The sequence below is a fragment of the Pungitius pungitius genome, chromosome 7, assembly GCF_949316345.1.
Source record: "Pungitius pungitius chromosome 7, fPunPun2.1, whole genome shotgun sequence".
NCBI lineage: Eukaryota > Metazoa > Chordata > Actinopteri > Perciformes > Gasterosteidae > Pungitius > Pungitius pungitius.
In genome coordinates this window covers 19,074,187-19,144,851 of record NC_084906.1, presented here as the reverse complement: position 1 = coordinate 19,144,851, position 70,665 = coordinate 19,074,187, and the positions used below count along the sequence as shown (strand labels likewise).

At 45.7% G+C, this 70,665-nt stretch overlaps 4 protein-coding genes across 5 annotated transcripts; all 4 read left to right on the top strand.

Moving 5' to 3' along the window:
* The first annotated feature begins 11,759 nt into the window (after positions 1-11,759).
* fstl3 (follistatin-like 3 (secreted glycoprotein)) lies at positions 11,760-16,195 on the top strand. The gene is made up of 5 exons (XM_037470591.2): positions 11,760-12,956; positions 13,142-13,327; positions 14,767-14,982; positions 15,097-15,324; positions 15,402-16,195. Exons 1-5 carry the CDS (start codon positions 12,887-12,889, stop codon positions 15,452-15,454), a joined length of 753 nt encoding a protein of 250 aa, XP_037326488.2. The 5' UTR covers positions 11,760-12,886; the 3' UTR covers positions 15,455-16,195.
* Positions 16,196-22,436: 6,241 nt separating this feature from the next.
* Positions 22,437-26,681, top strand: LOC119217150 (E3 ubiquitin-protein ligase RNF126-like). Its single transcript, XM_037470585.2, has 9 exons — positions 22,437-22,588; positions 23,708-23,766; positions 24,293-24,353; positions 24,742-24,977; positions 25,107-25,175; positions 25,256-25,325; positions 25,474-25,567; positions 25,996-26,111; positions 26,377-26,681. Exons 1-9 carry the CDS (start codon positions 22,514-22,516, stop codon positions 26,545-26,547), a joined length of 951 nt encoding a protein of 316 aa, XP_037326482.1. The 5' UTR covers positions 22,437-22,513; the 3' UTR covers positions 26,548-26,681.
* A 1,876-nt stretch (positions 26,682-28,557) lies between these two features.
* bsg (basigin) lies at positions 28,558-37,117 on the top strand. 2 transcript variants are annotated; one of them, XM_037470587.2, is made up of 8 exons: positions 28,558-28,819; positions 32,779-32,947; positions 33,548-33,636; positions 33,852-33,988; positions 34,125-34,401; positions 35,938-35,962; positions 36,038-36,110; positions 36,201-37,117. In XM_037470587.2, exons 1-7 carry the CDS (start codon positions 28,756-28,758, stop codon positions 36,096-36,098), a joined length of 822 nt encoding a protein of 273 aa, XP_037326484.2. In that variant the 5' UTR covers positions 28,558-28,755; the 3' UTR covers positions 36,099-36,110; positions 36,201-37,117. The 2 variants fall into 2 exon arrangements, with proteins under 2 accessions (XP_037326484.2, XP_062419258.1); XM_062563274.1 differs by lacking the exon at positions 28,558-28,819 and adding an exon at positions 30,944-31,397.
* Positions 37,118-41,836: 4,719 nt separating this feature from the next.
* On the top strand, positions 41,837-67,817 carry hcn2b (hyperpolarization activated cyclic nucleotide-gated potassium channel 2b). Its single transcript, XM_037470566.2, has 8 exons — positions 41,837-42,596; positions 43,724-44,147; positions 46,776-46,937; positions 53,662-53,880; positions 60,345-60,491; positions 60,601-60,841; positions 63,223-63,387; positions 66,811-67,817. The coding sequence occupies exons 1-8, from the start codon at positions 41,881-41,883 to the stop codon at positions 67,776-67,778; spliced, it is 3,042 nt and encodes a 1,013-aa protein (XP_037326463.2). The 5' UTR covers positions 41,837-41,880; the 3' UTR covers positions 67,779-67,817.
* The last annotated feature ends 2,848 nt before the right edge of the window (positions 67,818-70,665 follow it).

Sequence of the window (70,665 nt, the reverse complement as noted above, 5' to 3'; positions counted from 1 at the left end):
ATATTTTTCTTTTCAAATTTGCGGCTGCTCTAATTAATGCCAAGATGAAGGACAGTTCATGTGGATTTTGCAAAGTACCGGATACGTGCTTGGACAGCAGGTGTGGGAATGATTAATAAATGTGATCAATTTTGGGGGAAACACCGTACTTAAATAGTCAGTCAACATGTTCTAGGTTCAATTTCTTATGTAGGCACTCAAGGAGCAACATAAGCACCGTTAGAAAGTATTTGTTTTGTGTTCACAGACAATCATGCAGATGTGTATCTGCAAATGTCTTTACGCATTACTATTATAATCAAATCAGGTGTGCAATTTAATTGGAGCTCAAATTTGCGGGACACACGAGGGCTCACGAGTCAAAAATGAAATATGTCTGCGCTCTCACGTTTGACCGAAAATCAAAATATTTCTAGTCCCTAAATTGTGTCAAAGCAATATTTGTCCTCACTTCAAATGGGAAAAAGAAGTCATCTGATTTCCCACCTGTCAAACGCTCGACTCCCGTCGGACATTCTTTACTTCCACTTCCACTTTAATTGGCAATAAAAAAATGAATGGGTCCGTTCCCCTCTCCGTGTCCTCGCGCTCTGGAGATGGGAGGAAACCCAAAACACAGAAGTCGGGGCAGAAGGAGTGATGGCCCTCGTCGTTAATTTAATTGGGTCCTGTGTGACTGTGGTCACAGTTCCATGCAGCTCATTAAGCTCCACTATGGAAAAATAAATGTTCCCATTCAAAGACTAACACAATAAAACCAGATAGGATAATAAATAAACTGACATAATTTCCCCTAAGGAGGCTGTTCCGAGAGAAGTAAGGTTGTAGTGCAGTCGGCGCAAACACGTAATAACGGGGAATAATACAAATGTTATCCTCCTCAGTTTCCTGCAGCCGCTGCGCTGAGTCGCTGATTGAGGAGGCTTGACGATCGCAAACGGCTCCGAAGAGACTTTTGTCACCTCGCTCCACTCACCAAGAAGTCACCTCAGGAACGGTGGGAGGATGAGAAAAGTCGTCTCCTAAAAGTTGTTTATCCTCAGAATGTTCATGGAGAGGGACTCGGCGAAGATGCTGCTGTACCCTGTGAGGCGATTGGTGTCTGGTCACGGCTCGACAGAATCGTGACGCTTTTGTGTTGAGTCATTCTAACAAACAACGTGAAAGATAATGAGAGCCTTCATAATGCATTTAGATTCCGTATTCATGGCTGATAAGTCATTCAAATGATGTGTATATGGGTGTCCGCGTGTGAATGGGTGCTTGGACGTGCATGTGTGTGTTTTGCCGACACCGGCACTATGCTGCAAATAGCCAAAACAAGGGACAATGACATATTGAGTGCTGCTAGCACCTTCTGTTCCTCAGCCTGCAAAGCCCTCTCCAGGCCATGGCTTCTGACACAACGACAGCGTCATCCGCAGCACTATCACACACACACACACACACACACTCATCTCGCATTGAAGCAGGTCAAACTGTAAGAAGACAAAGTTCCACACAACGTTCTCAAACTGTGCAGACAATCCAGCATGGGTAGCTACATGTACCAAAAATAATAATAACAATAATAAAACAATAGGTAGACAATTAACGAGGAAGAATAGAGCCGTCCACACGGTGCAGCCAGTGGATTAGTCCAACGGGCGATGGGTCCAACAGGCGATGGGTCCAACAGGCAATGGGCCCTACAGGCGATGGGTCCAACAGGCAATGGGCCCTACAGGCGATGGGTCCAACACGCGATGGGCCCTACATGCGATGGGTCTTACAGGCGATGGGTCAAACAGGCGGTGGGTCCAACAGGCGATGGGTCCAACAGGCGATGGGTCCTACAGGCAATGGGCCCTACAGGCGATGGGTCCAACACGCGATGGGCCCTACATGCGATGGGTCTTACAGGCGATGGGTCTTACTGGCGATGGGTCCAACAGGCGATGGGTCCAACAGGCAATGGGTCCTACAGGCAATGGGCCCTACAGGCGATGGGTCCAACACGCGATGGGCCCTACATGCGATGGGTCTTACAGGCGATGGGTCAAACAGGCGGTGGGTCCAACAGGCGATGGGTCCAACAGGCGATGGGTCCTACAGGCAATGGGACCTACAGGCGATGGGTCCAACACGCGATGGGCCCTACATGCGATGGGTCTTACAGGCGATGGGTCTTACTGGCGATGGGTCCAACAGGCGATGGGTCCAACAGGCGATGGGTCCAACAGGCAATGGGCCCTACAGGCGATGGGTCCAACACGCGATGGGCCCTACATGCGATGGGTCTTACTGGCGATGGGTCTTACAGGCGATGGGTCCAACAGGCGATGGGTCCTACAGGCAATGGGCCCTACAGGCGATGGGTCCAACACGCGATGGGCCCTACATGCGATGGGTCTTACAGGCGATGGGTCCTACAGGCGATGGGTCTTACAGGCAATGGGCCCTACAGGTTCAAAGTCAGAACACCATTGTTGGTTCTCCGTATGAAAAGAGAACTGTTTGTTAATTTGCCAAGTTAGTTCCTCCCCTCAGTAAAATTAAAACAAAAAAAACAATTTTCCTCTCATAACAAATTATTTTAGTGTGCATGAGCGTTAGAATTAAGTGATATTTGATATTTATAAATTTTGTCAAGCCTGGGGGCTAATGGGGGCTATTCTGCAACAAAAATATCATTACCGGCGTTGGTTCTTTTCTTCTAAGTTGTTGTTGAAAAGTGTAATTCAGAGAACTGACTGTTAATGACACATTCAATACCCACCAACAAATTCCTATTACTGTCTTGTATCTCTGCCCAGAGGCAGAAAACCCCCAAACGCGGAAGTTGCGCAACACTCCTCAACAAATCCTCATTACCAGGCTGTCATCAAGCCTGCACCTGTGCTGACCCCATGTGATGAAGTGCCTCATCACATGGGGACGAAAGCTGTTTTCTTATAGGAGCTCCTCTCCGAGACAAAAGCTGGCTCGATCAAAGGGACGAGGGGGAGAAGAAGTGGGATGAAGACAAACAGCAAGCGAAGGCTGCTGTGTGTTTGTGTGCTTGTGTGACAGCTGAGCGAAAAATAAATGAGAACAAATGTGTGGGAAATAAACACATTGTCTTTTCTCCCTGAAAAGCAGCAGGTTGACACAAATAAGACCATGTAATGAAACAGTCTCCCTTGATGTTGATGTTAATATTTAGTACATTCAACTTCCTTGAAATCTTCTCTCAAATATTCTGTCAGCGTTTGTGTTTAAATTATTCTAATTGATGTAGTACAAAATGGCCCCCTAAAGACTGCTCAAAGGGAAAGTAAAATACAAAATTACATTACAATAACCACATTTAAATGGGTGTAAACGCCCATCTTTTTTTTCGACCATATCCCCCAATGAGAATATATTACATTATAACAAAGCTGAAGATATGCACTGGGTAGATGTCTATGTGATAAATGGTTTTGTTTGTTCGGTCACACGCTGGAATCCACGCTGTGTTCAACCCCCTTCTGCCCTCATCCTCTCTCTACTCTCCAGGGCTCGGCCTTCTGGAGCGCCACACATGCCTGGGGGGGGGTGGGGGGGAGGGGTGAATGACATCATTCTCCCCCGAGAGAAGCTCATCCAAAGGACAGACAACATCCCCACCCCCCCCCCAGAAATAGATTAATTTGACGCTCTCTGATTTTACCTCTTTCTGCCGCTTAATTGTATCCACGCACTTGAGAATAAAGTGTCATCCTGACATAAAATATATATTTTTAATCAAGAACACAGCAGCACGGACAAAAACAACACGTCAACCCTCTGACAGCTTGTTAGCGGAGAAGAAGCAAGCCCACGGATCTACAAAGGACATTCTGACAAACGCGGGACAAAGACGTGTGTGTGTGTGTGTGTGTGTGTGTGGGGGGGGGGGGGGGGGTCGTGACTAGTATCATCTCATTATGGAGCGTGCCCTTTGTCTTTCACACATTTTAATCGGTCCACTCATGACACACACAAAGTGATGCAAACAGTCCGCGTCCATTCGGTTTCACCCCTACGACTAGTTTGAATACGAACTCGACCCTTTGGGGGACATCAAAGTGCTTTTTTTTCAATTCAGAGTTCGTGTTGAACTGCATCGTTACGGAACACAGTTTCCTGTTTGAGAAGAGGAGATTTCAAATGTGAGCTGGGGAACAACCGGCTGCATGAGGATTAGAGAGATGTGATATGAGATATGAAAAATCACTGTCACAATGTCAAGCTTTACGAGCCACGACGTGGTTTAAGAGGTGCTTGATTATTTACATTATTAATACTGTGGATTATTGACACAGCATTTATAATTAATTTAGTAAAGATCACAGGTGTCTTGCGACGGGTTATTATTGACTTAATGGTAAGAATTCTGAAAAAACTTTCCTTTTCCACTAAGTCAGAACTTGTGTATTGGTTGATGCGGGTTGAGTATTGATCCGATATCGCCACGTCATGAGTCATGACTTCCTCTCTAATATCTCCTCGTGCAAACCGTGTCTATTCTAGTCGTCCTCAAAGGGTGTCACTGACGCTGCCATGAGCTGGCTCTCCTCGTTGTTGTGTTTGTTCCCCGTGTGGCGTGAATATTGATGCGCCATTGGATCGAGGCGAAGAATGGCACACTCTGCGGCACCCGAGCGCCTCTGCCTCGAACGACGCGGGGCTCGAACACGCCAGGCCCGAACCCTCCTCTCAAAGCCCTGTCGCACCCACGAGAAAACGGAACCTTTCCCTCCAACCTACCTGCGACAAAACGCATTAAACACCCTGAGCGGTGGCGAAAAGTAGGTTACACAAAAGAAGCGCCTTGGCTTTAAGGGAGGCTCGGATGGCCTCCGGGCCGAGTTCATTGTATAGCTTCACAATGGTTGTGAATGTTCGCGCTCCCCGTGCCCTTCGCTCGCCGCCTTTCTCCCGCTCATATCACGCGTGGTGCCCAGGAAAAACAGAAAAGGGGGGGGGGGGGGGGGGCCCTGCGTGTCCTTCCTTCGCCACGTGCGGGCGCGGTGATGTTTGGAGACGTTCGGGGCGGGACAAGACCTTTTGTTTCATAAGCTGAGCTACAGGGGCGTGAGGTAGGTAGCAGCGAGTGACTGTGTGTGTGTGTGTATTTGTAGCCTACATAACTACATAAGGTGTTTTGTGTGTGTGTGTGTGTGCGTGGGTGGGCAGCAGTGTGGAAGGTGTGAGTGTAGTGAACAGTGTGCGATGCGTGGGAGGTGCGCGCGTGCGCTTTCGTGGACTGTAGAGACGCACACACACACACAGACCCTGGAGTGCTTTCGGCGTGCTCTTGTCACATGCTCGGTCCACGTCTGTTTGACTTGTTACATCGCCGGCGCTTTTATTCCTTCCACCGTAGTCGTCAGTAGCCTTTATTTACAGAAATGAGTTTTTCTTCCTCTTCCCTCCTGCCCACTCCCCATTCACCGCCGTTGAGCAGCTCATCTTTTCTGCGCCACTGCGGTTACATAAAAATACATCAAGAGGGGCAATTACCTGTGACTTGGGAAAACAGGTTCAACGACGAATAGAAAAATGTTTTCATCAGAATGATTGTAGGGCTTGAAACACACCGGCTCTACAGGGGGGGACACTATTTTTGGAAAATCTTGTTGAATAACGGCATAAGTGCAGATCACTGAGGATGAACTGAAAGCTAATGTCAACATGCTAACAGTGCTTTGACGTGCACGCAGGCCTCTTGTTTCTTATATAGTTTTGCAGGCAAACACCAAATTGCTGTGCAAATGGAGAAGGTTTTAGCTTCTGGTGGTGCTGGAGGACTAGTCAGTCAATTCCCAAACTATGTGGATTAGATGACATCTAAGACATTTATAATCATTCAGGAGGAACTCGTTAGCCGCGTGTGGCTGCAGAAAATACATGACAAACTGGAGGGCTGGATAAATAATTAACAATTATTATTAACAATCACATAATATTTCAAATTCAGCATTGGTTAATGTCCTATAAACAAACAAAAAGAAGAAGAAATCTCAGCTTGACCTAAGTGCTAACATCAACATGCTAAGAGTGACGGCTAACCCGCTGACGCTCGCTTTGATGCGGATGCGAGCCTTTGTCTCTTGTTTATTTTTTGCAGGTCTAAACCAGTTTTCCCTCCTAGTTGTGCTGGAGGACAAAAAAGTGAAGAATCGATGCGTAGTGAAGAATCGATGCGTAGTGAGGAATTGATGCGTAGTGAAGAATCGATGCCTAGGGAAGAATCGATGCCTAGGGAAGAATCGATGCGTAGTGAAGAATCAATGCCTAGGGAAGAATCGATGCGTAGTGAAGAATCGATGCGTAGTGAAGAATCGATGCCTAGGGAAGAATCGATGCCTAGGGAAGAATCGATGCCTAGGGAAGAATTGATGCGTAGTGAGGAATCGATGCGTAGTGAAGAATCAATGCCTAGGGAAGAATCGATGCGTAGTGAAGAATCGATGCGTAGTGAAGAATCGGTGCGTAGTGAAGAATCGATGCGTAGTGAAGAATCGATGCCTAGGGAAGAATCGATGCGTAGTGAAGAATCGATGCGTAGTGAAGAATCGATGCGTAGGCTATCACTTTACTTAGAGTGCCGTCAAGTGTCAATAAAAATGATTTCTTATAACGACCGCAACGCTTGGTTGTAAAGCCCCGGTGTGCGTATTCCACTCCAAGAGGGGGGGCCCTCATTAATACTTCATCGACTCCATCATGGGGCCCCGGACTCACTGTAAAGTCCACACTGATGTTCGTCTTCACATTGAGCCGGGTCTTTAATTCAAAAGACACGTCTGCCCTTTTGCATGATCAAATATTTATAAAGCCTCTTTATAAGGTCTTTCTTTTTTTCAGTGGCTGTCCGGATGCTGCTGCCATGTATGTCAAAGAGATGGATTCAATCCACCGCTGTTTGAAAGATAGTTGTGGCCCATTACTCAGCCTGTCGAACGCGAGAAAGGAAACATCAGGGGTGGTGATGTGAAATCACGCTGGCGGTGACAGCAGCCGATAGTAGCGCCAGTCTCTGCGTATGGACACATGACTCGCCCCCGTCGTGAATAGATGGAATCAAAACTTTCCCCTCCCCTGTTTGGTTTTATTTATCTGTTTCTGACAGCTTTCAGCGCAAACAGCGGCAACAAATATACACTTCAGTCATTTGTTGCCATGGTAACTGCTGCCGGCATGAGCATCAGCTCTTGTGCAGTCAAGAGTCTTTTAAAGGGAGAGGGGCAGAGAGGAAGAGAGAGAAAGAGATGCTTTTCTGACAAGATTAGCACATACTTCATATTCTCTGTTTGAGGCCTCGGATCCCGCACAGATTCGAGAGGACGGGTTTTCGAGAGCGGCTTGTTCCGTCATTTGAAAAAAAAACGGGCTCTGCAAAACTCATGGGGGGAAAACAAATAAGACGCAGCATGAAATAAGGCTCCAGAGAGGGATTCATGCAAATAACGCAACACAGGCCAGTTTTCACACACCTACGACTGATATTGTTTTTCTGCGGATGACAGAGAAAAAGACAGAAAGTAGAAATCTCATCTGAAATGTAATTTACAGCTGAGCTTTCGGGGGCACTTCATCTCCGTGTGAAGGTGAAGTGAAGAGCTGCTTGGGAGGGGAAAAGGAGGATCACTCTTCAGGCTTCGTGTTGCAGGAAACGCCAATTTTTCGGTGCAATTTTCGGGACGAACAACCAACGCGCTTGGTCAAATATCGATGGTAACTTTTCCCATCAGACACCAGTGCTCGTACACGCAGCACACGGCAGAGGATGACATTACCTTTTGCTATTTTTTACCTTTTCTATCACTCCTCCAGCGTGCCTGGGGGGAACTGACATGTATTTGGTGGTGAAACTGTGGGACGTAAGTGAGCATAACGCCTTCGCAGGAGACAGACTCTTATTTGTCGGTGACTCAGTGCCTAGTGGCACCTCGCTGGCTTCGCTAGACCAGTGCAGAAGTTGCATGGACTGTTTTTTCTTTATTATGAGCTCCCAGGTGAATAAAATGACTGAAAGGGGCAGAGGTTGCCTAAGGACAGATGCTTTGATGCTTCCTTTCTGCTCTCCTTCACCTTAAAGGACACTATCCTTTCCCAATTTTCTCACTGGTAGATCTTCCAAATGGTCCGAACTGGTTGTGATGAACAGAAATAGAGGATATGCACCTCATTTCATGGCAGGACATTTGTTTCTGGTTCTGATATTAGTTAGATATTAATTAGTTAATAGGTAATAAGATGTTTTTTATGCGTTATTGACACCTTACATGACATTTAAAATCATGATGAGGATCTTATCCCCATGTGCCTGCCATGAAATGATGATGATGATGGTTTAACAACAACGACATAATAGTTCAATATAATAATATATATATATATATATATATTTAATGCATTTATAAACATCAAAAATAACCTAAACATTTTAGAAGAAGGAGTAACAAAAACAAATGCAGACTTAAGAACTTTTTCTCAGGAAACATTCAACGGTTTCCTGCATCCTCCGCACTGAGCAGTCCATAAAGAAATGACCAGTTAAATATTCTAATGACTATTGACTGAGGCTGTTCCAGTCATTAGCCATGAAATGTAAATTAAATACTTTCATCTCCTCAAATGACAGTAATTTAACACCGACTGTATGAGTCGTCCGACATTTTGGACATATATGGATGTTAATTTACTCTGATTAAAAAGTGACACCGGCAGCACTGGCCTTCATTTCTGACACAATTACTTGACTTCGAACCGCGAAACCCTTCCGGAGACGATGCTAATATTTTATCGTCGGCCTCGGTGTTGAGTCCGTAGACTCCGGAGTCCTAAAAGTCAAATTCAAGTTGAACAAAAACACTTGAGAACTTGTGTCAGTCTTCATGGACACAGGAGGAAGTGACTGTGACCCCGAGGGAGACCCTCAGTCACGACCAAAGAGGGGTGAGAGAGAGAGGGGGGTGAAGATGAAGATGCTTGCATGGGCAGCGCGTGCGTCGACATTAACGTTCCCCATTAATGAGCCGCCGGGGGTACTTCCCACAGGCAGAATCTAAACACAGGAAGGAAGCCGGGGGGGAAGAGGAGGGTGACGGTGGAGCAGCAACGCTGTGTGCAGACAGGACACAGGGGGGGATGATTCCATCCGGCCTCGTCACTTCTCCTATGGCCTCGTTGCCGGTTCAATCGGTAACACATTAGGAGTAGATTGAGTGGATAGATGATGCAGCTGCTTCCGGGCCGGGCCGTGTCGGATGGAGCAATCACCACGGCCGAGCCGCGTGACGTGCAGGGCAGCACCATGACGTCTTCCACACGCCGTACCCTCACTTCACACCCTCCATCAGTCAAGAGGGCAGTCGTCTCCCAGTGAAACGAAGGACACACTCCACTTATAAAAGCTGCAGAAAATAACGTCATTCCCGGCGAAATGGATGAGCTTCTTCTAGGATAGTGAAAAGTTGTATTTATATACAAGCAGCACTTGATCAAACAGGAGAAACTTGTTGGCTCGCCCCTCCAACCACAAGAAAAAAAGTGATTTCTCCTCAAGGTGCTATGGTCGCCGACCATTGGTCGGGTTTTAACAGGTCAACATGGCAGCTGTCACTTGCTGTGGCGGCAATGTGGCAGATGTCCCTTATGTATCTAGAAGATGACTGGTGTATATTGGAGATAACATGTATGAATTACCTTTAAGAGAGCTTTGATGCCCACATTTAAAGGCTAAATGGCGTTTTATTAAGTGGGGATTTATTGAGGCCTCAGAGTTGAGCGAATACTTGGAAGGACTTGAAGGATGTAGGATTAAGAGACGGACGAGGGGCGCCCTCATCTGGTCGTTTTGGTTCATTGTAGTTGCAACTCTACAGCTTGGAATTAATGCAACAGAATTTGTAAACGTAAATCGTTTCAGTTGCTAACCTTGAATGTCAAAGTTCTGGCATGGGTTTCAACTAGCTACTTAAATAATATCACAGCTGAGGTAATTCATGTTCACTATTGGTTTTGATTACTGGTTGAATACAGAGGAAAGTTAATGTTAATGCAAAGGTAAATATATACATATATATATATAGATATATGACTTTTTTCCATAACCATTTTTTTGTTTATGTTTTGACCTAACATATTCAAACGTTATTTTCTATTAAATGTCTATTAAAAATATTTTATGACTTTTTTTGATGATTTATTTCTAGCTGATATATTTTGACATATTTTTTTTGACATGATATTTCTTTACCTTTTTTGTGGCATGTGACATATTTTTATTGAGTTTTTTTCGAATTTTTGTTTTGGACTTAATATTTTATGACTTTTTCCATGATATTATTTTTCAACCTAAAATATTTTGACTTTGAAAAAACAATACTTTTTTGGACCAAAATATTTTCTGATTATTTTTTCAAAACTTAATATTTTTAGACTTTCTTTCCAAGATATTTTTCAACCCAACATATCCAGAATGACATTTTGTTCCATTAATTTTTTCAACATGGCATATTTTGACTTTTTAAAAAACATTGACTTTTTTTCCATAAAAGAAAAAGAAATGTACCTTACATCCGTAAAAATTTTCAACCGTGACAAATTAGGACTTTTTTAAAAATATTTTTCAACCTAATATTTTTCGATTTTTAAAACAAAGATTTTCAAAGACTTAAAACAAAGACTTTTTTTCCATAAAACCTTTTTACCTAGCAAAATAGTTGGCTTTTTTTCTCTAACATTTTTCGACCATGACGTATTTGGACTGTTTTTTCCCGAGACATTATTCAGATTGACATATCGGGACTTTTTTCCACCACAGTTTTTGACCTAATATTTGTTGAATTTTGTTTTCTGACATTTTGACCTAATATTTAAGTTTTTTAACAAAACCTTTTTTGACATATTTTCCATGACACGTTACTGAGCTAATATTTTTCCACTTTTCCATTTCCATTTATGATTATATTTAGAGATACCCTCAAAATATGCGAGGCTATTTACTTTTTCTAATGCTCCAATATAGTAGATAAACCCATGACACACACCTCCTCTCAGCCTGCAAACTTCCGCCATTAGATGGCAGCAACGTTTCCCCCCTTTTCAGGAAAATAAATGTACAGTTGACAAACCGAGCTTCACACACCTGCCCCGTAGAGATGAATTATTTCATTTCAGACAGTTTTCAAGGGGCTTCTTCAATTTCATGCTACCCCTCGAAACTTGGCCACTTGGAAGGAACCAATATTTCTCAAAGACGCGACGCAGGAAGCTGCACCATATAATATAAATCATACATCACAGGGTGCTCCAAAGTCCCCAGCATGCTGTATTTATTTGTAGAGCTCGGCGGTAATGATCCAAACCATATGACGGGCTGAGTGGATCTGCAGAGACCGGGGCGAGGAGGCCGGGGCCACCCACCGCCATCGTCTGCCGCTCTACTTTCGGGTCCTCTCTCTCCTCCGAGGTCAGCCGGCATTCCTTCGGCGCCCTGGGGATCCCCGCCGAGGAAGGCAACATCATTCACACAGACTACCTTCATCTCTCCTCCCGCAGCGATCAGACGGGTGTCTTGGATAAAAGAAGTGCTGACGGATGGGCAGACTCTCAGTGGAGGGAGGTGAACGAGTGCAGGAGGAGAGAGGAGAGGAGCAGATGTTCTTATCAAACACGATGCTGATGCTGACTAGCCTCTAGCTGCCAGAGTATTCTATTTCCTTTTTTATTTTATTTAATGGTGTCTGATCCACAGATACTGTGTGGGTACCCACAATATTCCACCAAATGTGCCGTCTCGCTCGCTGTGGTTGTCTGTGTTCGATTATTGGCTGAAAATGTGGGGACATGAATGTTCTCGACGAGCTCAAACCTTGCTGATCTTTTTTGAACTCGAGATATTGCTCAAGGGCAGACCGCTTTCACCCCCACAGCCCCCTCATCACTCAGTATCGCTCTAACCGCAGCTGTGGAGTGAAATATCGGCATTGACATACCAAGACAGTCAACTCAATGAGGAACGGCAACCTTATCTACCCAAGGACTGCCGCTGTGGACATTTTGCTTCTTGACATTAATTTGATTGAACATAAATAAGGCCTGAAGTTTGTAACCGCTGTGCAGCGGCTGCACTTCCTGTCCTTTACACTTCAGAGAGACAACAACTTAGGGTCAATGCGGGATCACGTCGCTTTAGGAGGTTATAAGGAATAAGAACTTCATTTCTAACTTTTCCCTCCAGAAGCTTTATAGACAGAAAACGACAGCTTTGAAAGCGTATATGATTTGTGAGGGGCATGAATAGGTCTGAGCTGTGGCACGTTAATGAAGAATTGAGATACATTACAGAGAAAAACACCCAGTGGACTATTAAGAAAACGGCTCACTTTACGGACGCAGTCAGAGGTTGTTACGCAACAAAGTATTTTCCCCAAATACCTGAACTGCAAATTCAATCTGGTCTGTTCAATCAGTCACGGTGAAAAAAAAAGAGTTCTAGGAGTCAATTAGCCGTTAATGAGTTCACAATGGTGTGAATATGCTCAGTGAGGTCATGTAAGTGCCCGGCGTCTGGCGCTGGAGGGCAGGGATCATTTCCCGACTGTGGAAGTTGACTCAGAGTCAAACTGTGTCCTTCCCCGGCTTGTTACTGGCTGAGAGGATCGCCCATCCCAGCCGCATAATTCCATCTGGGCTAAATATTTAGACAGAGGGGGAACGACATCACTTGTCCACAACACATCCATTCACATAAGAGGGGAGAGCTGCTCGCGGAGTAGAGTCAGAGTGACCCGCTCGCTTTGCCCGGAGGAACGTCGCCGCTCCTTGCTGACTTTAGAAGAGATAAGCTTTAAACAAAAAAAAGTTTTTGTACAAGCTCGAGTTCACGATGATCTTTTTCGTTTCTGTTTTGGGGGTGATTCTCTCCTTGTATCAAATTGGGAAGAATCCTGCCAGTGGTGAGTGAGTTTTTGTTTTTGTATTTTGAAACAGTACTATTACAAAGTGAGGTACTTCTTTTCTGTGCTTTTATTTGCTCTTTGAAAGAAAACACTTGCTATAAGAAGACTACATTTTAGGCTTTTCAGCTGAGTTTTATTAGAAGGTCGCCTGTTGAGAGACGATCCACTGGTTTCCTCTGCAGCTGGGATGTGCTGGCTGCAGCGGAGTCAGGACCAAAGGTGCGACATGGTGCTGATGAGAGGGGTGACCCGGGAGGAGTGCTGTGCCGGCGGACGCCTGGACACCGCGTGGTCCAACAGCAGCATGCCCATGAATGAGGTCAGCCTGCTGGGCTTCCTGGGAGTCGTGTCCTGTAAACCTTGCAAAGGTAAACAAACCAAATTAAAACCAAACAAACTAAAGAAGTCAGTAGATGAATCTGGAAGGAATCGATTACTTGTGTAATTGGTATATTGCTTTGGTTTCTCACGGCGGCGGGGGCCACGCTGTTACTCATCACATGTAAAATGATGTGAAAGCCACATTTAAATTCTTTACAGTCACCTTTGTGAGTGAGCATGATTGCAGTCAGGGGTATGGTTTGAAGGTAAGTACTGGGAGTTCTGTTTACATATCATTTGCAGATTTGAAAAAGCCTCCAATGTTACAATAAATAACTCTGGTGAAAGGTATTTAAAAAAAAAACACATTTGTGAATCAACATATTTACGCAATGAGCTCCCGGGGAAGCGTCCGTTAACAGAATGCAGACGTAGATCGTTCCACTTAGCTCCACCCGGGAAAGCTTCCCGTCCTGGAAGCCCCTGCAGGGTTCACTCAGGTTCACTTGTAAAATGCATTCAGCAGCGATGCAGCGATCATGGGCCAAAAATGTGCATGCCAATAAGGTCAAGTGAAAAGCTCCAAGAGCATGCCCAAACCAAATATCCCTGGTTTTCGTGACCCCGTCACACAGCTTAGGGACACTTCGATTTTATTAAAAGTAGCCTCGGCATTTTGAATAAAACACGTACACAAAAGGTAAACAACTTTCGCATTGAAAATGAAAGAAGGTGGAGGAATTCCGACCTCCATCCTCCTCCTTCCCTTCTTCCGTCATGAGAACGTTTCTTCTAAACCTGTAGTTTAAAAAAAGGAGGCTTGTTTGCTTCTTTTGAGCAATATAAGAAGAATATAAGGTCTGGAATAAATGGCCGCCACGTGCCCAGATGTCTGGGACTCGTAATGCGATCCACTATCTCGATCATCTGGATTTCCGTGGGAGGAAAAACGTGGGTATGAAATGAAAAGCTTGAGCGGTGGCTCGTCAACGGTTTGGGGTTAAGGACAAACGTTTACGGCGTTATTGGCGAGGCGCCGGACCGGGGAGAGAATATGTAAGAGATGAAATAATGAGAATAATACGAACCAACCATAAGTTGTCCAGGAGGGGAAGAGAGAGGAAAAAACAACAACAAATAAAACAGGATATTGAAACTGTGGTAGAGCAGACATCACCTCTCAAGGTCCTGGGAAGAAACCTGTGTGCCCGGTGTAGGATTACGCCGCTTCCTCCCTCCTCGGCCCGTAAAGGTCTCTGGCGGCCATTCGACCCCGGTCACCCCTCCGCGGGGGGGAGGGGGGAGGGAGCTCACCCCAGTCCGCAGTGCAGCCGATCACACAGAGCCCTGTTATGAAAACACGGCAGCCTCGCATAAAGAGATGTGATGACTGTAAATATTGCCCACGGTGGAAATGGCGTCATGGTCTGGCCACGCAGACTTGTTCACACGGCCTCGTTGCCACCTCTCGCTGTGCTTTTCGCAGAGACTTGCGAGGGAGTGAGCTGCAGTCCCGGGAAGGTTTGCAAAATGAAGACGGGAAGGCCCCAGTGTGTGTGCTCTCCGGACTGCTCTCACATCACCAGCCGGCACGCTGTGTGCGGCAGCGACGGGAGGTCCTACAGGGATGAGTGTTCTCTGCTGATGGCCCGCTGCATGGGCCACCCGGACCTGGAGGTCATGTACCAAGGAGACTGCAAAAGTAAGATCGTAACTGTGTCCATGCGATGCTGTTTGCAGGATGATGCTGTTCCACACACACACACACACACACACACACACAGAAACCTAAAGCCACACTTTGGCCTCACCACAGAGTCCTGCTCCAACGTGGTGTGCCCCGGGACGCACACCTGCGTGACCGACCAGACCAACAGCGCGCACTGCGTAGTGTGCCGCGCGACCCCGTGCCCGATCCCCTCGTTGTCCGAGCAGCCCATCTGCGGCAACGACAACGTCACCTACCCGAGCGCCTGCCACCTCCGCCGGGCCACCTGCTTCCTGGGCCGCTCCATAGGAGTCCGCCACTTCGGCCACTGCAACAGTAAGGCCCGCTAGAAAAGCCAGCCACCTCTGTGTGACGGTGAGGACTCCTGCCACTGACTCTGTTTTTGTCTGCAGGTCCACCCCGGAAACCTCAGCGCTTCGAAGGCAGCGAGGAAAACGCCGTCTGAAGAGACGGGCCCGGTCCACAATTTCCGAGCGTCGCACCACTAGCTTCCTACGATGACCTCTTTTTGTTTTCATAATCACTGCCCCTCCTCTTTGTACACAGAGTGACAATAGAATTTAGAAAAATCTACAAAAGTGTAAATGCCTCGAGTAGAGCTGCGGAACCCCAGGGAGCAATTGGCAGATGAACCAGACAGATTTATCTCATTGGCTCTTTGGGAGATGTGTGCATATTGTATATAGAATTCCACTGCTATTTATTGGAGAAGGTATCAAACTCTATTTATGTTTTTACCCAAGTAAGAAATCCATATATCATCTGGAAAGCTGATGCATAAATCGTATTTATTGTGTTTTTTTGTTGATTGCAAGTCGGTGGAAAGCCTCGCTTGTTGGGGTTGGCAAAGTTGATGCCACTTTATATACTTAGGCTTTTGTCTGGAGGAGAGGAAAGGCTGAAATAGGCCGTAATCGTAATCAGCATCGTCTGACTGAAAGAGAAATTAAATTTGTCTGAGAATGGACTTCAATTAAGGCCAATTGGATATACCCGATTATAGCGTAAGAGACAGGTGAATCAGTCCACCTGCCATGATGTAATCCTCTCACTATGGAACACCTCAATCACTCTCCTGTAAATAACAGTCTCTGTGTACCTTCTGTGAAATTTGAATGCCAAATGCATCAACATATTTTTGTATTTTTGTACTGCCATTTCAAAAACAATATAATGTTTAACAGTTGCCACGTGTCCTCTTTATTTTTGTCTTTTATGAAACAGTAACCCTCTCTGCAACCTTTGACCAAATCTGGATTTTTTAAAATGAGATCACACTTTGCACCCTTAAAGGGGACTTTAGGGAGCTTACGACCTCATTCTAAGTGTCAAAATTTATTAGGAAGGTTCCTGACTGAGTGAAATGACCCGGAAATGGTGTAAGAGGCCGCCATGATAAGAACGGAAATTCTCTAATGCTAACGAAAGAAGCTTCAATGCGTCCCTTACTTAGCTCCTTTAGCATAGGGACCACTGGACCATCCTTTACGAAGGGAAAGCAGTTAATTCCGTCCCTCAATTCCTTGCGGCGACAGTATTTAAACAGTGTTGTATCATTCGTTAACAAGAACGATCACGGTCATGATCGCAGATCATGTCAGCAACCGTTAGCATAACTCATTAACCGTTAGCATAACTCATAAACTGTTAGCATAACTCAAATAAAGTGCAGCCTTGTTAATAAAGTAATAATTTGAAGCTGGTGGTTTATGTTATCTGCTTGACTCAGCACTGTAACGCCGCGTCTAAGATGCTTCTTTGTAGTCCATCTTCGGAGAAATTGTGGTTTCACCGCCGCACACTGACATCACTAGCATGCTTCACCTGCCGCGTCACGACTGCGTAGCTTAGTGAAGGCGCCGTCGGATCCCCTAAAATCCCGCGGCTTTCTCTTCCTAACTCCTCATGAAGCCTCCTCACAATCTCTCCTTGACCCTGTGACGTTTTCCCACAGAGGTCAAGGAATCGTGGTTAGGAAAGGGACGTCAGAAGGTCATTTCTTTGACAACTCGAATCCAGCCTTCCTCTCGCCATTGCGGTGCAGCGGCCGAGTCGCCGCTCAGACGGGGGAGGCCTCACGTGAGAGCCGACCCAAGAATCAAATCCAGGCCGGGCATCTTTTTCTTCTTCCCCCGTCTCCCGAGGGACGTCCGAGGGGACGCGGGGCGAGGAATGAACGTTTCGGAGCGTTTGGGCCCGGGTACTGACTCACGTCCCTGTGTGGAGCACCTCCCTTGTTTTTCTGTGTTTCTTCTGAATCCTGCGTTTCGCCATGCAGCAGCATCTGGTTCGACTTTAAGGAGATGTTTATATTCCCGTCCAAGTACCCTTTTATTACACTGGGAATGGAACTAAATGTTTTGTTAGTACGAACAGGGCAAATAACCAATGCCACCGAGGGGCTGTTGCCGTGCCCATGCATAAAACAAACACAACTTATTTTTCATTGTTTACTGCATGTTGTGTGTTAAAGTCACGGATGATTGATGGACTCAAAGATCCCCCTCAAACGTATTCACCGAACATAAATCAGATTGAGTCATCCGGCACGCAGACCATGACCTCAGTGTGGAGACTTGGGTCCAAAAGGGCCTCTCGGGACGGTTTTGTTTTTCATCTCTCCCAATAATACATACATCTGTTCCGGATCTAAACTTTTAACATGCTAATCAACACCACCTTCTTAACAAATGGACGTGGACCATATCGGCCCATTGTCCGCATATACCTTCGATAAATGATCACCCACACAATCAACTCACCCCAAAAAAGTGGTTTTTAAAAGCGGTCGGCCCACGGTGAACACTCACTTCGGATGAAGCATTTGCCGCTCATTTTTGTTTTGAGATGGCCACGGCCCTCTTTTAAAGATTTTGATCTGTGTGTCCGAACTCACCTCGCAGTCGGATCCCGAGGCCAGGTCGCTGCGCCACACATACAGACACACACACTGGTCGGGGGTAATGACATAATCACGCAGTAAAGGTATGAGCCACTTCAGAGGCGTCATAATTACACCTAACGTGGGACCACAGGAATCCTCTGCCCACTTTACCCGACGTCTCGTTCCGCTCCGTACGTGTCGGGACTTGTGGTGTGACCATCGAGGGGTCGGCCTCACTCCCACCGGAGACCAGCTTCTTGTGTGTGTGTGTGTGTGTGTGTGCGTGTTTGAGAGTGCGATTATGTGTGCATTTACCCTGCTATGAGCAAGCGATCAGTCACACACATTACATCACGCGAGTTGCATCTGGCTAAGTTGTTTATATCCGTACAAACATTGGAGGGTGACGCCCACGGAGATGCGTAATCCTTTTTTTCGAGGCTTCTTTCCCCTCAACGACCTCCACATGGTATCACTAACGCCAAGTTGCCGTAACCCACTTCCAGTAAGTCAACAGCCGGCGTTGGGATCTGAATCGGTGCTGTGACGGGCCCAGGCGCTGAGGAGGGTTTTTCGGGGGGAGACCACCCACTCGCTGGATCGCGCCACCGGGTTGTAAACAGCGGAGCCCCACAGCTGAAACTAATAGATGTCCCATCCATCACTCCATCACGATATGTCTGCCTCAGACACGACTTCCCAGACTCCAGTCGTTCAATATTCCACATGTGCATTGAATTATAAGTTTGAGAGCGGAGTATTTCCCTGACACAACAGCCCATTCCCCCGTTTTATAGTTTATGCTGCTTTTACTTTACTTTTTAGTGATCCCACATTCAAAATGAATAGACGCGTACATTTCTCCCTCTTATATCTTTTATCAGGAGGCGAATGTCACAACCATTATATCATGCTTTAATATATCAAACAATGGAAATGTAAGTCAAAGGAAGCTGCTCTTAAAACTAAAAACTGGTGGTTTCAACCACGGGTACGATCCCTCTTGGAGTAATATCTAAAAGTCCACACGGGTCGGGAGGAAAGCAGCAGCGTGTGTCTCGGATCTGGTCCGGATCAGAGCAACAACAACAAATCAGCTCGGTTAGGAAGTTGTGCAAATGCTAATTGTCCCCAATTATCCTCCTGGCTTCCTCGGGGTGACCCCTGGGACTCATCGGGCTCGGTGTGTGGTCCTCACCGGAGGCGAGGGAACTGCGAATGTAGCAGAGAATTAGTGAGGCTTTTGGATGTAAATATCAAGGTGTGATATGTGTGATTAGTTTGCTTTCTAATGGTTTTCAATTAACATGTAGGTACTGCGTGAGACTCCTCCGGAGACGCTACGAGGCTGTTGCCTCCCCCGGCCTTGGCCATGACAAGGCCACAGAACTGGAAAACAATAGTCAATAAAGTTTAATTATTGCACTGCACTTCCTTTCCAAACTCAAAATGAGTGAAATTGTGCAATTTGAGGCTTGAAAAATTACCCAAACCATAATTTTTACACCAAGGAGCTCAGCAGGTGGTGCCTTGGTTTGGACTTTACTCGATGTTGTTTGCTTTATATTTTATTGTATGAAGTACTTTGTATTTAAGGGTTCGTACTAGACTAAATGTACTTACTGCAGTTACATTCCATCACAGATAATATCCACAACAAAATATCCACAACAACACACTCTGGAAACCCTCTCTTTCACACGGACGCACATTGAAACACACACAAAATACCTGCCAAAGACAACGCTCCAAACATTCCAGTGGAGAACATTCCCTTTAATTCTTCTCACACACACACACACACACCTCGTAGTTGTTTTTTTATATCCTCATTTCTCACTTATTTACCTACCATGGAATTTCATGCAGAAATGTTACAGGCTTTCTTTTTTTGGGGGGGGGGGGGGGGGGGGGGGGTTGATATTTTTCTCTATTCTCCGGCTGGGGGTTTGCGGTCTGGTGTTGCCATGTAGTCTGAGTGGGACAGATAACACTCTGTCTTTCCATCATGCTATCTTCTGTGCTCAATGGCCTTGTGTTTTCTTTGACTGTGGCCTGCTGGGGGGGGGGTTGGTTAGTGAGACGTACTTGCAACACTTGGACATTTTCAAAATGACATTTGCGCCGACCCGCTCCAACGTGGCAACTTAGACATTTTGTGATGCCCTTTGCTACTTGTTCTTAGTTTATTGGGTTAGCACACAAACATTTGCGAAACAACCAACTGATTGCACCGTCCATAATTGGGACAGATACACATACAGTTACACTGTAAAAGAAAGTGAGTCAATAAAGGAAGAAAAATATGCTGAAATATGTAGAGTGAGCGACCACAAACACTTCACTACCACAAAGGAGGTTGAACCTAAGCTGCTAATTGTAAACATGTGTTTCCTCAAGCAGCATCTATGTTTTGTTAGCTGCCCAGGGATGTGATCCAAACATTTAAGTACCGGCAGCTTTGTTCATCACCAATGTTGACCTTCAAGAGAGATCTTACGGTGTGTGTGCGTGTGTGTGTGTGTGTGTGTGTGTACACGATGAACACAGCATGTCTGGAGGGGGAGAGAAACTCTTCGATGGGTTGGACTGAAAACAAGTGACGCATGACCGAGGGGCCCAGGAAGTTCCAGCAGGCGGCTGTTATTGCTGAGTGTGTGTGTGTGTGTGTGTGTCTGTCTATACGTGTGTTTGTGTGCGCGCCAGAGTGTGATTCGGGTGGGTGGGTGGGGGGCGGAGGGACTTTGTGGGGCAATCCCGGGTTGCAGCGTCTGGAAAAACTGCGGATTGAACACAGTGTCAACAGTGTCCCTTGCAACATGTCTGTCTATCTGCTGCCTCAGCTGCAACCCTCCACTCACGAAGCGTGCACGCACGTGCACGAGCCGGGGTCTAAAAGCACGTGCACAAGTGTTTACAGTTCAGATTAGCGGTGACCTTAAAAGTCCGCGATGTGGAAGGTCGCTCTGTCCCCAGAGTCGCTCCCTCCCCAGATTCTCGCTACACGAACGTTTGACCGGGTGACGCAGCGGGCGCAGAGAGAGAGAGAGAGAGAGAGAGAGAGAGAGCTACAATAGCTTACCTCAGCCAGGCAGACATAGCAGACCTGCGTGCTATCAGACCCTCTCTAATCTCAACCCCCATGGGACAGTCCTTCCTCTCCTGCTCCCACATGGCCAGATCGCACACGCCGCCGGCCTCATTAGGTCATTGGGGCCGAGCGAGGTAACATTGTGAATGTAATTCATCTATGTCGTGCTGGGAAATAAAACTTTTTGGGTCACTGTGAGTTTGCGGTTGTTTCACGGTTATTTCATGAGAACCTGTGGAAAACGAGATCATTTAGGAAAATAATTGAACGCCGTCCTGAGAGCTGCTTGCATTCTGGGCTGAGCATAAAATCGGACATTTGTGAAAAGAAATCAGGCGAGGCGGCTTGAGGGATGTGATTGGCTGACGGGAGGTCGCATGAGAACTCCTACTTGGTCTCAACATGTGTTGCCAAGCACCAAAGACACTGCGGACTTGTGTGACATGTTTACAGCCGTAAATCTGCAGTCTGGCTAATCGCATTAAGGATACCTGTGAAAGAATTGAAAACAGAGAATGATTTAATCTACAAGCCTCAAAAGCAAAGCAGACCTGAAAAATAAAATACAATCAATCACGTATACCTCTAGCTCTCTGAGTCCTTCACAGCTATCTCAGGGTCGCCAGAAAGAACTTGGCTTTGCTAAAAACAAAACAAGACAATGTCTTTTCCATGTGAGCGGCTATATATTTACTTTGTTATGGCTCAGATTTGAGACTTGACATTGGACAAAATGTGTCCAAAAAAAAACAACAACAACAAAAAAACAACCACCCCACAAATGGATGGCTCAAAAACAGATGCTAGTTTTAGACACTCTGAGTATGTCTTTTAGGCCCAAGAGGTGCTTGACAGGAATCCAATGGAAAAGTAAAATGCGTATAAACTCAATTTGATGCGGTGTCAGATTGCAAAAGCACGTCTCAGTTTTATGTGCAGGGAAAGCCGGGGGGATAAAACACCAGCTAGGTGCGGTGATACCAAATACAGACCTTGAAAGGGGAGCTCAGCTTCAGGACACCTCACCAACCTATAAATCACAACGTTTAAGGGGAACATACCATGCATTGAGTGCATTGTTTCCTCAGTCTCACTCTTTGACTTTATTGTGAACTGCACACTGACTCTCTTCAACAACCGGTGCCAAAAGCACCACCTTGTGGCGGTGTTCGGTAACACAAATAATTGTTAGTATTTGTCAAATGTGTATGATTTCATTATTCAACGTCTTCACGCTAAAAAATAGTCTATTAATATTTACATTAATTGTATAAAAATGAATTGTTTCTTTTTGAGATATTTCACATAATATTCTCAGTCTATCATTCTATTACACAGAAATTATATTCAGTCCAATAACTTTCTTTTTAGATTTTTTCCCCTCATTATCTTTATCCACGTGGTGCATTTTTGTGTTATTTTCTTCGTAGTACATACTCCACTCAGGCGCGCTTCGTATTTTCTCGGAGGTTTTTGTCCTTTCCGGGGCTCCGTAGTCCTTCCTCCTCTCTACCTGTTAGGTGTTAAAGATGGCGGAAGCTCCTCCGTGGCCCAGCCGGTTCTTCTGTCACAGATGCTCCGCGGAGATCAGCCCTCGGCTTCCCGTGAGTACCGCGGGCGGAAAGTAGAGAGGGAGACAACGGGACGAATGAAAAACCCGGCGGTGCGGTCGCCGTTCCGGTATAAGTCGGCGTAGCGGCGGGGCAAACGGAGAGCATGCTAACGGCGTTAGCTAGCTTGTGCGAGGTCCCGTTTATCTCGCTAGCGCTAATCAGTGAGAGCTAACGTTAGCTCGTTATCTTAAGTAGTGGCTCCATCTGCGTAGTCACAACACGCAGACCACTGATATTTAGTCACGCGTTGTTTACAACAACGTTGGCTTGATCATTTGTTTATTTGTTTTTGTTTTTAAGGAGTATGTTGGCCTAACGTCAGTTAGCTTAAATTCACCAGCAGTAACTGTCAAACTGAAACACTGATCGCGTCCACTTCATGTATGTATTTTGTTAAGAGAAACGCTGTCAACACAAGTCGGACTTTTAGTCCGTGAACAATGCCTTTTGTTGCTGCTGGATGGTCCTTTTCTCTTGTTGTGTTTAGGCATTCAATAAAAGTCGCATGCCTGTCAGTGACAGAGCTGCAAATGTGCCCGCTGCAATGTAAAAAGATCAGCCACTGTTGTTTGGGTGAAACCATAGAGAATGACTCTGATGGACACATTGGTTCCGTCGGGATCAGGGGTTTGAAATCATCTAAACATAAAATAAACCCGAAGGCCCGAAAACATCCGTATAACCCCAGAGAAGGTGTGCAGAGGATGTATGGGAAAGATGATTTGGAACATTCCGTATTATTCCCCCTCACATTGGCAGATGGTTTAAGAAATTGATTTTTTTTTTAAATTCCTCATTAAAATATTGTCAAGCTTCCTTGAGAGATTACATGAGAGAGTAACCTCTAGTGAGGCCCTGCTTTTCTTAGCTTGAGGAGGTTCGTATGAGACCAATTATCACCATGTGTCCTCTTCATCTCTGGCTGTGCGTCGTGTTTCTTACTTGCTGTTTACACTCGCTGCACGCTGACACACTAACTAGCTGTCATGCAATCGACTCCTTTTCCCCTCTCCAGGCGCCGGTTTGAAATGTGAGTGATGCGGGCGGTTTATGAAGCAGGTGGTTGAGCGCGTTGTGATGCTTCTACTTCGCTTTGTGTCTGTTCACCAGGAGTACACGTGTCCGAGATGTGACTCCGGGTTTATCGAGGAGCTACTGGAGGAGAGGAGGTTTGTATGAATGAAAAAGGAGAAAATGAGAGAATTCCAGAAATAATGTTCCCTGGACACTTTTTACTTTAAATCTTTTTCTTTGTATGTTTGCCCACCATTCCTAACAGTTGTTACTCACCAACACACACACACACACACACGACCCGAGTCACAGTCCTTACACAGTGTCTGAGCATTCAGTATAGAAGCTTATTAAAAGCATATTATGATACCTTTTTTTTTTTACTTGTGCTAATAGATGCCGTTGGAAAATGAACTTTTGGGCACAGCGTCACTAAAACGCAATGTGTTGCATGCGTTTGGGCAGCTTTGATTATTATTATTAGCTTTACTACTGTCTGTCCTTTATTCCTTTTTTTGTAACTGTCACACTATTTGATCACAATTGTGTTGAAGGGCAAGGACAAGGGGAAGACAGCCATTTTTTCATTTCATGTTTGTGGATGGACACTTGGTGGAAAAGCCATTCTTTAGTATCTCTGAGCGGAGACATAACTTTGTCAACTACTTGTCCTCTGTTTAGCGCCGACAATGGCGCCACGTCTACCATCTCCAGCGGGCCCCAGAACCAGCAACCATTTGAGGTTTCTAACCTATTCTTTTCTCTAAACTCTATCACCCACAACCTCTGTGTCTGTCCCACTATGTCTTCAGAATTCACTAAAATAGATTCCATTTCTTACTGATGTCGTACCACATGTGGTGGAAGTCAACTCTGGATTTCCACAGACCAGATTTTGTAGTAATATTTTATTAAATGTTTGCGCAACATTTCAGTGTCAGGTATTCGGACTGTGATGCTGCTGTTATCTCAGTAAACAAGGAGATTCTGTACTACAGCGAGCGTTTCCATCGGGTTGAAATTTGACCTGACGGTCAACAAAACTCCAAATGCCGCTGCGTGTGTGTTGTTTTGGGACTAAACCCTCGCACCGCATTTTTATTGTTTTCTCTCGTCTGTTTTTCTCCCAGAATCCGGACCAGCACATGTTTACGTTCCCGTCCGGCTACGGCCAGTTTGCCCTGGGAGTCTTCGACGACCGCTTCGACTTTGGGGCCGGCCTCGGACCGGAGGATAACAGAGATGCTGAAAACAGGCGAGAAAGGGAGACGGCGTCGCGGCAGCGATACGGTGCCAGGCAGCCCAGAAGTCGCCACGGCTCAAGGCGGCAGGCAGGGAGGCACGAGGGAGTTCCCACGCTGGAGGGGTACGCAGTGGGGACTGTGACTTGATTAGTTCGTTAAAGGATATTTTTCAACATGTGGCGTATTTATGTGGGGAGGTCGGATCCATATTTTCTCATGACTGCATCACAGCTGTGTCTTCTCTTTTACAGAATCATTCAGCAGCTCGTGAATGGAATAATTGCACCGACTGCAATGCCAAATATTGGTGTTGGACCCTGGTGAGTGTCTGGAACATACTTCAATTTAACAAGAAAAAAAGTCTTAATCCAATCTCATTTTTGACTATGTTTTCCAAAAGGGGTGTTCTTCACTCAAATCCTATGGATTATGCCTGGGGGGCTAATGGACTAGATGCAATTATAACTCAGGTATTTTTTCAGCAATCTCTAAATGTTTTTACAGTGATTGCTGTGCTCATTCAAAAAGAAATACATGAATATAACTTTAAAATAATGTGGAAGAAAATATACACTAATTTCAATTTGCTTTCTATCCTGTTTTTCTCTCTGTATTTAGTTATTAAACCAATTTGAGAACACGGGACCTCCGCCAGCCGACAGGGATAAAATAAAAACCCTTCCTACAGTACAAATTACAGAAGAGCATGTTGGTAAGTTGAAAACATGATGAAGTGCAATGAAAATGGTTTTTATTTGTAGCTTTTCACCAGAGACGCGAGTTAATAATTCATGAGCTCCAACGCATAATCTCACGTTAAAATTAAATGATCATCTGAAAATTGATGAACAGAATATTTTTTGGGGCTTTTTGCTTCAAAATGTCTCATCCTTATCTGCTGCTTTTATTGTTTTCTTAACACAACCATCATAGCAAGTTGCTGCATAGCCAAAGGACAATCAGACGCATAGCATGGCGTCCAGCCCTCCTCCTAAAACACTTGTCTCTGGCATTTACTGACTGTCTATTTTCTAAATAACATTGATTCTTCGTAATGTAACTGATTGTAACCCTCTTGTCCAAAACCGTATTGACGGATTTGGGCTTAGTTTTACTTACATTACGCTCCTTTCCTTTCAGCGTCGGCACTGGAATGCCCCGTGTGTAAAGAAGATTACAGTGTTGGAGAAAATGTGAGGCAGCTCCCGTGCAATCACATGTTCCACAATGATTGCATCGTGCCGTGGCTAGAACAGGTACCTAACATCCATCCGTAATGGGGAAGCATTAGCAATGATTAATTGATACATCAGCTGCTGCTACTTAAAGGCGTGTTTCTATCGTTTGCCTCAGGCTAGAAAGTCACTTGATCTGATATTACGCCGCAGCTTGTTCAGCGCCTCTGTACTGGACCAACATTTGGGATTGTATTAAAAACGGATTAAAACATGGACATTGGAGGTGAAACATTGAACCTTTTTAAACATTTGCTTATTTTTACACCCCCTGCCTCTCCCACAGCATGACACTTGTCCGGTGTGCAGGAAAAGCTTGTGTGGACAGAACACTGCAACGAACCCTCCGGAGCTATCAGGGATGAACTTTACCTCCTCTTCTTCCTCCTCCTCCTCTTCCTCGACCCCTCAGTCCTCGAGTTCGGCCAGCAACGAGAACTCCACGGATAACTCCTAGGGGGCCCGTGAGCTGCTCGCGGCTCCTCGGGCCGCTGTCCTTCGGAGCGGTGACCTCCAGTCTCTCCCTGCTGTGGGGGCAGAGACCCGAGTGCATCTCGCCAGGAGCGCTCAGGCCTGATTCGATGTGGGGTTTGGTGGGTGGGGGAGGGGGGGAGGCAGGCAAGCGAGGGTCATGTACTTCTGCCCTTCCCGTTGCTCCCATCTTTGTCAGGGATCCGAAACAAAGGGAGGCCGGGGGGGGGGGGGGGGGGGGTTGGAGGAGCCGGGGGAACTTGAAGGGCTCGATCCGCCTGAATCACCTCACACAGGAAGAGAGAACGAAAGCATCCAAAGGTAGACGACTCGGGACGAGACGACAGTCGATGTCCCTCCATTTTTTTAAATCTCCACACTGTGTGAAATATGAAATGACCCACTGTTGCTCATGATGCAAAGCCAACCCCCCCCCCCCCCCCCCCCCTGTTCCTTTGTATATCTAGTATTCATACCTCACAGATGAATCGACCACAAGTGCACCGTTAGAAGCGTGCGCTTAAGTTTCTTCTTGGTTTAGAATGATACTAAATTTGATTCCAAATAGTTTCTACAATTAACTTAACAGGTTACCTGTTACGTCACAGGTACAAATGTTTGCACTTGGAATGATCCGGTAAGTCAATGCTGTTTGGGTAACAACGTGGATATAATCTCTAAATTACACACACATGGATTTTTTTTTTATTTTCTCTGCAATTCTGAAACACTCAGAAACTTGTCAGAGCATTTTGGGGAGATTTTAATGTAAAGTTGAATTGAATATTTTCTGAAGTTGCCAGTTGACTGTTGATTTGCAGTATGATTGTGTAAAAAAATAAAAGTGAAATGAAAATAAAGCTGTTTTTGGGTGCCACCACTCAAAATGTCTGTTAAGCATCTCCCTCTTTAACGTGTAATCGTTGGTTTTTCTTCTTTGGCAACAGTCCAAATCTGAGCGGCTCCGTGTTGTGTTGCAGAGAACAATGACGTTCTCTATGAGCACAGCTGGAAGTGATTTCAATGCATAATACAGTTTTCCGATTTCAAAGTATGGCCTTGGTCCAACGGCACATGTGTAGTTAACAAAGTCTATAAATCTTTCACTGGGGCGCTTTCCTATTACACTTCATCAATAAGCAAATAAGTGATGCTTCCTTTCATTGTTCAGACATATTTCCTCTACATTGTACCTGTCTCCTCCGGGGTTTAGTTTCAAAGGCCTTTTATTCTGAGGGGATTGTTATAAATTTGAGCTTTGGTCCCGCAGAGAACAAGTCGGCACCCTTGACTTATAGTTATGAGTTTTATTATACAATGTGAAGTATTTGATTTTGTTTATTGCTACCTTTGTGTAAGTATTTGTGAGAATGAACTATGTGCCTTGGGAAATAGCGAGCTTTTATAACATTGAGATTCAAAGTGTAGATATACAAGTTTAAAACAATGTGTAGGGGAGTTATCTTCTCTTTTAGTGTTGCAAACTGATAAAAAATATATTTAGATGTTGTGATCCACACTTGCTCGGCTTGTTCGATTGTCAATTTAATTTATTTTACTTTACTCTGACCAGAAATGGACTTAAATTGTTTTTAGACAAAAATAGGTCATCATTTATTAATCATAATCTTCTTCCCTCTACAAGCCCCCATTGCGACTACCTTCAAGGATTTACAGTATAGCCATTGCTAATATTTAAGTTAACATACATCAGTGATCACTCCCAAACAGTCTAGACCCATTTATTTTCGGTGTAAGTTCATTTACATAAGATTATTTTCTGATCAAGAAATTATTAAGATAGTTCTTAAATGGTTTCTGGATCCAAACATCCAAACTCAGGGATCTCGACTTTATCATTTAACATCTTAATTTAAAACACTACGTCGAGCCTGTATTTTGCTAATTTACGAATATGTTGCAGTTGCAATGGCCCCGAGCGACCCTTTAATGCGAGTCATGTGACTTGCCCACGCCCCTCGACACACGCCATTTCTACGTGCCGTCCAGGGCGTGTGCGTGAGGGGACACCAGAGCACGTTCGCCTCCGCCGTGGTACGTTCCGCTCCCGACGCCTCGCTGGAAGGAGTTCAACGGAAAGGAGGAGGAAGAAGAAGTAGAAGAAGATTCGTCTCGCCGTGAGCTAACGTCGCGTTCGTTCCACGCCGCTTAGTAAACGACCAAGTCGTCCGCCATGAAGTTCCTGTGGGCCTTCAGCGCCCTGCTGCTGGGCTGTTTGCGAGTCGACGCGTCCACAGGTAAGAATTGTAATGTCAGCCATGTTGGTTGAAGACTTTGCCCCCCCCCCCCCCTCTACACGGAGCATTTAACGTATCCTCGCCGATTCCCTCTTCGTTAAACGTCACGACAGTTATGTTGTTCTATCGCTAACGTCTTCTTGTAGCGGCTGTTTTTTCCCCAGTCTTCTTAAAAACCCGTGGCGTCAGTAGAAAATAAAGGAGTCACGCATTAGCGCTAGCCGCTCTCCGTGTTAGCTCGTCTTCCTTTCGGGCGACTAGCCGCCCGTTTCCGTGACTACGGTTAAAGACCCCCCCCCCCCCCCCCCTCAACAAAGCCAAGTTATATAAGGTCAGATATTTGCCAGCTAATGTAATTGGTCACATGATGGGCAACGTTCATTTGAAATATGGCCGCTCGCTCCCCTGTGGCCGTCTCCGCAGAACCTCGTCATTAGTTGCGTAACGTTCCAACTGGACGCCGTCCGTTAGCGAGCAACGCTCACCGCCGTGTTGTCTCTCACCCCCGAGCTTTGGGCCGTTAGAATACCCCCCTCCCCCCTACTCTGCATAGCCGGTGGCTTGTTCTGATTAATGGGACGGGTGGTGGTGGGGAGGGGGTTGTCACCACTTCTCTTTTCACGTGACGCGCATCAGTTGCCACAATACGCCGTCAGTTGGTCGAGCTGGTTTCCACATCGATTGGTGACAGCGATCACAACCGGCCACACGACGCGAAATGTCGGACACGTTCCACGGGAGTAAGGCCGCTTCTCCTCCCCACGGTTTAAGCGTGATCGGCACAGCCAACGATGTTTATTCGAAGGGAAGTAATTCGGCGGTCATTTTTAAGCTGCCTCTTTACAGTGTTTCAATGCGTCATAGTGTTGAAACCAACAACATCCATCTTCTGTTGGAGAGGATGTTAAACTAACTCGTAGATTTTCCTCTCTGGGGTAAAAATGTCAGCACACTTTGTTACTCAATGATCGAAAGTGGCCCGAGGATTACGTTTCACCTTTTCAAAATGTGAAGCAACGTTGTTAATTTTCATCTAGATAGTTGAATAGAAACACACAAACTGAAGATAAAGCACGTAGCCTTGTGTGGGCTTATTTGCCCTGTTTTTTTGGTTTAATAATCTTATTCTATCACATTAAATACAAAAACATATTTTATTTCCAAACTTTTTGCCTTTTGTGGATCCAGCATGTTTGTTGAACGTATGTAAACATTATGTCAACAATGCATCTTTATCTCTGAGGGGATGAACAATGTGCAGCTGGTTCTCATGTTAAAGAGCAGAGAACTAACTGCAGTGGATTTACTTCTGTTAACAGTTAGGACTTTGTCCCAGGCCAAATTTATTTTTGAACTTTCACTCGGCATGTTCTATGAAAGTGACCGTCACCTCCATCAAAAGGTCAACAAGCTAGAAAGGTCACATGATACATTTAGAGTGTCACAAGTCGGTTTGGTCTTCTAATGATTTCAGACGGTTTTGGTTGGAAGTTCATTTACATCAAATACATTTTTTAAAAGTTTGTAAAAAAATAAACTATTTGCTGTAGTGAGAATATTTTTCCCTGGTGTGGAGTAGTTTGATACTGGGAAAGAAACTTATCTAAAAGAGTAATCATTGTGCGTGCATGTCCTAAGCCTTTCATTTGAACTTATCCATCCTTATCTGCTTTTCTTTTTCTCCATTGCTTTGATTTCACGAATGCCATTGGATGCTTTAAATGTTGTATTGTCTTTTAGGGATCTCTTGCCCCCCCCCAGTCACAAATGTCCGTATTAAAAAATTGCATTTAAAGCCTTTAACACAAGCACTCGTATGTACACATTTAATTTGGTAAAAGACTCCCAATAACATGTGCATTATATTGCAGCGATGGTCACCCATTGCTAATATCTCATGTGATAGATCATCGCCCATATTTGAATCAGCTGGGGCGGGATCCCTAATTGCTTTTTCTGTTGTCTTATTTTCATTTTGAGTCAGTACCAGGACAGATTAAGCATTTCTCCAAATAATTAGCTAAAATGGCTGATCTATTTCTATGTGCATGCTTTCATTTTATTCCATTTGTCTAACTTTCTTTTCTTTTTTCTTGTTTGCTTGCCTTTTCTTCCATCGCGGCCTTTTATCACCAATCCATGAAATCAACTGGTTTGCCTTTAAAACCCGCCGTCTTAACAAAACCCAAATGTCTTATTTGCTGGGCGCTCTGTAACTGGTACTCAGCGGGCTTCATCAAGTCCCCCATGTCTCGGATGAAGCTGATTGGTGACAGCGCAGAGCTGCACTGTGAGGTGATAGGGAACCCCGTCCCCGAGGTGCAGTGGTGGTTCATCGAGGGCGAAGAGCCCAACGAGACCTTCACGCAGCTCTTCGACGGGGCGCGGGACGACCGCGTGAAAATAAACGCCACGTACGCGGCGCACGCCACAAGCTCCGTGCGCTTCACTGGCCTCGCCCTCAACGACTCCGGCACGTACGAGTGCCGCGCTTCCAATGACCCCGACCGCAACGAACTGAAGAAGGCGCCAAAAATCAAGTGGATCCGCTCGCAGGCAAACGTTATTGTGATTGAAAGTGAGTGGCGGCGGTGAAAGTAGCCGGGCCCGTATCGCCTCATTAGTGAAGTCCTGGACACTCGGCTCCCATGTTTCCCGGTCCTATTCGCCCTTCCTTACCCGGTACACGCTCTCCCCCCCCCCCCTCCTCTCGAGCTCCGAGGTGGTCCTGTTGTAGAATCTGAACCTGGTCAGAAAGCGTGGCACTCCCTAATCTTGTCTTAAGGGTCACATTCTTCATTCTTTACATGAAGGTACAACTATGAGTTTTCATTTAATACTGGGCATAAGGTTGGAAATTTCCAAATGGCTTCTGAGGAAAATACTTATACTTGAATTGGACAAAGTGAAACGTATAATCACACATAAGCAACAAGTTACAAACAAGGGGTGTCAGATTTCTTTTAGTTTTTTCCCAATCGCCTTCCTTAATACTAACATGGGCGCACCCCCCCCCCTCCTGTTGATGCTTGTAGACCATTCCTGCAGCTCATCACAGACTATGCTGTAGGCACAGAAGATAGCTACGTATTATTAGAGATTAAATATCAGCCATGGGGCATTTTTCTGCCTTGTGGTCCAGTATTTTTTCTCTTTAAAAATTGGTCAGTTTGCGACCATATAAAACCAAAAATAGCCAATTTTACATATTTTGTTATGGCTCTTATCCTCTTGTTCCTTCTGCATGTGTTTTTAAAGGTCTTTTTTTTCCCCCATCACCTTGTAGTAGACCTGTGTATCTGCTAGATCTTCGTTACATCCCTTCCATTCTACTGTTGGTTGGACAGATCTCCCCATTTTGTGGAGCTTTGTCCACCTCTTTGTCAAATATCTGAGCGTTTGTTTAGCGCTTGTTGTTCATTGTTCCTGATTAAACTCTTGGCTCGGATTTGTCTCTGTCTCAAACTTGGCAAGTGAGAGGATAATGCAAAGGACGTGGTTACTAATCCTGCTTTGTTTTCCACTGACTGCTCAACACTCAAGACCAGTCAACAACAGCCCAATCTAAATTTGTAACTGCATGTTTACAACTTTATTTATACCCTCGCTGGGAAAATAAGTTTTCTTGCAGCCTGCCTACCTGCTATTTCTTTGCAATGAGTGAAGGTCAGTCTTGAATTGCTGTAAAGACTTCTCTTGAGTGTTAATTATAATGTAAATAAAAATGCACCCAGTGATGATACATGCAATACTTTACCAGTAATGAAGTACATGGTTATTATGGCATTCATCTCTACAAAGTCAGTGCTGTAACTAATCAGTCCTGATACATTATTTCCGTCAGGTTTGTAGGACTTTAAAATTTAAAGCATTAACAGAAAACATCATCTTACTTTTCCTATTGTACTGCAGCATTCATGAAAGACTGTTAAGTTCTGTTCCCTTCTGTTTATTGGAAGGCCCGAATATCGTTGCTCAACCTCCTGGGGTCAACAACCAGACCTCAGCCGTCCTCAGCTGCAACTTGACTGACTCCAGCCTGGCCGTCGAGGGCTCCCACTGGACCCACAACGGCAAAGTCATCGAAGACTCAAAGTCCACCGCTGACGCTCATTACACCGTCCACCGGTAAGCAGCTCGACCAAACGCCATCTGGGCAGATCGGCTCTGCGGCTGTTATGTCACAATAAATGTGACGGCCCCTTCAGAGTTTGTTTTGAATAGTGTAAAGTTTCCCCTCGTGCTGGTAAATCACCGCAGTTCCCCAAACATTTTATTGGCCTTAAAGTGAGCTGCGTTGGCCTTGCACGTCACGCAAGAGCCTTTTGATTCTTCTGCTTTCCAAACACTCAGCTACCCCTCTTTTGCATCGCGCCTGCTGGCTGCCTCCCCATGAGCAGCAAAGCTAAGAGAACTGGACCGTGCATTTTATGCAGCTTGGTCGGTCGCCTTGGCAGCGGGGATGACCGCCCCTAGCAGTGCGCTCACCCGCCCTGACCTTAATTCCCCATTAGCGAGCGGGACAGAAGCAGAACAACAGTTTGATTGTGATCACCACGGGGAATTTGAAAAATCTGTTGCCTGCACAAGCGGTTTTAATTGTGTCCCTTCACAAATCTGTCTCTGTGGTTTCTTCAGAACTGCGCACAAGTATTTCATCTGCAGAGGAAAGAAATGTGTGACTTCTTAGCAAGGAATTCTCACATGGTCCTTTGTTTCTTTCCCTAGTTTGGATAAGATCACCTACAGCAGCGCGGGCCTGTATGAATGTGTGTTCCTGACCGAGCCACAGGTCAAGCAGACAATTGAAGTCAAAAGTAGGTTATTTCATATCACATATGGAAGGTTGCTTGGTTGAAATGTTACATGGTCCTTGTATAAAATAGTCTATTCTAAGGGCAATTACCTGGAAATTGAATCTTATCTGTATTTCCATGCCCAATAATCACAGCTGAATTGTAAGCATACATTAATACGAAGAAATTATGTGCCAAACCAGTTGTTAATGATTGTGTTGATCCTCTTGCTGCAGCTCTTCCCCACGTTGCTGCTTACAAGCACTCTGAGCACGGCAACGAGCAGGACAAAGGGGTGATGGTCTGTGTGGGCCACGGCTACCCACTACCCACCGACTGGACCTGGTTCAAAGTAGAGGATGACATCCACGTGGTAAGTGTCCCGTAATTTAGATTATCTTCAAATGATGTCAGTTTTTATCTCTAGTTTGTAACAAAATGATTGTCCAGTGCTTCACTTGGGTAATAAAATGACTCCATAACCAACCCCCTTACTAACAAACCCGCAGCCTATCGTCAACGGAACTAGTGACAAATATGAGATCAAGAGCACCCCCAACAAGACCACTCTGACCATTAATGCCCTGAGCATTGAAAATGACATCGGCCAGTACGCCTGCTCCGGAACAAACTCATTGGGCACCAGCAGCGACGTGATCCAACTGCGCGTCCGCAGCCGCCTGGCCGCTCTGTGGCCCTTCCTCGGCATCGTGGCAGAGGTCATCATCCTGGTGACCATCATCTTCATCTACGAGAAGAGGAGAAAGCCCGATGAGATCACTGACGGTACGTACCCCACGCTGCACTCGGTCTACGGACAGGCAGGCGAGTTGATGGCAGAACACATTTGTCTCAAGCTGATACGGTGTTGTGGTTTCCTTGGTGATATTCAAATTGAACTTCATTTTCATCATGTGTGTATGTGACTCCATGATCCAATTTAGAAATATGAACTAGCTATGATAATTTCCCCAAAACATGTTCTCCTTGTTATCTGAGCTTTTTGTCAGTACCCCCGTGGCCCACTTAGGGGCGCTGTGAGGGCCGCGGTGGAAGGCTCTTCAGAATGAGACTTTTCACGATAAAGAGCCATTAACACTATTCATGATGTAGGTTAAAGTGTAACTCGACTGAGTTCAACAGAATGCATCGCTGTGAGTTCTCAGACACCAAACACTCGCTGTTGTGTAGTGACTCTTCTTTCCCCATGAACAAGCTTTTGCCTTTAAGGAGTGGCTCACACATTTGTCCTGGAAATAATCAGAACTCGTCTGTAGCAGGTTGCATTCAATATGAAACTTATTCGCTTAGTTTTGCTATTTATGTTTTTAAAATAAAGAGCAGGAGTCATCTTCCCACTTTTGTCTGATAGAAACTTTACATTTTTATTATTTACATTTTGACTTCTCTGTTCGCTGCTGATTTTGCATTTTGGTAAGTGGACAGCACTGCATGTCAGACTGAAGTGGTGCGCTGAGGTGACCGCGTTGGGGGGGGGGACAAAAGCTATGGTAGTCTGAATGAACTGCTTCCATAGTCGCCACTTCTAAGAGGAATGCGCTCAAAGATCTGGTCACTCTTTCACTGGCCCTGCAATGGAAGAACGCTTTTAAAGTTCTTCCACGTTCTATTGGTTGTTTAAAGTCCCGTGTTGGAGCCAATGAAAGAGTCGAATGAGACTCACCAGCTCGTGCGGCGGTTTGACGTGAACTTGAACAGGTTGAAAAGTGAGACGTTTCTCAGCCTTCTGCCTGCATGCCCTCTGCATCTTGTACCCTTTGTGCATGACATCCGATAGGCTCTTTAAGGTCAGTGCATCATTTGCATTCGTCTCTCACCATTCGCCCCCCGAGATAAGCCTCTCTAGCGGGAGTACGGCTTCTACTTGCCAGCTTGTATGTGCGCTCTGCCAGGTTAGAGGCATTTTCTGGATTTCTGATCTTGATGCAGCAACTGCAGCGTCCTCTTGCTTGTCTTGCATGAGCCTCTGTGAAGCTGGGGGGGGGGGGGGGGGGGGGGGGGCCAAAATATCTCAAAAGGATCAAATCTTTGTTCTAATGAACGCGCTGCAGTCTGTTCAGTATCGCGTCACATATTGCTGCGTGGATCCTTCTCTGCTAGTTGTATCATTGGTGGTCAGAAGAGGGCGGGCATGCTTCAGCTGCTGTTCAGATGGATTTGATCATAATCCCGTTGCAGAGGATGTCATGTTCTAACGCGTGTTCCCATCTGTTGGGGAGGGGGTGGCACGTTTTGCTCACACCAGTAACGGACTCTTGACTGACTCTTGTTTTGTGTTTGGCTCTTCTTTCTTATTGACAGATGACGACTCAGGAGCCGCTCCTCTGTAAGTACAGCCAGCAGATCAGTTTCCCCAAATATTCTTTTGTTATAGAACTCATTTTCTCAATGTGTTTTTCAGGAAGAGCAATTCCAGTGAAAACCACAAAGAAAAGACTGTGAGGCAAAGGAATTCCAACTAAAAAATGGAGGAGGTGAGTGAAACTGATGTTATTGATACGCAAAATAGATTTATATTTTTTAAACGGCAATAATTCATTCATGCAACTTTAACGTTTTTCCAGATGGACATCCAGCTGATGTGTGGCACATACTACTGTGCACCCTGCCATTTTAAAGTACCTTTTGTGCTTGGATGAAATTATTGTATTTGTATTCTTTTTTTTCTTTTTCTCCACATTGTGCAGCCACAGAACGTAGTGTGAAGTATTTGTGCTTGAGGCCTCGGGCAAATATTGCATGAGTTAAAATGGCGTAATAGAAAGTGTTGTTTTTAGGTGTCCACTTGAGGAACGCCTCTTTGTGGTGATGCGTCCCACACGGACCTCAGTCAGTCTTTGCTTTTGTGTTCTCCAATCACAACTTGTTCCTCGTGACGCAGTAGAAGTTTTGTTCAGAGGAGCTGAAACTTTGTCCATCGTCATTCCTCACTGCGATCACCATAGCAACGGCTGGAGTGTGCTTGAATTCCCACCTTTCACCTTCTGCTACAGCATGACTAATTCTCCCTTTTGCCTGAATTCTAACGAGCACCATTTATTGTTATTCTGACGCTTCAAATGGAAATATTTAATATCGGGAAAGTTTTGCTGTGAAAATTGGTAAATTTTATTAGAAAGGCATTTTTGCTTAAGTGAAGCTTTTTAACTTTTTCCATATCACATTAAATCAAAGTTTTAGTCACTAATGTTTTTGTCACATCTACAATACAGATCTATTTAGGACCAAGAGCTGTCTGTTACTTCTGTTAAATAAAATTGAAATACTACTCAATGTTTCTATTTAATGCGATGTGCTTCTCTAACCAACGGATTGTCGTAGATTCAGGAGCCAAATGTTCCCTTTAACCCGCTTGATGTTGTGATTGGATGTTCCAAAAAGACCTAGCCAGATTTGTGTACATCGTTGTACTATCTAAGTACATGGAACACAATCTGTTGTACAACAAACTGAATAAAGGAATTTGACTTTACAAGTTTGATTGCTCTACTTCTCCATTCGTTGCTGTCGAGACTTTGTACAGAAGCCCAAATATCTGCCTGAAGATGATCATTGTTTGTATTTACTTTTTGGAGCCACATGATTGAGTATCAATGGTGAACTATTACAAAAAGCAGGTTTACTAAAGGTCTAACGTGGTATAATTGATGTTCTGACTTTACGGTCAGACATTGCTGAATAAGGACTCCTTTTACGCTGTGTGCAGCAGCTCAAACTCCAATGTAGTTGGGGAGGAGTTCACTGGTAAAATAAAATTCCAACTATAGCGAACGAGTTGTAAAAGTATTGCAAGTAGTCTTATTGTTGCACCCAAAAACTCCCCAAAGCGCCAATCCGATGCAAGGCAGTGACCACAACGACGGCGCAAAATGAAGTAGTAAAATCTAAGGAGGTCCGTCTGTGGGCTTTAGGAGCACTAGGGTCAGCCAGAAAACACGCGGTGTTTCGAGTCTTAATATCAGATTTTTAAAGTACGATGCTCGATGTTTTGCTTTTTAGAAAAATCTGTGAGGCGACCTTTAATGTTCCCATATTATCGGGGGGGGGGGGGGGGGTCGGCAATGGTTTTTACGCCATTCTGAGAGATTGATCCTGTTTTACAAAAATGCATATGAATCCATTGAAGGGATTGTGGAATGAGTCCATATTTTGGGCTTCTCCACCTTTCCTCTCCGTAAAGAGGCAAATTTCCTCGCTGCTTCTCTCCGCAAGGTGGAGCCATTGGACCAAAGGTGGAGGACTTCAGGGACTCATTTACAGACCATAAACCTCCAAGCAACGGTCAGACACTCCTGATGCTCTCTGGATTACCTGACCCCGGCTCGTTGGGTCAAAGGCCGAGGGTCCACCTGAGATCCGCTGCGGATGACGCAGGCAGAAGTGGGCGGTTTCTTGCGACCTTCACCTGTGTCGTCACTCCTGCCAGGTGAGTTTATTATTAGCTGGGACTTTAGCCCGTTAATTACGATTAATTAATTACAATGTGAATTAAGATTAATTACACAAAAAATAACACATTAAACATTTTTTACGCATTTTTACACTTATTTTTTGCACCGCGGAACGTTTCTCACTGGATGAGTTTCGGAGGACCGATTATACTGGAGCACCAACTAGCGTTCATGACTTCAGACAACAACAAACCACAGTGAACATGAACGAAGAAGCTGACGAGACCGTGTCGGGTGGCCCCGTGAATGGGAAGTCTTATTATAATAAACACACGGATGGAAGCGTCGATAAGAGCGTGGTTGTGTGCAAGCTGTGCAACAAGGAATTCACATCGAGCCTCAAGTATCACCTCAACGCAAAACAATTAGCAGCTAGCGTGGACGTTAGCCCGACCAGAGTACAAGGACCCACACCCAACCCACACTGCACCAGAGGACTGGTTTAAGGACCAGGGTAACTAAGTCCACGTCTGAAAAAATAACCAATGTACTTGAAAGTATTGGTCTACTTAAAAAAACCTAGTTTACAGAAGGTCTACTTACCTATAGGCTACCTGAATTTCTGAAAGTACTATATTTCTAAATATGCTATTTCTACACTTGTCTGCTGGAATTGGTTGAACAAAAATAAAAATCTATGTGAAAAAAATTACTTCTCACTGTTCTCAGGTCAAATATTTATGCAATTAAAATGTGATTCATTTCGATTAATTATTTACAAAGCCTTTAATTAATTAGATTAATATTTTTAATCGAGTCCCGGCCCTAATAAAATGTATTAGAACATATGTATATGTATATATTGAGATGCATCTATGAACCTATTTTTTTGGGGTCAGTGATTTGAGGAAAAACTCAAAAGCCCCACAAAACTTCACACAATGAATTATTTAGGATAAAATGTGTGTGTTTTCATCCACGTCCTGGTTGTGTGTCCTCACTGCAGCTCTGTGTGCGTCGCAGCTCTGTAGCGGTGTTTAACACAGTGACGTCATGCGAGGAATATATTGCGTTAGCACGAAGCTAACTAGCTAGCTGAACCTCCCAGGTTAATTAATATTTTTAATCGAGTCCTGGCCCTAATAATATATATATATATTATATTATATATATATTGACCTTACATTTATTTTTTTATAATAATTTTTTACCTATTATTTAAAAAAAATCTTTTCTGTGACATTTTTTGACCCTACATATTTTGACTTTTTTCACAATATTTTTTTTCCCATGACATGACAGGAATGATCTTAGATGGAGCAACCTACACGCCCCAAATTTCTGTACTTTAAACCTTATCTGGGTTCAACCCTCAAGGGACATGATGGCTCTTCCTAAATCCTTTTTTAGTTTTGGGTAACTGACATTTATAAAAAATCATAATGGGATATTGCCCCAGAGACGGATTGGTGCATCTTGGAGGATCAATTCATCCTTCCTGCATTGGTAAAGGCACAAGTGAGTTGAATTTGAATGTAACAGAGAATTGGAGGGTGGATGCACTAAAAAGGGTAAACAAATCTACACCCTGTGCCAGACTGTCAGTTTAAGGTTGTTCACAGGATGCCCTGAAGTAGACAAACATGTGATTGTCTTGAAAAATGCCCTCAGAGGCTGTAATAAGTTTCATGTCAGTGTGACCACTGAATGAGACACATCTGCTCATCTTTACTGACTCATCCGGCCTTCTCTCCCGTCAAAAAGGTGGAACCCTATAGGCTACGTAGCATGGCTAATAAGTGCTAAAAGCTAAAGCAAATTTAGTCAATTCATCATCATTCAAAAGATTCTTCATCATTCTTGACAATGCCATCATAACTCAAGTGAACACGCCTTGTGTTTCTGCATAACCCCCAGGGTACACTTCTCTGAAACAACCAGTGGGGACAATGCCCCCACAACTACCTCCGCAGTAGAGCGCTCAAGACTTGGCAGGAGCGGGATTTGAACCCACTGGCGGCGCTTACAGAGGCTTTCGGCTCCTTCTTGCACCCCTACACTACCAGTCCTGCTCACATTTTGGCAACTTTGATTCTCCTATTTAACCTTGAGCATGTGAGTTAAACCTCAAAACTCTTTTTAAATGCTATTTCCACATCTGGGCTTGAACCCACAACCTTCAAGTGCAGTGCAGGGGCTTATGTCAGCAGCTCTTCCGCTGTGCTACTTCACCACACACTAACCAACCCTTTGTTTGTTGTATTTAACCTTAAGATTGCTACTCAAACCTGAAGTAAAGCTAAAGGCTCAAACCCAAGACTGGGCTTGAACCCACAACCTTCAAATGCAGTGCAGGCTTGTGGTAGCAGCTCTTCCGCTGTGCTACTTCACCACACACTAACCAACTCTTTGTTTGTTGTATTTAACCTTGAGATTGCTACTCAAACCTGAAGTAAAGCCAAAGGCTCAAACCCAAGACTGGGCTTGAACCCACAACCTACAGGGTAAGGACAGTAGCTCCTCAGCTCTTGTGCTGCACTACCTCACCATGCACCAATTAGAATTTTGTTTCTCGTATTTAACCTTGAGACTGCTACTCAAACCTCAAAACTCTTTCAAAGCAGAAGTGATGTCTGCATGAAGGGCCAAGAACCCACAACCTCAGACACCAGGTTGGAGCATGCAGCCCTTCAGTTGTGCTATTTAAGCACATGCCTCATTGTGTCCGTTTCTCATATTAGACCTTGGGATTGTTTACTGAACCTCAAAACTGTTTCAAAGTTTACAGTTTGAAGCCCTGACTGCAACCAAACCCTCCTTCTGAGAGAGCAGGTTTGAACTCAGGATCCTCCACACTTCAGCCTTCCTGCTATCTCCCTGCACTGTTCCACCACACACCTGTTGATGCTTTTGAATCCAACCTCAATTCTCATAGATTCTCAGGCTGGAATCCACAACCGTTCCATACCGTTATAATAGAATTGCAGGTCAAGTAAAGTCATATAATGGCATTTCTAATAAAGCCCTAGTTGATTTCACTACTTCTATGCTGTGATCCTTATTTCACTTTTTTTGACATGTGTGCTGATGCCCGCGTGTGAATTGAGAGGATCCATACCGACTCCCCTATGGAGCTAAACCAGTCTGAGGGTCCTCCTCAGCTGAGTGGAGAATAAATCCCGGAAGAAATAAACACGTTTGACACACGGCACCTTGAGGAGAGAGAATCAAATCCCAAATGTGGATCAGGAAGGTCAGCTTTGATTCCACTAGAGACACCAGAACTCACGATGATTCACAGTGTCACTGTTTGTTTAATATAAAATTAGGGCCGGGACTTTAGCGCGTTAATTTTGATTAATTAATTACAAAGCCTCTAATTAATTAGATGAATATTTTTATATTTTTATTTATTTTTATTATAAGTATATTTTTATAAATATACTTATTATATAAATGCTTTTTTTAATGCCACTTCTTCAATACAATGAGTAGAGGTATAGTTGCATCCCAACTTAAATACTCTGTCAAACAAACACACACACACAGCAGCAGCAGCATCAGCCAGGTTGCAGCCATAGCAACGCCACCGGTGCACTGTTATTCTAAAGTGTGTGTCTGTGAGCGCGTGCGCGCGCTGTCTCTGGTTTGAACTCCACACTCTTCCGGTTCAAGGTGTGAACCTTGTGCGTTCGTGTGTTGTTCGGGGGGAGGAGGTGGGCCCCGCCGTCTTGTCTTTGTTCCGCCTGTGATGGAGGACGGCGAGGAGGAGCCCAAACTCCAGCAGCCTCGACCCCCGCCAGTCGCCCCTAGGTCCGCCGGACGCGAGGACCATGCGAGCCCCCGTGAGGAGATGAGGAAATTCCCCCCAGGAGGCGGAGCCGCGTTCATTGCGCGCAAACACTCCAACAGCCGCGAGCTGTGGCTCCTGCGCGACGAGGAGTCCGCACCTGTCAGCGCAGCCTCTGCTCTCTTGTGCCGGAGGGGGGGTGGCGGTGCTGCTGCTGCTGCTGGAGGGGACGCAGTCCCAGAGGCGGGCGTGATAGAAGAGGGAGCCACCGGTATGATATGCAACAAAAACGGAGACTGTAGAAGGGACCCGACCAGCTCAGGGAGCCTCTCCTCTCTCATCTCCAGGCAGGAGAAGCGGGCGGATGGAGTAGTGGCCGCCGAGGACCGGGAGGGACAGGCTGCACGCATGGAGGGCTCCGTCACTTCAGCGGGGTCCCTGGCGCAGGGGCCCGGCGCGGAGGTCCGGAGCGCGGCGGCGCTGGAGAAAAAGGACTCCAGGGTGTCCTTCTCCAACGCGCCGACCGGTAAAGGACAGACTCCGAGTCAGCACTCGAGGAATTCAGTCACGTTCACCAAAGCCGAGGACGGCTCCCAGATAGTGCCGGATGATGGGGATCCTCGGGAGACATACATGCAGCGGCAGTTTAGTTCCATGCTTCAGCCCGGAGTTAACAAGTTCTCCCTGCGCATGTTTGGCAGCCAGAAGGCAGTGGAGAAAGAGCAGGAGCGCGTAAAGTCTGCGGGTAATTGGATTATCCACCCATACAGCGACTTCAGGTACGGGTCCAATGGAGTCAGGTCCATTAACAGTGCACACTCTTTAGATTGAGTTGCATGGCAATCAAAGAACAGGGTTTGGTTATATTGATATTTTATTTTTAACACACTGCCTGGTTTTTACAATATAGACCGTATAGAATATAGTTTGTCCCCCATAAAAAGCATTTTAGCTAGAGCCAAGATGATATATATATAAATAATCTGTTTGATATTTATATATTCAGCTTAGAACATTGATAATGAATTATTGATGGGTAAAAATTGTTTCAATATGAGTCGAAAATTAGATTAAAGCTACAATAGCAACGTTACTGCTAGAAATTTCCTGAGTTTGAGCTGAACATTTGTTTCAGCACCACGGACAGCTCCTCCAATTCTCTGAAGATAAAACCAATATTATACCACTTTTACTCTCATAAAACGCGTAATTAGGGATTTTTTTTTGCTTGGAATTTTGTGTGGGGACCTTCATGACTCAGCAACGCTGTTCCATCGTTCCTCCCTCTGCTGAGGCGGCTCTCGCGTTCTTTCACCTCATCTGAAATACCATGAAAAACGCAGAGTGCAAGGGGTCTATTTCTTTGCTAAAACTTATCTAGGAATAAAGCAGTGCTCTAAATGTGGTGTTTTCTCTAACCAGCAGGTTAAACATATTCAGTTTAAGATCACATAAAACACGGAAGAGTAAATTCAGCCAAAAGATCGATCCATCATCAACGATTTTGTAAATCAGTTTTCTTTTGATGGAAAAATTGTTTAACCTCAAAGGCACTGATGCTCTGATGATGCATTGCTTAAAGTTCCCAAAGTGATTAAGAGTTGTGGAGCAGTTATTTGGGTTACATGGGACTCCATCTCTGTGATAAATGCTGAGGCATCCTCCTCCAGTAGCTCTACATGGCCTCCGTTGTCCTTTGAGTTGGAATAAGCTGCAGCCGGCTTGAATTTCCCGTTATATTACTGTCCCCTGTGCTTCTCCTTGGCCTGACCTTGTCTTGAGTCAGATGGTTTAGGTTACAACGCCTGGAGAAGATACAGGCCCCTTAGCGAGAAGAGAAGAGGGACGCTGTGTGTTCGCGGTTCGGCTGCCTCTCTGACTCTAACCATCGCCTCCTCTTCCTCAGGTTCTACTGGGACTTCACCATGCTGATGTTCATGGTGGGCAACCTGATCATCATCCCCGTCGGCATCACCTTCTTCAAGGAGGAGACCACCACCCCCTGGATCATCTTCAACGTGGTGTCCGACACCTTCTTCCTCATGGACCTGGTGCTGAACTTCCGGACCGGCATCGTGTTCGAGGACAACACCGAGATCATCCTGGATCCCAAGAAGATTAAGCGGAAGTACCTGCAGAGCTGGTTTGTGGTGGACTTTGTCTCTTCCATACCTGTGGATTATATCTTCCTCATCGTGGAGAGGGGGATAGACTCGGAGATGTACAAGACGGCCCGGGCGCTCCGCATCGTCCGCTTCACCAAGATCCTCAGTCTGCTGCGGCTGCTGAGGCTGTCCAGGCTCATCCGCTACATCCACCAATGGGAGGAGGTAGGCGGAGGTCCACCACCCCAGAGCCCACGAAATCTCCTCTATGGCTCCATTTAGACACGGAGCGCGTCGGGCCTCGATCCCCCGTTGCTAAAAAAGTTGACGCACGCATGTAGTGATGACCTTGGGAGAGGAACACGTTCCCAAGGGCAGAACGCGAGAAGATAAGCAGGCCTGTTGTGGATTCTGAGCTATTTTTAGGAGATGGTCGTTGTCACGCTAATCTAAGCCAACTGCACAGCTGTGCCCATCTGTAACCTGAAGTGTGTGGGCAGAAATCTATATACAATCTGTATATATATATATATATACAACTCAAATGATCTTAACCATCAATAGAAACAAAAACATTCAGAAAAATAATAATAAAACTTGTATTTCATAGCAGCATCTACACCATTAATTTGTTCTTCTTCTATGCATCATCTGTAGTGAAGCTCTCTTATTATTGTTAGTGTTGATCTCATAAAATGTATACAGTTTTACAAAGAAACAATAGTGAAAAATACTGTCAAATGAAAGCTGGAAAGCATACTAGATCGATAACGTGGCCACATTACAGATGCATTGCTATCCTTGAAATTGGAGGTTAGAATTCCCAAAGTAGAGTTGGATGTTATTTAGAAACATTTTCTCCGTCACACGATTTTTCCACCAGATGAAGTAGATCTGGTCAACTGTGAAATGTGCTATCTTAAAACAAAAAAAACATGCTCAAAACATTAACAAGGTGTCTGAAGGTGTTTGAAAGGCTGATGGTGGTTTGGATATGAGTGTCGGCATCGACTTTGGGAGGTAACACCCTGAGACGACGTGATGCAGCGGTTTTTATGTCAGTAATCAAGTAGTTCATCAAATACTCTGTGTAATTACTCCCTGACGCGCGGAAGCCGATGTTACTTCATGTCCTGAAGCAATAAGTCTGCTGATTGGATGATGGCTGGAGTGCCATTAAGAGTTTGTGAATTTGTTCTAGTTAGTGGGAAATAGAAGAGGGATTTCCGGAATGTAACGAGACACTAATCACCTTTTCTTTGTTCTCGTAGCAAAATCTACCGTTTAGAAAAACTATGACATTACAAGCATTGAAGCCTTCCGATCACATTACACATCAGGAAATAGTTATTTCTCATACACACTGCACAAATACAACTAACCACGTGATTTTGAACACAAAGGGAAACTCCACATTTGTATCATTAATGCATCTCTGAATCGAAAAGCTCCCTCACGGTGATAAGTAACTTCCTCTTGTCTTTTCCCAAAGAGGTTATTTGAGCTGCAGGAGAACTCTAATTACTGCCTCAAACGCTTCAGAGTGCTGCTTGGCCTCAGCTCGGTCCAGCTGAGCTCCGCTCTGCTCCACCCAGACGTGGCCGGCTGGGTTTCCCCTCGGCTCGGCTCGGCACGGCACGGCTTGCTGCTGTGTGACAGGGTTTTCCCAAAAGATCTTTCGCGGCGTCGTGATGATTTCAGCACTTAACTCCCGCCGACTCAACCACGGTGCCCATTAGAAGAAGAAAAAAAAGAGAATAGAAAAGAACAGGTCAGATATCTTTGAAAGGATCTCTGAATAGACAGACGTGTGCGTGTGCTTGTGTGTTTGTGTGTGTGTGTGTGTGTGTGTGTAGCAGAGCCCCAAACACAGAAGCACAGATAAGCGTTGTCTTGAATAACCGGAGCAATTTCCTGCAGCAGGAAGCTTGTTTCCAGGCTCTTCTTCTTCCCCCGGCGTGCTGTGGAGAAGATGCCCCTTTTTCTAAACGACCGCGAGTGGTGGTCTGGAAGTCATGTGACCTGGACCCAGATTGCGGCGCGACAGTGACACATGGCCAGGTGTCTGTACGGGTGCAATTAGTCCAGGAGCCTCATTAGTCACAATGGGAATGCTGCCTAATCACACGTCCCCCCCCCCCGTCCCCGTGAGCCATTAGAGGAGAGAAATAGTAGGGAAAGTTTAATCTTTAAAGAAAACTTAAAACGTGCAGACGAGTGAAGAAAGAGGAGGAATCTCAACGTATATTTGATGGATATCTGAATGTCCACCAAGTAGGAACAACACCTTGATGCTAAGGAGGAGGTGTTCAATGTACAGACAGCTAATAGGTGCCATACTAAGGTGTGAAGTACGTTCAAAGAATATAAAGTCAACGAAATAAATGGGATTTTTGAAACTCCAGCCGTGCACGGACAAAGTGAGAAATTTGCCTTTGTGTGTTTTTTTTCTTGAGGAATCTGGGCAGGAGAATGTTCTCTATGCGCTGCAGACACACACCTATAGCGAGAAAAAGGATTCTTTCAGCCTCTTTTAGCTCATTGTTTGAGTTTCTGATTTAGAGTGTAATTTCCAGACGTTGCATACAGATGTTTTTGATGAAGAAAATGATAATAATAATGATAGTGTCTCACTTATATGTTACAGTATCTTATTTTGCTCCGAATCAACAACAAAAAATACAATAAGTCTATACAGTTTAAAGAGAAGAATGTAAGCTGTAGATAAACATAATAAAATAAAATATTATTTGCATTATCTTTTAGCATTGTTCAGATTTTTTTTTTTACTGTGCATTCTTCTCTTTCATTCCCATCACACATCTATCTCTGTCTCCCTGCTCCTCCCGACAGATCTTCCACATGACCTATGACCTGGCGAGCGCCGTGATGCGAATATTCAACCTCATCGGCATGATGCTGCTGCTGTGCCACTGGGACGGCTGTCTCCAGTTCCTCGTCCCCATGCTGCAGGACTTTCCGTCCGACTGCTGGGTCTCCCTCAACAAGATGGTGGTAAGCGAAGAAAAATAAATAAATAAATAAATAAATAAAATAAAAAAACGCCGGGAAAATCAACACGCGAAGTGGTCTGCAGAGCCAAAGCGTTAAAAAACGTGTCCCCCGCGGGGCACAGACGTGTGCTATCGGCAGGCAGATGGGGAAATAGGATTTGTTTAAGGTTGAGTCTGCACACACACACACACACACACACACACACACACACGCACACACACACACACACACACGCAGGAGCGGCCTCAATTAAAGCTTCTCTAGTTAAACCCAGGAGACGATGCCAGTGTGCGAGGGAGGAAAACAGAGCCCGCTTCCCCCCTCGGTTCTCTTCACGCGGCTTCTTTCTCTCTTTGTTATTCGCGTCTCCTCTCAGATGTGCTCCCATCGTTCTGACCGGCCCGTAGCTTCTGGCCATCTGCTGGGAGATGGGCCATTAAGGAGAGGTTATCTCCTAAATGGATGCTGACATGACAGAAAATAAATCACACTCACAAAAAAAAACACGAGCTGCATGAAAGACAACAGTTTAGACCAGATCATTAGTGAAAAAATCCTTCTTTTTTTCAAAACTTTAAACCTTTAACCTGCCTGTGTTTTTCCAAACTGGGGCATAAAACGTCTTGAAACATTAAGTTTCTCTTTAAAACCCGTCTCTTAACTTTAGAAATGGAAACAAAAACTCACAGTCAGTAAAGTAGAGCTTCCAAATCAACATGAAGTTGGATTAAAAAATAAATGATTTCTTCACAATTGCTGAACATGAAACCTTGATCTTAAGAAACTACCAAAAGTACCCTGGATTAGACCATAATCTAAATTAATTGATACCAGTTGGGATGCAAACAGATTTTCCACAACCATAACCTCCAATGAACAACCTGCACTGTGCACTATAAATGCAAAACTGATCAGGCTGTACTGTTCCACCACGTGTCATAAAACGTTAGTGTATTTATCATTTTGGGCTTAATCCCCTCCTTCCTGTCTGACTCGTCACACGTACCAGAGATAACCACCGGCTGACGGAGCCGGAGGGGGACGCGAGCTGCTCCAATCACACCCGCCTCGCTGCACCTCTCGCTTTTCCCGTTTTTTTTTTTAACCTCATACACTATACAACTTTCCCGGGAGTCGTCTGAGATTTGCACCGAGATGCTTCATCCGGCTTCGTTATCTCTGGTTTCATCTCCAGCGATACACTGAACACCAGCGACTCGGTGGACGTCGGCTCAGTGAGAGAATAAAGTGACTTTGTGGAGAAGGTTCTATTGCCAACGTATTCTGACACCACGGTGGCCTCTAATTAAGAATCGAATTCCACCTCAAATATTCATTTTGTGTTGATGTCAATCCCCTTCTCAGCAATCTCACACCAGGCAGCTTGTGCATCACATTACAGCGGTGCATTATGGTCATCATCTCCAAAGAGGGGGGAATGTAGAGAATATAAATGGCTGTCTCTCAGCATGTCGGGCTTCTTCCCCCCCCCTCCCGCCCCCCAATTTCCCTCCCGCTCTTTTCTAGCTCGCCTTGCTCAAATTTTCTCTTTGATGCCGGTGAGCGACGCCCCGTCGTTTGAGCCCATTGTCCATTGCCTAATGCCCCGAACGCCGGCCCGCCGCTCTAATCGAGCCCCCCCCCATGAGAGGCGCGCTGCTAAAACCATACTCGTCCCCGTGCCTCGCTTCCATGCACTCAGGCTCTAATAGAAGCAACACCTGATTCCCTGCACTCGGATGTGCACCACCGCACCTACTTCCTTCCATCCGTGCACGTGCGTCTGTCCGTGTGTGTGTGTGTGTGTGTGTGTGTGTGTGTGATGTTCTTCTTCAAAACCCTCAGAAACGCGATGTGCACGTTTATTATAAGCCCGACAATCAGGCTCCTGCAGCACTGGGGTGGTCACGTGACAGCGGTTCCGTCATTTAAAGAGTGTTCAGGCCTCCGTCCCGATTGGCTTGTGGGTCAATCGGGACACTCTGCAAGAAGGGTTGCTCTTACAATGGTACGCACAGTTGTGTGGCTTTATTACCTGTGTGTGTGTGTGTGTGTGTGTGTGTTTGTGTGCACCGTAAACACACATGCCCCCCAGCATCTGGTGTGTGTGCGAGTTGAATGACTCTTTCTTACGATTCAACAACTTCTTACAGCACTAATTGGGTTCGTTGCATTATTTAGCGTAAACAAGGTCAGAAACACAATATTCCTTTGTGAAATACATGTGACAGAGACAAACATTTATGTGTGATTTATATGTGATTTAGAGCATAAAGGCGATGCAAGGCGAGGCGAGTGGAAATGGATCCTTATGCAAGCTGGTCAAAGAATTGAAACAGACTTTTATGTGATCATAATAAGTGAAATGAAGGAACGTTTGGAGAATGTTGACTCTTGAGTAAACTAGGTCCAGGCAGCAACGATTAAAGATCTCTGGCCAGTTTGTTTGGAGCTGCTGTGTTTGTGGGGCAAGTTGCCCCAGTGAAACCAACCCAATTTCAGGAAAAAGAAAAGTCCTTTTGTCACATTCAGCTAAGCAGTGAAATGACTTGATGTACAGGAAAAAAAATGTGTAAAAAGAGGGGCTTTTCCCAGCGTTGTTGTATCTAAAAGCAGGGCCTGTCGTGATGAAAAGCAGCACACGTTGGGTTTGGGTGCTTTGGCCACATCTTGCACCAACGGACCGGATGCACATGGCTGCACACCGACATCTGCAGCTGTGTCTCAATCCGCAGGCCGAGTCCTGTGAAGGACGAGGCCAAAGGACACGAGGTGGATCCCTCAGAGCAAGGTGGGGGCGCTCAAAGTGGGAAACTCTGCCGGGGGAGGGGGCGAGGGGGGGTTAGCCAACCAATTTGCTATCAATTATAAAATTGTGCCGTATCATTAGAAAGTGCTAATTGACAGATGGGGACCATTCGTGTGGTGTTCCTCCCTGCTGGGCTCCATTGATGTCTGTGACTTCTGACCTGATCTAAAATGTCTTTGTCGACTCAAAACATAAATCCGGGTTGAGGAAACTAGACTAACCCTCCCAAATAGGTGAGACTCTTCTCCTCCTTTGCTGCTTATTTCATCTCATCTCTTTATTTGTTAGGAAGTTGTTCCTCTGTAGGGTTGGGTATCGAGAATCGATTGGAATCGGAACTAGCTTTGCTATTTACCCGGTATCGTTCAAAAGTGTAAAATTTGATTCCTAGGCCGTTTCTCAATACCTAAGACGACGAGAACGGACTCGCGTTCCCGCGAGAATAGACTCGGGAGTCCTGACTCGCAGGTTCGGGAGAACGGAGAACGGTCATTTCCGCAATTGGAACAGCAGCTGACTTGATGACGTCACCACGTCAGCTGGTCTTGCTAATACGTTTTTATTTTAGTTTTTGACTTAAATATTTTACTATTCAGTCAGAAAATTACATTACATTACTTTAAAAAAGTAGTATTTATAAACTTCGACATAAAGTTGTGTTTATTTTCCTCTGTCGTTGTTGCCTGTTGCTGAGGTGAAATGCATTCTGGGATATTTGGCTCTCACAAGAACAGACGAGCCTGCTCCGATGCATGCCCGGTAAAATGGGCGGGGCGAGTCACATCCGGGTATTATGACCGTTCTCGGCCAGATGCGGACTTTAGAATTGGAACAGTACTCGGGCTGCGACTGATGACGTTTCACGAGTCCACGAGAACAAAAGTCCACACAAGAACGCATATTGAGAAAGGGCCCTAGTTTCGATTCTCAGTCCGCCGGCGCCGACCGGAAACAAAAACCGCTGAACACCAACGAAGAAGCGTCCACCGGAAGTGTTGGCGGAACAGCGCGATCGAACATGTATAGCGTGCGTCGGCGGTCCAAAGTGTGGTTACACTTCTCGAAACAAACCGAAAACTCGGCAAAAAAAAACTCCCGGTTGTTGTGAATTTGTGACGCATCAGACCAGTGCGCGCGCGTGCGCGCGCGGGTGCCGGGTGTTTGACGCGCTGCGCCGCCTCTTCCTCTGATTCCAAGGGTTCGTCCATCAGTGGGAGCAAGGTAACGTTTAGGTACCTGCAGTATCACACACTCACGTGTAAATGTGTTTTTGTGAGGTTTCTAAAAATAAAGCTCTCTGGAGGAAAGTGTACCCCTGTTAAAATATATTCATAATTTATAATGTTTATACAATATTGAAGTTCATAGTTTGATATTCATATTGTAGTTGAAAACAGCCCTGTTAGAAATTAATAGTAAAGTTAATAAAAAAGTTCATAGAATTAACATTGATGGAGAAGGTCAGATTATTTCCTTCAGAAAGACCCTTGGTTAGCTAGCTCATTTAAAATATCTTAAACTTAAACTTTTTTGACCCTGCCTCTTAAAAGAATCGGAATCGAGAATCGCTGGGAACCGGAATTGAAACCAGGAATTGGAATCGTTCAAATTCGAACGATACCCAACCCTATTCCTAAGACAGTTAAAGTATGAAAGCCAATAAACTCTAACCCTGTTATTGAGTTTGAGTTTAAGAGCCTGGTGAGCAGCTGAGCTGTGATCCACTGGGTCCAGTGCACCTCTGAACAAATCAATAATCAGTACAGGAATCAGCTGATAAAAGATCTCCATACTGAGGTAAAGGCTCAAATCAGCAAATCAAATTTTCCGACATCAGAAAGAGAAACGCTGCATTTGGTCGAACAAAACCCTTTAAAAAGCAGTTAGTTGTAGTTTTAAGAGAAAAGTAAATCTCCCAGTTCAAGTTAAGCATTTCAAATTGTTACGGTGCCATTTTTCTCAGCCACCCCAAAACACTGAAATTCCAATAACACACAACCCAATTTAACCGTGCATGAACACTCTGATAATGCAGATAAATCCACCGGCCTCCCGCACCGGTTTGCTACTAAATTATAAATACAGACAGAATCACGCTGGTTCTGAATAATAAATACTAACGTTAATAACACGGTCTGTTCTGGCAGGTTACATATTCAAATCCTAAATGTCAGTGTGATCTAAATGTGGCTCCCCTACACACACACACACACACACACACACACACACACACACACACACACACACACACACACACACACACACATTCAAATACATGCTGAGTCTCAAACAGCATGTAGACCCAGACGGACGTGCCAGCATGCACGTACACTCACTATTCTAACCCCCCCCCCCCCCCCCCCATGTGTGTCATAGATGTCCCCCACTGCCTCCTGTGTTTTCGGCCTAAACGTATTACGCACAATTAGCTCTGGTCCACGCCGATGGGTGGAGATCGAAGGCCAATGGCATCGCCCGTCAGAGCCTCCCGGTCGCCGGGGCGGTGTCTCTGTGGAATTAGTTTACCGCGTGGCGGCGAAGGACGAGGCCCGAGGCGCGCCCCCCCCCCCCCCCCCCCCTCGTCTCCCTTCTCACGCGCTCCATGAACGTGAAGCTTGATTCCGCTTGTTGGGGGAGTCGCAGTGAACGAGAAGGTTCATGGTCTCGAGGCCCGTTGAAGGTGAATCTTCTGGTATTACGGTGCCTTTCAGAATAAAACACTGTATATGTGTTGAAATAGTTCGCCTGCACTGCGCTCGTTAGTTTGCATGAAAGCCAGGTGAGTTCAGTGAGTTTACAGTAATGTTGTCTTAAATAAATGTTACGAGCTTTATTAATAGATGACAGTTGATCACGGCCAGAAAGGTTTCGCTTCCTCTCAGCATCAGCTCATTCTAAATATTTAATTATTTCCTTCCTACAGAGTAATGTAACCACATTTAGGATGGATCCCGAAGATGGTGAAGCTATTTTCTTCTGGTGCTCTGTCCACTGATATATTGTGTCTTAATGTGTGTGTGTGTGTGTGTGTGTGTGTGTGTGTGTGTGTGTGTGTGTGTGTGTGTGTGAGAGAGACAGAAAGACAGACAGATGCAGCCATGTGTAAGAAGGTGTTTATTCCTCTACCTGGGCTCCGGCTCAGGGCTTCCTTCCCCCTGTTGTTCATCCACCAGCGTGCTCACGGCTGACTGGAGGCTCTGTTCGCCATGGGGGGGGGGGTGTTAAGGTTGTCTGAAATATTGACGGTTATCATAAGCTTAAAGGCAACATCAAAGCTGGAGATAACTTTCTCTCAACGCGGTTACTCCACTTGTCCCTTTAAACGCACATTTTCATCCTGGCCTCCTGCAGTACGTCCTCTTTCGCCTCCCCCCCCCCAAAAAAAAACAAGAACAAAAAAAAAAAAATTCACCAAATTTGAATCTCAAATGAAATGCAAATGTTCCTGGAAAAAACCCAAATCAGATACGAATCCAAGCAGTCAATCAGTGATTGAAGACGCCACTCGTCTCAGAGAGGGACAGAGAGCGCTCTGACTGTGTGTGTGTGTGTGTGTGTGTGTGTGTGTGTATAAACCACAGCTGTTTGAGGGGGGGATGTGAGATCAGCGACTTTATAATGAATCTAACACGGGGGAGATTAGGGTTGACTGAGTGTTTGAGCACCAATCACGGGGCATAACTGGAGGAGGCAGATATACAGGCCGCTCATTAATACGCTTTTATTTGCTTGCTCCTTGTTCTTCTCCTGCTTTGGCCCGAGAGGGAAGGCGAGGCCGCTCACTGACGATGGCGATCAGGCTCTCCGCCTTAAAGCTAGGCGAATGTCTCATTTTTTTGGAGTCAGAATCATGATGACCTTCCTCATATTTGGGTTTTCCTAACTCGCTTTCTCCTCCATCTCCTCCCCCCCCAGAACGACTCGTGGAGCGAGCTCTACTCCTTCGCCCTCTTCAAGGCCATGAGTCACATGCTGTGCATCGGATACGGGAGACAAGCCCCGGAGAGCATGTCGGACATCTGGCTGACCATGCTCAGCATGATCGTCGGAGCCACCTGCTACGCCATGTTCATCGGCCACGCCACCGCACTCATCCAGTCTCTGGACTCATCCAGGCGCCAGTATCAGGAAAAGGTTCGGATCCGGCTCGTTTTAACTTACCAGGTTGTGTGATGTCTTTCTTAGTAGCAGCCTGCAATACGGTAAATTTGTTTGTGATCAAAGTGTTGAATTTTGAGTTTTAGTTACTGTTAACTGGTTATGAAACCAGTCTCAATGGAATACCGATGCCCCTTTAAGACCCACGAAGCTCAATGAGACCTTCAGTGAGACGATCCGTTACTGCCATGTGGTCATTCCTGATGCCACCGGGTCAGATTAAAAATCTCCAATACAAAATGAGGGGAGTCGCTGAAACCCTAATCATTAAAATCATCACATGACTAAAGTTCCTCGAAGTAGCTTTAAAAGCATCATACAGCTATCTGGGACTCAAGATTATTTTCGTTATAGTTTTCTTACTTTGGATTGAATTAAAGATCTCACTCATGTATCTACATGATGCTGGAGATGGGAGGCAAGTGGCTTAGCTTAGCATGACTTAGCTTAGCTTAGCATGACTTAGCTTACCTTAGCATGAAGGCTAGAAGCAGGAAGATATCTGCCTCTGTGCAAAGTTTCATTAACAAGTTCATCTGTTTTCCGGCCCTACATTCATATGAATACATATCTTTAATATTATTTCTTTTTACAATGTAAAGTTCCTTGATCACCTCTTAAAACGGACAGAAATGACGTATCAGCGATCTCATCCAACTCCCAGAAGAAGAACGAATAAAAGTATTTACCAAAACTATTCTTTGGATAAATCCAGCAGCAGCTCTTGTTATTCTGAGTAATCCACAGATGGTGTTCTGAACGGTTGCAATGTCATGTAGCAGGGATATTGAAATAATCCCAAAGCGGTGTGTTCTGTGGATTATCCGGAGTTACTGGGACCCTTTCTCTGGGAAGACTTGCTGCTGATTGTTCGTCGATGCCCACCGTATTGCAGATATCTGAGAAAAAGGACATGGCTGGATGGTGGAATAAATCCGGGGGCTGGCTGCAGGATTACGTTACCCAGGGTACCCTCCAGTGGCGCCTCCATCTGTGGCCCCCCGGCACGAGGCCCCGGGAGGACGCTCCATAAGGAGGTGTAATCTACGGTGCACCCTGCAAATACATGCTCCATGTGAACACCAGGGGTTTTGATAGGGACAGCATCTGTTCCCGAGGGGTTTGATGTGCGCGGCTGCACCTCCACGAGGTCTTCATCCGCGCGGCGGACGATCAAAAGCGCCGCTGGGAGCGCAGTCCTGCTGCTGCTGCTGCTGCAAAAAAAATGGCGCCCTGCGTCTTGTTAGTGTCATTGGAACACGCGTGATTGGCCGGCCTTTGCTTGTTTGGCTGACGCCTCTGGTCACTGTTGAGAACAAAGGGTGATCGGGTTCACGTCTCTTGTTCAAGTCATGCGACGCTTTGGCTGTTTATTTTACTTTATTTTACTGCTTCTGGCTCGCCTGTGCAATGTGCTGAATAGATGATCGCCTTGCTTTACTTTTCTAGGTGATGCTAGCACGGGAGGATCCGTGATGTTTAGCCTATAGCAGACCAACAGGCTTTTGAGAGCAGCTGTGCTGGTGTTTAAAAAGTAATGAGGCTACTGTATGCATGTGTCAGAAATATATGCATGGTAAATGCGGCAGGGAATGAAAATATCATCAATGGATATGGGCTGCTCCGTCCCACTTAGCATACTGAACTTTGTGTATTACTGTGTATGATTGATGCACATAAATACATTTCAGCGATGTGTTTTGCCCCGGTGATTTTGGTCGACGATATAAGGCATCATTTAAAAGGTTGGTTTATTCTGCACACATTATTCTCGCAAAACAAAGGTCCCTCTCGAACGCAGCCGGGCAATCGTAGCGTAGCATCAGCCCGCTCGATAGTGATTCTCCGGAGGGCTTGGAACGAGACGTGCTTTTGTAAAATGTTTCTCCGTTATAACCTGTGGAGCTAACATTAGCAGAGGACATTAGCAAATCAATAGCTAGTGTTAGCACCTCAATGCTACGCTAGCTGAGGGTATGGGACGTTAATCTGAGACACTGAGGCAAGGATTTTGCTTTTCTCTGCAGACTGACCCACCTACAGAAGCTCAGACTCACTAACTGATTTTATGTAATTGCCTTTTGATCGTACCAACTTTTAACCTTGTGTTATTTCCGCATGCATTTAAAAAAATCTATTTTCTTTTGATCATGTTTTCTATTTTTACATCTTCCTTGTGTTTCATTCTTCATTATTTAGTCTTTTATTACTTCATTCTCGCCTCGTTGCTTCCCTGTGAATTAACTTTGTTATCTTTGTTTTAATAAGGGCCACTCAAATGTTCTCATTTCCTTATTATCTCTGCAAATAAGGTTATATTATTTGTTGCTTCTGGCTCTTAGTTACTAGGCACATCCCAAAAAGTTCTTTGCAGATTGTTGTCGAATTTCCCAGTGACTTCAAGCACTGACGTGGTGTTTGATCTTAATACGATTGCACCAAGTGTCCATTTGTAAAATACACTTTCCCCGAACATTGATCATGCAAGCTTTGGACCCCACGATGGCGTCTCGCTGACCCTCCGACTCGGCCAACGAAAAGACGCAGATGTATTACTACCAACGTCTCTTTTCCGATGAAGGTTTTTGCCCAATGAGGTACTTTTTTCTGCGATCACGCTTGTGGTAACTGAGCAAAATTGTAAGCGAGGCTAAGTGGCCTAATTGTACCTCTACTATCCTGACCCGTAGGCCATTGATTTTTCTAACCGTTCCTCCACACAGAATGCACTGGGAACAAAGAGACCGTACAAGTGACTTGTAAATAAAGTTGTGCACTTGAGTAATGAACCAGGCCCAACGTGCCGTCGCTCTCTTCGTCCAGATGAGGATTTGAACCGTTTACTGTGGGATCAAGAGTTAAACAAAGCAGGCTGGTCTTTTTTTGTTTTTGTTTGTTTGTTGCTTTATCACATAATGGACACATGTGTCTACTGGGTCTAACAGGAATATAAATAGAGACAAAGACATTAAATGGGAGATAAGGGAGGGACGCAGCCATTCATGTGAGTTGTCGGTGTTTAGGTCCGTTTGAATTTGCATTAAAACTTTCAGTGAAGCTGAACAATCAATTATTTCTAGTTAATTATTTAACCGCTTGTACATTTCCTTTAGCTAATGAATTTCAGCTGTGTATGCATTTCCACTTTAGCTAATTATTTCAGTTTTCTAATTCCTACTTTAACTATTTGATTCGCTAAACCGATACTTTCGCTAATTATTTCACCCTTTGCTGCCTTTTTGTTATTTCACCTGTTTTCCCCATTAGTTTCCCCCCCGACATTATCACTGCAGTACAAACAGGGGCAGCGACAGCAGCTTAGCGCCCCCTGCCCCCCCCCCCCCCCTTTCTTCTTCACGTCGGGGTGACCGGTGCCCTCATCCCGCGTTGCTCCCCCCCATCTCCGGCCATACCCCGCTTCATATGTCCCTCTCGTCCTGCACCATCTGCCAGTGGACACCGCACATGGACGGAGGGCGTAAGCCGTTATGTAACCACCCCCCCTCATGAGCAAGCTGGTCTGATTTTGGGTTGATGTGACCTCCAGCGACGAGCCCCGATCCTCTGGATGCTGACACCATTAAACCGTGAACGAGCGACCACCGAGGTCCCTTCTCCGCTTCCGTAGAGTCAGGAGATGGTTCCTTAAGCAGCAGTGAAAGATCCAACCGTGAAAGTAACCATGATAGCTGTAACATTTACCACAATTTAACCCTTAAGTAATCCTCTTATGATGTTTTATGATATCAACATTATGATTTAAAACCACCCGAGGCATCGCACGTTTCATAACACGGACAACTTGAGCTTTCTGTGGTAGTCGTGCAACATTTAATTTAGTTTTTCAAGTAATTCATGATACAGTGTGTGTACGCCTACACACACACACACACACACACACACAAACGCACAGACATCAGACTCGTCACAAATCCGGGGCCCTGGCGCCCTAGCGACACGGCCCGTTAATTGGAGGTCCAATTCAATTTCGGCCTTTCCGTCTGTGGCAGCTTACAGTGACAGCCATGCATCGTGCTCGCCAGCCACCAACTCAGGGCTTTGTGTCGGGAAGCCAAGAGGGACAGATTGGATTTCAGAAATGTAATGCATTTTTTAGTTTTATACTTAAGTAGTAAACTGCAGAAGGATCTAAGTCCGGTCGTATCTGCATCCCGGGCCGCAGAGTTAGATTTAGGAAAGTGGACGCTGCATAATTAATGCTGTGTGAGGGGATAACCTTTTTGACTTTGGGTAGAAGATGAGTGGAAAATGAACAATATCTAGTTGTTGTTGAAATCCTGGAGGGTAAATATGAACCAAAAGTTCCTTTCAGAAGAAGACGTGTGGCTCCAGGAAACTAATCAAGGCTGAATGAGATTAAGATAAAAAAAATTGGTTTAGATCGGAAGGAAAAGGATGCAGTTAATTGTTTTTTTGTAGATATAATTTCATAATGTGGTTCATTAAAGTAAGCGATCCCTCTGGAGTTTGCTTTAGTCATGCATGTCTTTTTAGTATATATTTGATGTGCGCACGTCACAACCAGCTGCCGAGTGTTATTTCTTTTCAAAGCCAAAGTTTCCATCGACTGTGTAACAAACCATCTGGCGCATCAGGGTATGAAGAAATATAATTATATTGGGGAAGGAGAAGTAAGCTGTTGAAGGGAAATTCGGTGTAAAAGGCAGATCAAATGAAGGAAGGAAGTTTCCCTGAAAACAGAGTCAAATGTTGCGTTCTTCCATCGAGCCAAAGTTTTCTCCTTTATGTAAAAAGCACTCATTCAAAGAAAGGAACACACTTGACGATGTGCCGTGTGAAGCGTATCACAATTAATTTTCTCCTCCGACCCGAACGTCTGTGACGCGGTGTTGAGCGAACTCGAGCTTCCGGTGATTGTTGGCGACCTCATGGTGCCAACTACAAGCATAAAGGGTCACTTCGTCAACCCCTCCCAGAAGGAGGGACCCTTCAAATAGACTTAAGTATTAGCTTACAGAGGACCCCTAAAATACCTTTAAATGTGGACCTTTCATTAAAAGAAAAGGTCCATATTGCCCACTAATGCACATGATTCACTATCATTAGTGATCTATTTGTGCCCTGTATGGAGGCGTCTTGTTTGTTCCTGCACTGATTCCTCCTTTTCATTTCTCACCTGTGAAAAATATAAACTGAGTGGTTTTTCAAAATCTCTTTATCTTCAGCGGCAGCAATTTATTTGATTTAACAAACGCACATAACTAAGGCAAAGTCTTGTTATGTCATACAGTTTTTGTTTTTTTTCTCCCTGCCCCCCCGTTACACGAAGGGTGACAGCCACGACAACAATAACTTCAAAGGTGGGTGGAAAACAAATTATAGCTGCTGATTAAGACAAACGCCGCCGCAGGTGAGCTGTAAACAACAACGGCGGCTCTGCTCCACAGGACGCAATCAATTTATTAGAGAGAGAGAGGGAGAGAGACCTCCAACAACACAGTATTGATCGCTGAGTCCATGAACAGCTCATTCACAAGCCTCTTGCTTTGATGCTTTCCTCTGTTTTACAATGAATTTGGGCGGCATCGCAGGAACATCTGGAGGGAATTTCTTCAGATGTGTTCACCTGAACTCCAGGAGGTACCGACTGACCCTGGTGGTCAAAGGTTACCGTGAAACTCGACTGAATTCGTTAACTTTTTGCTTAAACATTTGCGTAAAAGTCTCGAGAAAGACGTGATCCGATTTGAAGGCGATCGATGATCAAGAGTACTGTGCCCGGGAATGTGAATCTCGGGGGACGTCTTGAGGGAATAAATGTACCTGCGACATTTTCACACGCGTGTCCCAGGGGACAAAAATGATGACGCGATGACATTTCGGTTCGGATGTCGATCGACTGGACCAGGGGGTTCCATTCATTCTGCGTTTGCTGCTGATACAACAGGAAAACAAGCCGCGTCCTGTGCCGGTTTCCGGGGTCATCTTGTTGGTCTGGTTTCTCTCACCCCTTCTCGGGATGTTCCCTAACCCTTAACTTCACATACGACGAATTTTGCGAGTGAAAACACAGCGATGGTGCGTAATAGCCTGTAATAAATCAAATGGAGCATTTAGTACAGAGAGGGAGGGAGAGAAGCTGGATACGGTTCAGAATCTTTCTTCTCTCTACTTGATGAATCCTCGGAGGGCTTAACGGAGCTGTCGTGTTTCCTTGACAGCTTCGTCACCCCTTACCTAACCCCCCCCCCTAACCCTAACCCCTCACACGAGATCTGCACAGCTGCGCCTCTTACAGACTGAGAGAAGAGGTATTTTCGAGCATGAATGAGAAAAGAAAAGGGCTTACACCACAGCCGCCCGGCCCAGATGAACTTCTCAAAAACCTCGTCCCGTCACGGTGAACCAAAGGGTTGCTGAGTTCTGATCGATCGACGCCCCTTGTGTCTCCCCCACAGTACAAGCAGGTGGAGCAGTACATGTCGTTCCACAAACTGCCGGCAGACTTCCGGCAGAAGATCCACGACTACTACGAGCACAGGTACCAGGGCAAGATGTTTGACGAGGAGAGCATCCTGGAGGAGCTTAACGAGCCTCTGCGCGAGGTAAGCGAGGAAACGAGCCGTCCTTTACGGGTGTTCCCCTGGAACCAAAAGGCCTGATCCGCCAAGTGCAGAGTGAGACTTTTTTTGTTTCCCCCGACCCGAAATCCAGGAAATCGTCAACTTCAACTGCCGCAAGCTGGTGGCCACCATGCCGCTGTTCGCCAACGCCGACCCCAACTTCGTGACGGCGATGTTGACCAAGCTGCGCTTCGAGGTCTTCCAGCCCGCCGACTACATCATCCGAGAGGGCACCGTCGGCAAGAAGATGTACTTCATCCAGCACGGCGTGGTCAGCGTCCTGACCAAAGGAAGCATCGGCATGAAGCTGATGGACGGCTCCTACTTTGGAGGTTTGTCACCTCGTGGAACGTGTTTCTCTCCTGCGCTTTTGCGTCCAGCGGTAAAATAGGATAGCTGTTGACACCGCGAGTGCCAATGAAATCCAGTAATACCACAGATGTGTGGTCACCACTTAAAATAACGATTTTAGCCAGAAGCAGTGCAAGGGAAAAAAACCCTTGAGGTTTCACTTGAAGTTCTTGTTCGATCGCCCCTCTTTCTCCATCTGTTGTCCCTCTGTGGCTGTTTGGAAACAAGCGGCGCCACAAAGGCCTGCAGAAGAATAAACCCACACACTTTTTTTTTGAAAAATCTTGTTATTTTTTATGAAATTCCGACTATATTTTATTTGTCCACTGCAGCAGATCAGGGTTCGCGGGCAGTAATGTAAATGTGGCCCATGCACATCACACGTCCAATTAGTGACAGCTCATTAGCATGGCAGGGAGGGGGGGGCCGGGGGGGGTGTTTGCAGTGAATGGGCGGTGATGTCATGCCCAACATGGGACTTACCTGTGTTTAGATACGTGGTCACAAACATCAGGTCCCTGATTTGATAGCATTGCTATTCAGTAACGTCACGTGCGTTTACACTTCTTGGCTTTGTAAATATGCCTTTGGCTCTTTTTTATTTTACAAAAGCTATCTGGAGGAACGGTGCGCGCAACACTCGCTCAAGTTCGGCAAATATCTGCTTGAAGGCGTATTGGATTTTTTGAAAATATTGGAAACTATTTTCTTTAGTGGCGCATTCACGCCGTAACAATCCGTTTGTGTGACTGGTTATTTGACAAAGCTTTCACAACATGTGGCCCCAAAAGTCACTTTCCTTTTGCATGCAGATAAATGAGTTGAGGAGAGGAATGAGAACACGAAAACAGCCCACCCAAGGTTGAAGGGAAGGAAAAAGTCATCAACCCAAAAAAAGTTCTTAGCGACTGGTTTGAACTGCTTCTTAATGCAGGCGGTTTCATTAGGATGTAAATTCTCTCATCACATCCCACTAATGATGCTGGCCATATGTAAATGTACTGTACTGTACAAGCAGAAAGATCGCAAATGAATTATCTGAACGGACGCCTGGGGCTTTTTTTTTTTTGGATTCTGAGGAGAGTTTTTACGCAACTCTCACTAAACTAGAGTATCTTAATTGCTTTAAACCCACCCCTCAAAAAACGACTGGACAAAAGCTACGGAAATAAGACCAACTCACCAAATGTATTGTTAGACAGCAGCTCTAATGCCACAAAACATGGTTCTGTCCAAACGGAGTTCACGCAGTTCACTGACCGTGAGGATCATGCAGTAGAGCCTCTGTCCATCTATAAGCGTGCGCTATTAATCATTAATCTACAGAGGAAATATAAATCCTTAATCAGGCAGGAAGCACGGCCACGCTCAAGGTCGCACTTAAATACTCTGTGAATAAAAAGCGGCGGTGCGTGTGTGACGGTGTCTGTTTTCAATGGACAGCGTGGTCACATGCAGAGGAGGACACGCCAGTAATAAAGCTCACAGTCCTATTTCACACAAGTATGATAAGAAATGTGTCATATTTGCTCTTCGTGACAGAAGTGCGCGAGACAGATAATCCGTGCAAGACTTCCTGTAAGTGCTCCCGCGTTAGCTTCTGCCTCGGCAAAATCAGAACAGCCAATCAGAGTCGAGGAGTCTCCAACGCAGCTGTCAATCAAACCCCGCTGCGCTTGTGCGCTTTAGAGACCCCTCGGGGCTGATTGGTTGTTTCTCGCAAATGCCATTAGGAGCTGCAAGAGGAGGCAGAGGATCCTGTTTATTATCATTTTTCACTGATTCTCAGCCTCATGAACTGCTGTCAAAATGTAGTAACAGTTTGTAAAAGATTTTGTTTTTATAAAAAGGCACCAACTGCAGCTTCAAAAGGATGGACCAGTCCGCTAATTAACACTCATTTAGCTGTGGTTTTATTCATTTTTTAAAGACAGTCACTCTGCGGTTGAACTACAGTTCCTGTTTCTTCCGCCCCGCTGGCAGCTGGACCCCCCCCCTCCCCCCCCACCCCCCCCGCGCTCGCCTTAATGGAGTCTCCCCGCGTCTCGTTATTTCCAGTCAGAGTCAGAGGAGGTCGACCTTTCAGGCGGGGAGGAAAAGGAGGCCACGCGGTTGTCAAGACAACAGTCAGAAGAGAGGAGATAAAGATACTGGCGGGGGGGTGGTTGGGGTGGGGGGGGGGGGGGGAACTGAATGTAACGAAGCTTGGCTGCACATCCCCAAATACAGAGAGCGCTTCCTTCACACAACCTCACACGAACCACAAAGTACGATACCCTCTATTCCTCTATTCTTGTCTCCGAGTCTGACCTCCTCTTGTCCCCCCGTCTCCTTACACCCCCCGCGCCCCCCCCGCCACCAGAGATCTGTCTGCTGACCCGCGGCAGGCGGACGGCCAGCGTGCGAGCGGACACCTACTGCCGCCTGTACTCTCTCTCCGTGGACAACTTCAACGAGGTGCTGGAGGAGTACCCCATGATGAGGAGGGCCTTCGAGACGGTGGCCATTGACAGGTTGGACCGAATAGGTAAGACTGCACCACATGAGGCCTTTTTAAGAGACCTTTTTAACTCAGATGCACGATAATAATCATTTTTTTTACTCCAAATTCTATCCATATGTGCAATTCTTTATCAGAAAACCCGGCAAAATGGCATAGGACTCACTTCCCATCGCTAGTTGACGAGTGACCCTGTAAACGGATTAAAAATCTTGCCGCGGCGATTACTTTTACTCAGTTCCTCTCAAGTCAAATAAACGGCATGCGAGTTATTTAATGGTAACAACTCATAATTGTACAAATCATCTTAACATCCGCACCTATTGGGGGATTCATTGGGGATTTAGTCGCTGATTACAGCCACAGGTACGGCGCCTCGTCTATCATGAGTCATTCATGAGATGAATCCAGGCGCGAGGAGGAAAACAAATTCATTCATTAACTCCATGTCTGACAGCTGCGGTTCTCTGAGTGAGAGGGGACGGCGTGTGCAAAGGAGGAGAGGAGTCAGTGGTGGTTAAATAAAAAAAAAAAAATTCTCCACTAAATCATTTCATCATCTCGTTTCCTGATTGTAAGTCTGTCGTGGAAATTGAATGCCTCCCGTGGTTATTTGACATTTTGAAAACAGTCATTTAACGCGTGTGACACGTCCTGGCAGGAACCACCGGGCAGGATGATTTGTGTTGTGCCTCCTGTTCTGTCCCTATAGTGATTTACTGATTTGTTTTATTTGCACACAAACGTGATTAGAGATTTCGTCTTGGCCAAGAATCGGGAACAGTTAACTCTCCTCCTCACGATGCAAACAACTTTCTCCCGTCTTTCACGCCCTCCGGTGTCGCCCAGTGCTGCTCATGTTACATGACCACACTGTAAAAGCCCCACATCTGCCAGCTGTTGCCATAGCAGCCAGATTCCACACATGAGCAGCACTCAGTCAGGCTCACATATTTTTTTTTGTGCCTCAGGACCAAACCGCTGACCAAACATTCCCCCTGGGCTGAAATGTGAGTAATATAATAATTGTTGAACAGTGTTCAGTCCAAAGATTCTATCTGGATCATAAGCACTGAGGGCAATGTTAAGAATACAATAAAGACTCGATAATGACAACATCCGTGTCGCTTTCGAGCCTTGAGAGAGACTGTTGGATGCATCGCCATAAGTTCCTCATTAGACATGCAAGAACAATCCACTGCTTCAAAAACATCAACCAAATCTTTCTGTTCCATCACACATATACGATTTCTTTTGTCGTGCATCTGTGAGCAGCGGAGCTTATTTACGATCTGTTCGGCCTGACGGAACATAATGACTTGTGTTTTTTTGATGGAGCCAGGCCTGCTCCAGCAGCCGTTCATCTGTTTCTATAAAAAGTCTCTGACCTGTGAGCCACTCCGACATCGAGACGGCGTGTCCATCGCGTTGGAAACGCAGTGTGACAGATTCTCTGTAAGGGGGAATAACCACTCGTTTGTATGCTTTGATTGACGGTCAAAGTTCATTCAAATTCTAACCACAACACACACCTTTACAGTGTCAACTTTATTCCTCGGCTTTCTTCCGTGTGGCCTGTGTACTTTACCCTTGAGCTCCCCGACGGATCTACGGAGAAGACTTGCGGAAGAACTCTCTCGCGACCCGGTGACTTTCGACAGCAAAAGGGTATCCTTCCGCCTCCTCGCTCCAAACCCCGCAGGTGGGAGGGGTGGGAGGGTGGGGGGGGGGGGACATTGTCAACAAGCCTGGACTTTGTTCGTTCCACAGATGGAACCCACGCAGCATGTCAGGAGGGCGAAGGATTCACCGAGGTCTAGATCTGCCCCCCCCCCCCCCCCCCCCCTCCCGTCCATCTCCTTCTGGCCGGGCTTCTGACTGTGTGGGACGAGTTCACCACCCCGCCCCTTGTGACCTCGCTACTACATGCCGATCAGGCTGTTGTGCTGACTAACAACCCGGCCCTCTCCCCAGCTCTATTGACCACCTGCAGTATCAGGGGAACCAAGTGACGACACGGGGGCCACGTTCCCGTCACCTGTGAGTTCTGCTTGGTCCTCGAGGTACAGCAGACGGTGGATCATCCGGCTGCAGCCAAGATGGCCGCCACGAGGCGGACATCTTTTTTTTTTTTCTGACTCCATTCTTCTTCCCTAAGCAGCATTTGTTGAGAGCAACCCTGTGGCTGGCCTTCAGCATCGTCATCATCGTCATCATCGCCTGGCTGCGCCGGTCAGTCCCTGGCAGCTCTGTGCGAGCTCGGTACAGTCAGTACCGACCCGGTCCGGCCAACTGCAAAATCCAACGACACAAAAGATGAAAGCGTTTGTCGCCCCAGCGCAGTGCACCGTCCATCAAGGATGAATCCTGCCGTCTCCTACTCCGTCATCTGACCAGTCAGCCGGGGGTTCAGTCGTTGGAATGCATCGAACACCGAGGGGCCACCGGTCTGATTGAACTCATTTTCTCTTAAACGTATTGAAGGACACGGCTGACTCATCGCCGGCGGGTTAGCCTTCATCTCAAGACTCATCACACGTCAAAGAAAATCGATGACAAATAGGCTCCATCTCGTTACTCATCAGGAGGACAGACGTCTCCGTTTAAAGATCCCTCTCAGCGGGTTTCGGAGGCGGCAGTCTGTAACTAACCCGAGGGGGGGTTTTGAACCTCGCCGCTCTGTGACGCACGAGCTCCGTTTTCTTTCTTCCGCCGCGGCCTGTGAGATTAGAGGAGGGGGAAATCGCTCACACACTTCTCCCGCTGTGACGTCTCTATCTAGCCGTCATGCTTCTTCGCGGGACTTCTAAGAGGGACTCTGTTACTCGTCAGCAGATGGTGGCGCGTGGAGTAGAGAGGGTGAGCCGCGAAAACCAGCACAGAGCAAGACACCCAACCCCTAATTGCTCCTTGGGCTAAATGTAAAGAAAGAAAAAAACACTTGCCATGTAAAGTTATTTCTGTGCATCCAGGCGGATTTTTAAGCCAATTCTCACAAGTGAAAATGTTGCCAGAGACAATCGGTACAACACAAATCATCCTGCAGCATGGGATGAGGAAAAACTCACCAGAAGACAAACCTTTTTCAAAGTGAGACACTGAGGAGGTATCCATCAGAGAGGTTGTACATCCAAAAACAAATGCTATGGCAACAGACTCTCCTGCAAAAAAAAATCTCTCCCCATATCGAGGAATTGGTGCAAAGTATAATGCTCTGTATTTTCCTTTTTATATATGTGAGAATGTGTCAAGTGTTGGGGTTTTTGTGCACGTAGAAAATGTCTTGACAGTTCCATATATAGTCTACGCTATCCACCGTAGCCAAGAATAGAATGAAGGGAAACAGGGAAACAGTTATTTCTAAGAATAAAAGAAGACATAGGATAATACTAGGGGACCAAACTTTGCTTGTGAAACTTTGGCTGTTTTTCTGTCTCCTTGTCGCTGCAGGCAAGAAGAACTCAATCCTGATGCACAAAGTCCAGCACGACCTGAACTCGGGTGTTTTCAACAACAGCGAGAACGAGATGATCCAGGAAATAGTCAAGTACGATCGGGAGATGGTTCAGCAGGTCGACGTGCCCCGACCGCGGGCCATGTCCATGACCCCTCCCCTCTACGGGGGGATCTTCAACTCTCCCAGTTCCTCCGCCCACCCCCAGCACTCGGCGATCGGCACTCTGCAGCAGGCCGTGGCCATGAACTTCTGTTCCCCCGCGCAGGGGAACTCCATGGGAGCGGCGAGCCTGCAGTCCCCCAGGACGGTGAGGAGGTTCCAGGTGGTGGAGAGCGTGTCCGGCCCCGTCTCGGCGTCCCCGCTGCCGTCGCAGTACCTCGCCAGTGGTGCCTTCGCTCCCGTCCTCTCCAGCCCTCCCGTCCAGAGCCCGCTGGCGCTCGGGGGCCGGTTCCAGTATGGCTCGGGCGCCCTGGCTGGTCCCGCCTCGGGCTCCCAGCTCTCTCTGGCCCAGCAGCACGCCGCCGGCCTCGCTCAGCGGCCCAGCTCGCGCACCAGCACTCACTCGCTGCAAATGGGCACTTTGAGCCAAGACGCCCGGGCGCTGTCCGCCTCTCAGCCCTCGCTGCCTCACGAGGCGGCGCAGCAGGGGGCGCCGAGTCCCCCCAGGTCAACGCGAGTCTCCTCCACCTCCATCGGACCCCCTCACGCCCCGGCAGGTCACGCGGGCTCCCGGGGCGCCGTACCACAGAGGGTGGTGCTGCCCCATCAGATGTCCGTGGGGGGCTTCCCCATGGCGTCCCTGACTGGTTCTGGGCAGGGTTTCGGGGGCGGGGCAGGGCTGGCCGTGGGCGGTGCGGGGACAGGTCCGGGGGACTCGGGATTACCCAAGAAAGACTCCATAGTGAGCCTTCCCGAGACCGACCACATCAAAATCAGATCCAGGCTGTCTTCAAACTTGTGATCTTAATCGAACTCTTGTGGAGGACTGACTCGATGGGGGGCGGGGGGGCTTATCTGCAGGAACACTGGGAGACGGTTCGGGGGGGGGGTGTTCCTCCTCTCTCTCTCTCTCTCTCTCCAGTTTGACTCGAATGTATGAACGTCGAGCGAGCGACAGCAGGGGGACGACGTAAAGTCTGTTCGTGGACTTTTGAAACTGCAGCGTTTCTACTCTACAGTAGTTGCACAGTAGAGGTAAAGTAGCATCTTCCCACCTCCTTCATTTACTGTCTGTTTTCACCATACTTCTTTTTCATCACATTCAATGCTAACACGAACAGGACTTAAAAGGAAATCAGGGATATCAGGAGTAATTTAATTTGGTATAACTACTACTACTAAAACTCTTCTCACGAGAGCATCACATTTGTGGGTTTATTTTGGACGTTACGTCTGTGTTCTTTTGTTTCGCGTGTTTTCCCCACGGACCAAATTTGTAAGCACAAAACTGACCTTTTAATTATCTTAATTTAAAAAAAGTTACAGGAAATGTCTGCATGGTTGTTTAATTTAAGTTGCATCAGTCAATTTTTTTATTTTTTAAGAGCGAATCAAGAGACTGCGGTTAATGTAAAGACAGTTGCTGGCAGTCACGAAGCCACTGAGAATATCACTCAGCGCTTATGGAGGGTTTTTAGCTTTTTTGTTACATTTAAAGCTCAGAGATTTGATGTAATCTATCAAGCCCCCTTAAAGACAATGATGTTCCACCTGATTTAGGTAAAAAAAAAAAGGTGGCTAAAGAAACTCCAGCTGTCCGCCATGACAACTTAAATTAATGCATTAACTATATGTCAGGGCTGTCAGCTTGTGTTTTGTTTATGTTCCCAAAAACTGATTATTGCAGCTTCAAGATTAATGTGTGCAACACGGTTCAATGAAAGTAAACCTGACTAAAAGATTTTGGCTTCTGGATTGACAAAACGGCAACAAGCCAACACTTTTTTAAAAGTATTCTATCGTATCTTTGAAATTATAATTCACTGCCGGGTAATTACAAAGAATTTTGTACGCCTCAAAATGTAAATCCATTCAAAATGAGATAATCAAACCACGTAGAGAGGCATTGTTTTCTGACCCTCACATTTCGTGCAGTGGCAGATTTGGGTCACTAAGCCAAAGCCATAGAGGCGAAGAAGCTTGGATGAGCAGCCGAGGACGAGGGGCAGATCCTTGACTGCTAAATAAGAGCTCATCACATACCGCCGATTTGTGTCCAAAAAGCATCTATATATAAAAAAAAAAAAAAAGGGAACCGTTTCTTCTGGACATGTCGTCCTATTCAACTCGTCTTAATGCCTGAGCCGTTACTGGGTAACGAGAGCAGGAATTGGAATCCCTCGGGTCTGTTTGGGACTATTAATACGCTCCTTTCGATTTGGATTTCATTATTCATCGCCAGTGATGAGTTCCTCCTCCTATGATCGTTTTTGCATTTTTCGTTTTGTTTTACTTTTCGGTTTCCCGGCGTTGTTCTTCGCCTTCGGAGTTCTCGCCGGGGACAAAGTTGAAGGTTTGTGAGTATTTTTATACGGTGTCTTTGAAGTGTTTTTGTTTCATGCTCAGTTTGTGCTGTGCGGAGTTTATATTTGGACGCTGTAAAATAATCAGATAGAGGCTTGTTGTGAGGATGGTGTTTCACTGAGCTTCACATTGCTTCTTTCTATGGACAGAAAAGGCTTTTAGTGTCAAAATAAGTTTATTTATTGACACGTTTTGCTTCGTTAGTGTAGAAATAATTTATGAAATACAGAAAAGGGGCCATTAGATGAACTTTAAATCACGAGCAGATATTAATAACTAAAAGTGCAGTGATCTTTAACTACAATTTCAATACAAGCTGAAGGATGAACAGAGTAGAACCAAAGTTACTTTATCTTTTTTTTAAATTGCAAATGTTTCAAAATGTTATGAAATTAATGACTGGTCATCCTCCCTGACTCAACGTACCAGAGGACATTTCCACAGAAATAGTTTAAAAAAAAGAAGAGAGTGAGATGAAGTCCTGTCGTAGGTGTTGATGCAATATTTCACTTTTGGATTCATTTAGTTCCGTAGGTTCAGGTCTGTTTTTGGGAGGAACTTTAAACAGATATTCAATCTTTATCTGTGCTTTTTGCTGACAATAACTTGGTTGATTTGGTTGTTATTCCTATGTGTAAACGTCATGTAAACCAGACTATTTATTTAGCCTAGTTTACTGTAACCGTAGACGTACTGAAGAAGAAAAATGTTTGAAATTCTTTTCCATCTTCGACAAGATGCATAGTATCATATGAACCGATATTACTTGAACATATAACTAAAGCAGAACAAAACACTTTGCATTAAAAGAGATGTATCACTTCTTCTAATGTGTAGGTTTTATTTGTGTATTCATTAATCTAATCCCACATTCCAGTCCTGTTGCCCCTTTGATGCCATTTCAGTGCCTCTGACGTCTCATTAGGTTTCCCAGAACTTTGTGACTTCACATCTCTCTTTTTAAACATATTTAGTATTATGCAAACGACGCAGCTGTTTGATTTTTTTTTTTTTTATACTTTCAGGCTTGATGAGGGATGGTGTCTCTTCTACATGTTTGAGTTGTATCTCCATTTTAAAGAATACAAAATGATATATTTTGATGGGGGGGGGGGGGCTATTCCTGGAGAACCTGGGAAATCAAAGTGCTCTCCGTGAATCTATCAGAGTGGCGTCAAACTCCCCAGGCACGGCTGGCAGATAAAAACCGACCCCCCCCCCCCCCCCCCCCTCTGTTGGTGTTGTGGCTGGAAAAAAAGAGGCCCCCCCCTTCCCTCCACAAGGGCAACCCAGATAAGAGGGACACTCACAATCACAGTTGTGAG

Excerpts from the sequence above, each read along its gene's own strand:
- hcn2b (XM_037470566.2), top strand. The coding sequence starts at position 41,881 with ATGAGGAAATTCCCCCCAGGAGGCGGAGCCGCGTTCATTGCGCGCAAA. Across the intron at positions 42,597-43,723 it reads CACCCATACAGCGACTTCAG|GTTCTACTGGGACTTCACCA; the intron begins GTACGGGTCCAA and ends CCTCTTCCTCAG. Across the intron at positions 53,881-60,344 it reads GGCGCCAGTATCAGGAAAAG|TACAAGCAGGTGGAGCAGTA; the intron begins GTTCGGATCCGG and ends TCTCCCCCACAG.
- LOC119217150 (XM_037470585.2), top strand. The coding sequence starts at position 22,514 with ATGGCGGAAGCTCCTCCGTGGCCCAGCCGGTTCTTCTGTCACAGATGC. Across the intron at positions 22,589-23,707 it reads AGATCAGCCCTCGGCTTCCC|GAGTACACGTGTCCGAGATG; the intron begins GTGAGTACCGCG and ends TCTGTTCACCAG. Across the intron at positions 23,767-24,292 it reads GAGCTACTGGAGGAGAGGAG|CGCCGACAATGGCGCCACGT; the intron begins GTTTGTATGAAT and ends TCCTCTGTTTAG.
- fstl3 (XM_037470591.2), top strand. The coding sequence starts at position 12,887 with ATGATCTTTTTCGTTTCTGTTTTGGGGGTGATTCTCTCCTTGTATCAA. Across the intron at positions 12,957-13,141 it reads TGGGAAGAATCCTGCCAGTG|CTGGGATGTGCTGGCTGCAG; the intron begins GTGAGTGAGTTT and ends TTTCCTCTGCAG. Across the intron at positions 13,328-14,766 it reads GTCCTGTAAACCTTGCAAAG|AGACTTGCGAGGGAGTGAGC; the intron begins GTAAACAAACCA and ends TGCTTTTCGCAG.
- bsg (XM_062563274.1), top strand. The coding sequence starts at position 30,959 with ATGAAATCAACTGGTTTGCCTTTAAAACCCGCCGTCTTAACAAAACCC. Across the intron at positions 31,398-32,778 it reads AAACGTTATTGTGATTGAAA|GCCCGAATATCGTTGCTCAA; the intron begins GTGAGTGGCGGC and ends GTTTATTGGAAG. Across the intron at positions 33,989-34,124 it reads TAGAGGATGACATCCACGTG|CCTATCGTCAACGGAACTAG; the intron begins GTAAGTGTCCCG and ends ACAAACCCGCAG.